At 35.5% G+C, this 72,089-nt stretch overlaps 4 protein-coding genes across 8 annotated transcripts; 3 read left to right on the plus strand and 1 right to left on the minus strand.

Moving 5' to 3' along the window:
• Positions 1–8,589: 8,589 nt before the first annotated feature.
• LOC138347547 (uncharacterized) lies at positions 8,590–9,129 on the minus strand. Its single transcript, XM_069295843.1, has one exon. It carries the CDS (start codon positions 9,127–9,129, stop codon positions 8,590–8,592), a length of 540 nt encoding a protein of 179 aa, XP_069151944.1.
• Positions 9,130–12,963: 3,834 nt separating this feature from the next.
• Positions 12,964–43,446, plus strand: LOC104646308 (uncharacterized). Of its 5 annotated transcripts, XM_069294951.1 has the most exons (5): positions 12,964–13,135; positions 13,433–13,629; positions 14,793–15,008; positions 16,182–16,252; positions 36,392–43,446. In XM_069294951.1, exon 5 carries the CDS (start codon positions 39,017–39,019, stop codon positions 40,268–40,270), a length of 1,254 nt encoding a protein of 417 aa, XP_069151052.1. In that variant the 5' UTR covers positions 12,964–13,135; positions 13,433–13,629; positions 14,793–15,008; positions 16,182–16,252; positions 36,392–39,016; the 3' UTR covers positions 40,271–43,446. The 5 variants fall into 5 exon arrangements, with proteins under 5 accessions (XP_069151052.1, XP_069151053.1, XP_069151055.1 ...); XM_069294952.1 differs by lacking the exon at positions 13,433–13,629; XM_069294954.1 differs by lacking the exons at positions 13,433–13,629; positions 14,793–15,008.
• LOC138347548 (uncharacterized) lies at positions 42,024–42,428 on the plus strand. The gene has a single exon (XM_069295844.1). It carries the CDS (start codon positions 42,024–42,026, stop codon positions 42,426–42,428), a length of 405 nt encoding a protein of 134 aa, XP_069151945.1.
• Positions 43,445–48,346, plus strand: LOC138347221 (uncharacterized). Its single transcript, XM_069294956.1, has 2 exons — positions 43,445–46,093; positions 47,739–48,346. The coding sequence occupies exon 1, from the start codon at positions 45,493–45,495 to the stop codon at positions 46,048–46,050; it is 558 nt and encodes a 185-aa protein (XP_069151057.1). The 5' UTR covers positions 43,445–45,492; the 3' UTR covers positions 46,051–46,093; positions 47,739–48,346.
• The last annotated feature ends 23,743 nt before the right edge of the window (positions 48,347–72,089 follow it).

Here is a 72,089-nt window from a genome sequence, read left to right on the forward strand (position 1 = left end):
TACAAGAAATAGAAGCAAGAAAAGAAGAGAGTCACTTATACAAATGAAGAAAGAAGAGAAAATAGCAAGGCGAAAGAATATGAGAAACTGGGTGAGATAGAATGATAGAAAGTGGAAGGTTTAGCCGATATGGAAAGAAGGGAAAAAAGTCACTAAAGTATACCTAAATATACCCTACCTGGCCCTGAGCCTATGTTACAAGCTAAGAAAGTCCTATCGTGATCCTAATGGTTGTATAGCGAACTTAAGGTAGTGAAAATAAGGGCAAGCTTATGGCGATAGGTATGAATGAGTGTGACTTTGTTCTGAGAGCGAGTGTTGAAAAGTAATCCTTATACTCAAACTGAAATCATTGTGTGAAAAATGAGGATTTTGTTTTAAAGTGAGGACACTAGTTGCAATACCGGAATTGTTAGCACCTCGGTTAGAAATTGAAGAGGATAGGTGTTAGTGCATGGTGAGTCTGTGTCATGTTCTGATCCCAAATAATTCAAGCCTAATAGTGATAGCATGCATAGATATTATGAGATTAATCGGGATTGATAGCCAAATGATTGAAAAGGATAAAATATTGATACTATTGTACAAAGATTTTGTATTGAGTCATAGTGCGTCGCTTGAGGACAAACAACGAATTTAAGTTGAGGGTGTTGACATACCGTGGTCTCACGGTATTATTAATACTTTTTCCTTAAGTTTAATGTGTCCAAAAGCCTTTTTGTGCTAATTTTTATATAAGTTTCTCATTATTTGGCAGGAAATCTATCTGAATGCGGAGATTTTGAGCGAAAAATGCAAAAGAGACCACCTACGAAGCTTATGACGATCTGTCGTGCTTGTGACAGTCCGTAGGTGGCAGCGTAGTGCAGTTGCAGAAGGAAGATGGGGAAGTCTGGCCAACTGTGGGGTTACGAAGCTAGTGACGGTCTGTCGTGTCTATGACGGTCCGTCCTATAGGTTCGTTATGAAGTTCAGAGAAGTAATCCCAGTACCCATATTCCAAGAGTTGAAGTGTTTTGGAATGAAGACCCTCGACGGACCGTTGTGCCTATGACGGTCTGTCATACTTGCCGTCGAGGGTAATGAAGAGAGAAGCAAAAGAAATTGCATAAGTATGGGACGACGGAGTCCATGACGGTCCGTCGTGGCAACGACGATCCATCGTAAGGTCCATCGACCCAGCCGCGTTTTGGCAGATTTCCAGCAAATAGAGTCCTTGCTTAATTAGGCTTTTATTTTTAATAAACAGTTCGAAAAACCTTATTTTTGAGGTTAGACTCGGTATTATTAGTTAGATTATTGAACTCTGGATTATTGATCATTGATTACATTGATTTTGTGAGATTATTGATTACTTTGAGATTCTTGCAAGTGATTTCTGGTGATTTATCACAAACTTTTGGATTTTACTCTTTCTCATTGAAGTAAGTACATGAATTCTTATATAATATATTTGAATATTGTAATTATGACTATGGGTAACTAAACTCCATAACTAGGGTTGTGGGAACCATAGGCAAATAATGAGATAAAACCTAACTAAAATAACATTTCTAGAATAGTGTCTTGCATATATTAATAATTCTTTTGCATAGAAGTCTTTTTAACGGATGGCCAACGTTAGAACTCGCCTTAATGCTACTTGCCGGACCAAGGAGGTAGATAATAGGAAAAGAATTATCAACATAGATTTAGTATATACTATCTAATAGGCTAGTATTGATAGTACGAGGTAATAACTTAGTCAAATATTGAATACGATGCTTAATATGAGGTAAAGATAAGGGAAAGGAAAGCAACACACGTAGCCGGACCAAGGTGCGGAGTGAGATTTTCTAGATGCCGGACCAAGGATTTAGAAATACATAACTTGTCACTTTACATGCAAGATACTAGGAAAGAATTGTTATAGTTAGAATTATCAAGTTATGAACCTGTGGGGAACACGTAAACCCTAGTTACATTGATTAATTGATTAAACTTCAACATTCAAAGTTGTTAAGTGTCTCTTTCAATTTCATTGTTTTGTTACTATCCAAGGAAGTCATTGACCAAATAATAGTAATAACAGGTTGAAGTTAAGTCTAGACTATTTTCCTCGTGGGAACGATCCCAACCTCACTAGTTGGGTTATTTACTTGACACGACCACTTTGTTTCTTATTTGAGAAGTAAGTTTGAGCGTATCACATGCATTTTCCTAAAATACACAGGACAAAGAAAGAAATTTAAATTAAAAAAATAAAGAGATCTAAGGTCTCCAAAGACTGTAGAAATCAACATACACGACAGCGTTGACAAGACCAAAATCATCGACCTGGATTGTCCTTTGACCATGAATTTTCCATTGACAGTAAGACTCCATGTTTGCAATACATTTTCACATTCAACATATTATGATTTTCATCATCACAGATTCAATTTAGTATTACAGTTCACATTATATCAAATCACAAAAAGTCGATCTAATGAAAATTAATTTAATATTGCGTCTTTAAAATTAATAGAGAAGACTGACAAAAAATAAAATAATATCCCTCTTTACATCAATGTGAAGCGAGAGGTCTTATCGGAGAGGAGAGAGAGAAAAAAAGCGCTAAAACTGAAGCGATAAGGATGAAAAAATTTAAAAACCCTAATATATATATATATATATATATATATATATATATATATATATATATATATATATATATATATATATATATATATATATATATATATATATATCCTTCTAGAATTAGTTGGGCCAATTTTAGTTTCTATTTAACAGAATGGGTGTTGCCTATCATTTGGCCAGTTCCCAAAAGACCCATTTGTTAAGATTATATGTTGCTACCGATTCATTATCTTTTGCTATTTCTACAAAGAGAACCCACATATGTTGGTCAGATGAAACATCAAAGAGGAACTAATCGACGATTTAATCCATTTACGGATGGAAAAATGAAAATTTGGACAAAATTTAAGTGATTTAGAACATAACTAATCAATAATAATAAGGTATAACATTTAGAAAAATGATGAGAAGGGTGTTGTATAACTATCATATGGATTTATTAAGTCATTTTTAGACGAAGTAGTTGGATGATTGTCTTTCTAAATATAATTGATAGAATCTAATGAAGTGTTTTGTATGACCATAATTTGATACTTAGACATGTATTAGGACTATATATTTTTGTTACATATCGAATTAGGTGACAATTTAATTGAATTAAGACCCAAAGGACCCATTTGTTATGCTTATATGTTGCGATATATTCATCTTCTGTTGCAGTTTCTACAACAAAACCTACATATGTTGGGATGGATGGAACATCAAGGAGGAATTAATTGACGATTTGATCAACTTATGGATGGAAAAATCAAAATTTAGACCAAATTTAAGTGATTTAGAATATAATTAATCAATAATAATAAGGTATAACTTTTGGAATAACAATTAAGAAGGTGTTATATAACAATCATATGGATTTACTAAGTCATTGTTAGACGAACTAGTGAGATGATTGTCTTTCTAAATATAATTGATAAAATCTAATAAAGAGTGTTGTATACGACCATAATTTGATACTTAGACATGTTGTAGGACAATATATCTGTGTTACATATCGAATTAGGTGATAATTTAATTGAATTAAGCCCCAAAAGACCCATTTGTTATGATTATATGTTGCGCCAGATTCATCAGCTGTTGCAATTTCTATAACAGAACCTGCATATGTTGGGACAGATGGAACATCAAGGAGGACTAATCAATGATTTGATCGATTTACGTATCAAAAAATAAATATTTGGACAAAATTTAAGTGATTTAGAACATAGTTAATCAATAATAATAAGGTATAACATTTGGTACAACGATTTATAAGTGTGTTGTATAACTATCATATGGATTTACTAAGTCATTGTTAGATGAACTAGTGGGATGATTGTCTTTCTAAATATAATTAACAGAATCTAAGTAAAAGTGTTTTATACGATCATAATTTGACACTTAGAAATGTTGAAGGACTATTTGTTTGTGTTACATATAGAATTAGGTGACAATTTAATTGAATTAAGCCCCAAAAGACCCGTTTGTTATGCTTATATGTTGCGAGAGATTAATAATTTGTTGCAATTTCTACAACAGAACCAACATATGTTGGGACATATGGAACATCAAAGAGGCGCTAAACGATGATTTGATCTATTACAGATGGAAAAATGAAAGTTTGGACACAATTTAAGTGATTTAGAACATAATTAATCAATAGTATTAAGGTATAACATTTGGAACAACGATTTAGAAGGGTGTTGTATAACTATCATATGGATTTACTAAGTCATTGTTAGACGAACTAGTGGCATAATTGTCTTTCTAAATATAATTGATTGAATGTAATGAAGAGTGTTGTATACGACCATAATATGATACTTAGACATGTTGTAGAATTAATCCCCAAAAGAGTCATTTGTTATGCTTATATGTTGCGCTAGATTTATTATCTATTGCAATTTCTATTACAGAACCTGCATATGTTAAGACAGATGGAACATCAAGGAGTCACTAATCAATGATTTGATCGATTTAAAGATGAAAAATGAAAATTTTGACCAAATATAAGTGATTTAGAATATAATTAATCAATAATAATAAGGTAAAACATTTGGAACAACGATTTAGAAGGGTGTTGTATTAGAACATAATTAATCAATAACAATAAGGTGAAACATTTGGAACAACGACTTAGAAGGGTGTTGTACAACTATCATATGGATTTACTAAGTCATTGTTAGACGAACTAGTTGGATTATTGTCTTTCTGAATATACATGATAAAAATCTAATGAAGAGTGTTGTATACGATCATAATTTGATACTTAGACATGTTGTAGGACTATATATTTGTGTTACATATCGAATTAGGTGATAATTTAATTGAATTAACCTTAGAAAGACCCATTTGTTATGCTTATATGTTCCAACAAATTCATTATCTGTTGCATTTTCTACAATAGAACCTACATATGTCGGGACAGATGGAACATCAAGGAGGCACAAAATAATTACATATTAATATGTTATATCATAATCATATATTATTATAAGTGGGAAGCTCTCAACTTCAACGTTGAATTACTATTTTGTCCTATACTAAATTAAAATATTATATATCTAATTTATTAACTATTAAATAGTTACATTTTATTTTTCTTTTTTCCTTTTCATAATATTTCTTCTTTTATTGTTCAGATCTAATTCAATTAATTTAAAAGGTCCTTAATAGTCTATTTAAGAAATATTGCAATTTCATCACCCTTTAGTATTCGATTAGAATTTGTATAGTTGCAAAGACAAAAAGATTCATTTTTGTATACATTTTTCCCCATAATAGAAAATTTTCCCATCATAATTTCTTTGAGAATATCAATTAGTACCACATTATCAAAGAATTACTCTATTCACTATGACTGCATTTATCTTAGTGATTTTACTTTTTTCGCTCATTCATGTGTTATATTAACTAATCCAAAAGAGATAATTTTTCTATTAAATATTTTTACATTACAAATTAGATATAAGTTTAAAAAGATAATTTCATTTAATAACATTTTATTTAATTAATTAACCATACTCATCAAAAGTTAGAAATAAAAATATATTTTTCATTAACTTTTAAAGTTATATTAATAGACTTTTAAACAAAATACATTGAATCTGAATGTAAAAAGTTGTTACATATTTCCTCATTTATTAAAAGTTTTAGTTTCTTAGTTATTAATTTAATTAAAATGTTTAATTCCACTCATCTTCCATGAAATCATGACCTTTTCACATTCTTTAAAGGATTCTATAAATTTGAAAAAAAATTCATATTATTCAATCACATAGTCAAATAATCTATTATTGAGTTTTGATTTTAAGAGTTATATTGATTCATCGTGGAAATGTTGGAGACAAAACATATAAAGACCCTTCTTTCAATTTCGATAATGTCTTTATTTTAGTATAAAGAATAGCCGAAAACAATATTTATGTATAAATATTTTTAATAGTTTTTCAATTTATATGATGAAACTTCTTTCAAAGTCGGTGATATCATTATTTGTGTATTTTTTTAACTAATATTTGTTAGTTATCTTGCTCAAATGATCCTTCTTTTTGTGTGTGCATATATTTGCACTTTATTTACTGATTTTATATTTTATTATAATTTTTTTGGGTTGTAATTATTTTTGTCTTTTAATAGATTTTTTGGTGATGATCTCTTGTATAAGTGAACAAAAAATATAAGTTCACTTCACTTTTGTATTTCATCATCTTATAATTCCTATAAATTTATGTAAAATCAATTTATTGGTTATTTTCCTCCTCATTAACATGGTAAATATATATTTATTCGTTATGTCTTTAATAATTTTGTTCGATATATTTGCGTCTATTCTTAAATTTAGAGCAAGAGTTCACCATTACAATGCATACTATATTATTTTAATTAGTTTATATTTTTCAACATTTTTTTATTTTGCAAAAAAATAACCAAATTAAATGAAAAGAATTGATTGACATTGTTATGCATTAAACAACATATACAAAAGAATAATATAATTGATAATTATCAACGTTAGATTAGCCCTATACGAATTTGTATAACAATAAAGAATAAACGTGCAACCCACATTTCAAAAACTAGTTGGAAAATAAGTACAAAGTACAAAAAGTCAACATTTTCACCATTTCTCATATGTTGCCACATATTCAATCTCAAAATAAGTACAAAAATAAAAAAAAACAACATTTTCACCATATGCAATATGTTGTCACAGATTAAATTATTCCCACACACTCGTAATAGGAAGAAATTTAACTAGATAATCTAGTTCTAAATCACAACTACACAATTTGCAACGAATATCGTCTTCATTGTCACTTCCCTTGGGCAAACCTTTCTTGCGGGCATTTTGATCGTGTTGATGCACAGTGCAACAAATGGGTCTTTCTCCCAAAATATTAGGTTCTCGCACTCACATTCGATTTAAAATGTGTGGAAAATTGTCTTGACATCTTCTCACTATTACTGACATGTTTTTTTTTAATGTTGTCAATGTACATCAAGACTTCTCTCATGGATATACCTCCTTCAAAGATTGAAATTACGGCAAGCACATACTCTGCACCAGGGTGATAAGCTTCTGCTACTTTTTTTACCATTTCCCAATTCAGTTAGATCATTATGATTGAAAACATCAAACTATAAAAAGAAACAACACATTAAGATTACAAAATACATTGATGAAAACATGAAAAAAGAAACTAAAAACATTAAAATTACCACGCCTTTTCTGTATAAGGCTTCTAAGTTCTCTGATGCTATGCAAATTTTCATGAAAGAGATGGTATGTTTATTCTTCGTCCATGTAGGTTCAGGGGGAAATCTGGCCAATATAACCTTCTGATATACAGAACGTTCATTACCTACTTCATTGAGGAACCTAGAATATAATTTAACACTCACTAAATTTTCTAGGGAGTAGGAAGCAACCCTTTCAACGATGAGAATTACTAGTTCAGTCGAGAGGGATTTAATGAAGTTTTTCCTAGTTGAAACTATTTTTTGAGAATGAAGACGAAGAGAAGAAGAGAAGAAAAGTTTTGCCTTTTTCCTCCCTTGTGTGTTATTATAAAAGGACAACAAATTTGAAAAGATGCAAGACATGGCGTTTCAACAAAGTAAATTAAATGAAGAGTCATAATTATTAAACCAAACTTATTTAGTGAGTGTTAAATTATATTCTAGGTTTCTGAATTCCCTGATTCTCTGCAAATTTCAAGGAAGGAAATGACTTGTTGAGTAATCGACCATCTACAAAAAGTAAACCTCACCAAATTTACCTTCTAATATACAGAACATTCATTAGCTACTTCATTGAGTAACCTGGAGCTGAGAAATGAAACAAAATGATAAGGAAAGGAAATTAAATTGCGGAAAATTGATTAATACATACATACAAAAATTTAGCACTCATTAAATCTTTTAGGGAGTAGGAAGCAACTCTTTCAACGATGAGAATTAATATTTCCCTTAGAAAGGATTCAATGAAGTTTTTTCTAGTCATAGTTTTTTTGGAACATTTGTTATTCATATTGAAAATTCAGTGAAATTTGAAAAGTTGAACGAGAAGATAAATAGAGAAGTAAACGTTTACTACAAATGCATGTATTTATTGTATTTGAAAAATGATAAAAATAAATATTGTCGCAATCGTTAAAGTGTTTTTTCTTAAAAGTTGACCCACTCAAAGTAATGATATCATCACATTACAGATACTTGTTAGACGTAATTATTATATGTTGGAACATATGCAATTTTATGTTGTAAGATATAACACATAAGTCGCATCTGTTACCAAAGATGCATTTTTCTAACATATAATTGGCATATCATGCCAAAGATACACTATTCTGCATAGATTGTTATAATTAGCAACATGATTATATATAAATAACATCACATAATTATAAATAAGATTATATAATAGGGATCATCCTCAAATAAGAAAGAATATTTATTAAAATTCAACAACACAATACTTGACACTTCTTATGGGGCATTTCGATTTGGGCATGTAGTTTTTTTGTGGCCAAAGTCCCTACGTGCGGAAAACATATTTTTTCTTATTGGAAATGATTCACCAACTCCACGTCGTCTCTTATATGTCCTTCTTCCGGGTTTACTTGGATCAACATATTGAGGAGGTATTTCTCTATGTATGATATCCAAAGGGGCAATCCAAGAATCTTCACGTGGCACCAAGTGAATTTCCTGACAATATGTCCTTATGTATTTTTCCACCGAATAATATGGAGAGGAGTACACGTAAATCTGATTTCCAAAGTCGGCCCCGTGTTGGGATTGAAGCGCTGTCATGGCATGTGGACAAGGTATTTTGTCGAAGTTGAAAATTCTACAAGTACAAGTTCTTCTTTTTAGATCCACAGTAGCAACATATCCATGACCAGTGACACTGAACTTGTAGTTAGCGATAAGAATGGCCAACAACTTATTGCCCGCGTTGACATACTCTAATATGTCTTTTTCAATTGTAGGAACAATTCTATTTGCATAGTGCACCAGTTCCATACGTCTCTGGTGAAATAACAATTCAATTCTCATGTTTATCATCAAATAGAGCGACAATGGGAAATTCTCTTTCAACATCCAACATAACATTCACCGATTCTGTGATGTTTGACTTCATAATGTTATATCTACACAACAAAACATAAAAATCAAACAAAACACATAAAGAAAAAATAAACTCAAATGAGATGGTGCCTATTTTCCATGCAAAATGTCCTACTCCATGTGTGGAATCTAATACGTTCAAGAGCTTCAGACGCCTTTGGTACCAAATCTCTTATTTGATTGAAATGGTAATTGAACTCACATATATCGTACACCTTTGTAGTTTTACTAAAATACGACACTACCTTCGTATTGTGAAAGTTACTTCGAATATTTTTCCCAAAGTGTCTCATGCAATAACCATAATGAGATGCAGGGTAGATTCTCGAAACCATCTTTCGCATACTTGGATGTCTATCAGAGATAATGCACAATTCATCAGTTTCATCTACAAAGCTTCTCATATTTTGAAAAAAAAAACATTCATATGAGGCATCGCATTCCTTGTCCATGACACAAAAAGACACTGGAAAAATATGATTCTCGGCATCCTGTGACATCGCCGATAGCAGAACTCCTTCATACTTGCTCCTTAGAAATGTGCCATTAACGGCTATTACTTTTCTCATTTCTTAAAAACCAATTATCCAAGCAGCGTAATGAAACCTCCCATTTTCATCGAGCGAAAATGGCTTCTTGTTTCCTTGATTCGCAATTTCGAGCATATACCGATACGCATTATGCACTGCGTACCCGTGCTCATGTGTTCCCCTAGCATTAGAATTAGCATGCTCCATTCCCTTATAAATCATCAAATAGCTACTTTACAATCCAATTCTGTGTGAAGTTGATTTGACATGTCTCTTGTGCATGGGACTTTACCATTGGGAAACCTATTTTAAAAGTACTTACCCATGACTTTTGTCGTGGCGTGGAAATTATGGCTTGTAAGATGCTATAAACCACACGATGTTACTTTTCATAGCTTCTAATGACAAACCTGTCACTACTTGTAAATTTCACATCCCTCAACCACCAATTGCAATCCGGATATGAACATTTAAAGGAAAATATATCACGAGAATTGATCACCATTTTCAGTCTTAAATCATTTTCAAAGCAACCGATTTTCAATGAATTTGCCATATCTTGCTTATTCTTAAATGTCATTCCCTCATAAAATCCTATTTCATCTTCTCTAACATTATTCACACATGAAGTTTGAGAAGAATATGGATAGTTGTTGCCAACTATAGGTGTGCGAGTAAACTTGTTTTCGAGTTCCGGCCCTTCAGCTTGAGCTTCACCTCCACCTTCACCTTCACCTCCACCTCCACCTTCACCTATTCCAATTTAATCATCGGTATTATTCATGTCCGAAGAATCAAATTCATCATTAAACATATCTTGTTGGCCTTAGTCTACCTTATGATCCTTTTCGATAGGAGTTTTTTTCACGTAGACTCTTAATATTGGCGATTTCTCTGTTCCTCCCAAATAAACACTCAAACTACATTGATTAGTTATTCTAAAAGGTAAAACCTTATAATTATTTAAAAAATGGGGAATGTAACTCATGACAAGATCTTAGGGTTTACAATTGTATTCAGACTTTTTGCACGACTAAATTGGAGAACTCATCATATAAAATATTTCTTTTGACATACATTCCTACTAAACCGTCTCCTCATTTTTTACTATCCTCCCAATTCCATATCCCTACAAAGAATGACAATGTACCTGAAGAAAATAATTTAAAAAACGATTAGTAATTATGAAGAATAATTATATGTAGCAACATATGACTATTCTATGGTGAGATGTAAGTCATATGTTTCTACATATGACTGCTCTGTTGTGAAAAATAAATCACATGTGGCAATATTTTTTAGTTATATCATATGTAGCAAGATATTACTATTCTGTGGCGACATGTAAGTCATATGTTGCTACATTTTACTATTCTGTTGTGAAAAATAAATCACATGTAGCAACATCTTTTAGTTATATCATATGTACCAACATATGACTTTTCTGTGGTGAGATGTAAGTCATATGTTGCTACATGTGACTATTCTGTTGTGAAAAATAAATCACATGTGGCAACATTTTTAGTTATATCATATGTAGCAACATATGACTATTCTGTTGTGAAAAATAAATCACATGTGACAACATTTTTAGTTATATCATATGTAGAAACATATGACTATTCTATGGCAAGATGTAAGTCATATGTTGCTACATATGATTGTTCTGTTGTGAAAAATAAATCAAATGAGGCACCATTTTTTATTTATATCATATGTAGCAATATATGACTATTCTGTGGAAAGATGTAAGTCATATGTTGCTACATTTGACTGTTCTGTTGTAAAACAAAACTCACATGTGGCAACATTATTTAGTTATATCATATGTAGCAACATATGACTATTCTGTGGCGAGATGTCAGTCAGATGTTGCTACATTTGACTTTTCTGTTGCTATTGAAATAACAATTATGTGGCTACATATAACTAATATGTTATAATAGTCAACTGTTACAACATATATAACAATATGTTGGAAATGCGAATGCAAAATACTGAACAAATTGCAGGTACCGAGATAAGATGAGAATGAATTGATTTTAAATAACTATTAATTTTACTTACCAGAAACAATGGTGTATAACCCAATCGCTTATGAAGTTATTCCAATTGAAACAAAACGAAATTTTGTCCACCAGTTACATATTAGGTAAAAATCTGATTCAAGAAGAAGCAAGCACAAGCACTACCAGCGAAGACCCGCAATGTACGAAAATAACAAGAAGAAGAAGAGGAAGTTTAAGAGAGTGGGAAGAAAGGCAAGCAAGCAAGCAAAGGCGGGAGCAGAAGATGAAGAAAAGGACGAATACGATGGCTGGAGGCGGGGGAAAAACCTTTTATTTCTTCTTTTAGCTCGTTATTTCCCACCAAAATTAGATAAATTAGGTTTAGTTTAGTCAATTTAACATTTTACCCCTCATTTAATTCCCAACAAAAGTTGGTTAAATTAGGTATTACGAAATAACCATTTTATCCTTCATTTAGTTCAGTGGACCAAACTGTCAATTGATAAAGTTGAGGGAAACTCCAAAATCGTTAATCATTAGTCACATAATTGTCACCTACACCCAATACTTAAGACTTATGTCACCACCCATTTATTTTGAAACCTTAATATCACTTTTTTTTAAAAATCCCAAGTTGGTTTGGATCAAAGGAGGAAAAAAATAAAGTATGATTTTTCAGATTGTTTATCCGTTCTCTGTACTTTCCTTTTCTTTTTTTTTAGTTATCATATTTTTTTTTCACCAGGAAGGGTCATTTTTGACACAACTGTACATATTCTATTATTTTTAGTTAATAAATGGGCCTTTGAGCCTCGTTAATTTTTTTCAAAAAATTATATCTCTATCTCAAAACACAAAAAGAAGGATTAATCTCTTGCTGGAAAAAATATACTTCCTCCGTTTAAAAAAGGATAACTTAGTTTGACTTGGAACGGAGTTTAAGAAAAGAAAGAAATTTTTTAATCTTATGGTTCTAAATTAAAGTTATGTCAAATGTATCAAAATATCCTTTAATCTTGTGTTGTTCGATATTTCACGTAGAAAGTTAAAGTTAAAATATTGCCAAAAAAGAAAAGGGGTTATTTTCTTTAGAACAGACTAAAAAGGAAAAAGTATCATTTTTTTTAAATGGAGGGAGTATATGTATAGACACTTGCGGAATTAATGATATGAGATTTATAGATTCTAACTATACTTGGTGTAATAATCGGAGACATTGTAAAAGATCTGGATAAGGTTAGATATAGTTTTTGTCAATGACAATTGAGCCTAGAAGTACTCTATCAACACTGTAAGACACCTATCTTGAACAGATTCTGATCAGAGACCTAAGTAGCAAGAAGAATAGGGGGCTCGATTAATGTAAGTACTAAAATGTTTAACATCTCATTATATTGTTTTAAACCTGCAGAGAACCCTTTTATTTATGTTTTACCTTAATTTATGTAACGACCTAAACCGTCGATATTTAGAAGAAACGAAAATATAGGAAAAATCGGGGCCATTGTCCCGCCATAGCAGGTCAGATGCTGCTAGGGCTGCAACGCCAGGGCGGGATAAGTTGGTGCTAGGGTGGGATAGGCGCGAAAGAACATATATTACGAGAAATCCTATTTTCTCCATCTTCCTAAAATACCTAAAAGTTGTTAAACACCGTAGAAATCTCAGAAAAGCTGCTCGAAGTTTTGAAAGGTAGGAGAAGGAGATTTCAAGTGTGAGGATGGTGAAATCTTACAGATTCTTGGCAAATTTCACCCTCACAAAGCTAGGGAAAACGGAATCGATGTCAAAAACTCTGTGCAACTGATTCGTGCCCATTCTACAACATACTCTCATGTTAATTATGAAGATTCTAGGTCAGTTATGATTTTTTTTTGGCTTTTGTTGCTGAGTATAAGTGTTAAATGGTCGGAAATATATGATTGAACGGGAATATATTTATAGTGATTATATACTCTTTTTATATTTTTCAGTAGTGCAAAATAATTATTTTTTAGACTTTGAACTTCCAATATATTAGTAGTGTTTTCATTGTTATTGAATATCCACAACCACGTTCTCAAGCTTTTTTTTGCGTTATACTTTTATTTATTTTAGAAATTCCTTACAAAATTTATATTTGCATGATTTTTTTAATGTGGGGTGACTATTATCATAAGAGAAACAAATCTTAAGAGATGTCTAGTGATGGTCATTCAAAAATGGAGCTAAATGGTCATTTCTTTGGATACCAATCACTGCAGCTTTAAAAAAAGATAAACGATGTTGATTTCATATATTTAAAAAACATAGACAAGGTGAGTGAGAGAAGGAGATATGAGCCATGAACAATGAAATTACTGCATTATCATTGTTCCATGAATGATATGCACTTGAGGATCACGCGGCGCTGAACATCTCTGTTCAATATGTATTCATAATTACTCTAGACAGGACATCACTTAATATACTTAAATAATAATTTTACTAGATATCTATGGAAACATTAAAAAAACTCATTTGTTCTTCGGTTACATGCTTGCAAATGGGAAAATATAGACTAGGGATTAAGATATTGAGGGCAATTCTGAATTAGTTATGTTTACTAAGAGCCACATAATAAGTATCTTTTTGTGTTCATTATTGCAGTATTGACACATTATAGGAGTCAATCCAGAGAGCTATATACCTTTGAAGAAAATTTTGGAAACTACATATAAGGTGTAGAATCTCTTATTAGTGTAAGATATTTTGAGAAAAAACCTTACGATCATGGCAGAGAATATCCCACTCATTACAAGCTTTATGCAAATCTGAACTTTATTATAGTGGACTTTTGTTTTTGGGGTTCATAGTAACTCCGGTGAACATGAAACATCAGCTTTCACTCTTAGGCTTCATTTTACTTTAAATTAAAATTTGTTCACTAACTTCTAAATTTTTTAGAAGTGTTGTTTCAACGGGTTGATAATGTTTTTCAAATATGTCGATTCTCTATGTTTAAATTATTCAATATATATTGTTGTCATTCATTTTTCAGATGTTAAAGGAATATTTAGAGTCAACTCGCAGTAATATTTACCCTTATATATAAGTGAGCAAGAGAAGGACTAGTACTACAATCAATAACTATAGAAAAATCAGAGAGATGCCATACACCAACTTTGCCAACCGGGAAGAGCTTTATCTAGCTTGTTCATTTAGGACTATCACTGTGGATATGGTATTTGTACTTCAATACTCCACTGTCTCTCAGGTTACTTCTGCTCCTTCATGGTAGTATTGAAAACATAGATAATACACCAACCCCATTTACAATTCTATTTCTGAATCTAATACTGTTCATCATCTAAAACATTCAAAAAATCAACACTAACTTATTGATCAATAGTAAATTTGTAGCTTCTGATTTTCTTTCTTAATCTATTTTTGTGTAAAAAGTAATTATTTTTTCTTTTTGGAAGACTGTATTATGGTCATATTTCTATGTCATTTTTGAGTTGTCCAAGTACCTTCTAAATTACTCAATCTATCATCTCCACTAATCTCTCTTTGTTATAAAATTCTCTATGTGCACATATTAACCAATAATAACATATAACAGAAACTGGTATAATCGAAATTCTTTTAAAAACTGATTTGAATTGTAGTCTTCAAGTGATGTTACATTACATGCGTACATTTTGATATTTTCTTTGGAAGAAATCAGGGTTGTCGCTGTTTTTGTTTTACCAGCAACAAATATGCTATTTATTTTCTGAGCTCTTTAATATTTAACATATTCTGTATTTAACCTCTTCATAAAGTTTCAATAAGTGATACTACGATAGGTTTCTTGATTTTCTTTTTGGGTGATCCTTATATAATGCTGAAAATGTCGAGGCGGGTATATCAATCTGGAGACAATAATGCGTTCATATTTCTTCCTGGTGAATCTTATATCTGTTAAATTTTTTATTACTCTGCCTCTAAGAACCAAATGGGGCATTGCATCAAAAATCAGCATTAGCGGCAATTAATAAGCACTTGCCACTAATTATGCATTTTTAGCAGCAAATAACAGTTTTTGTATATGTCTCTAAATATAATTAATTTCCTCTAAATAAGTATTTTTAGCGGAAAATATCACACTGTGTATATGTCCTAAAGTCTTTAGGGACATTGGATAGAATGAAACTTAACTAATCCGGTAAAGACTTTAGCACTTGTTATTAATGTGTCTATTTATTTTAGCTAAATGTTGTTTTTGTTGGGGGACATTCCATTAAAAGAATCCATTTTCCAAATAATTATGATGTTATTCTTTTTTTCCTTTGTTTTGTTAAGGCAGCGTATATTAGTATGATGGTTGACTCTTTGAAAAACTTATCTGATTATATCTTTTGGGATTCGAGTTTCATTATCTTCATTCTTAATTTCGTATCTCTAGTAAACATGGGAGAGATGGATCAAGGTAGAAGGATCAAGAGAACTAATTATGACGAGGCTGGACTCAAAGGGGTAAGTAGACTGTAGAATTAGTTTGTTATGCTACATTTTCTAATTATCATACAGTGTAGTTAAATGGTACAAGAAAAATTATTTACCAGGTTTGACTTGATCTAGCTAAGAATTTTAATATATATAAAGAGACTATGTAGTAAAATTTGCATGCAGGCACAAGAAACTATTACTTTGTTTGTACAACCATTGCATAGAATTTTTGGAAGTCTGTATTTTCCCTTCCCTAAATTTTCACATGATGGAATACATATATGCACAGCGGAAACATATAATGATCTTAATACATACATGAATAATAGATAACCAATATCATTTATGCTAAAACAAATATCATGCTAGAACACATAAACATAATGAAAATAAATTCAAGACTTACCTCTTGAAGCGTGAGCGGATACCTTCAATCGAATCCCCAAGATAGACAGACTTTCAAGCGAATCTACAAGATAGTTATGGTCTTCTACAGTGATCCCAAGTCACATCCGAACTCTCTCAAAACTTGGGTGGGCAAGTATTGAATAGAAAATTAATTATGTTTTTTCTAGGTTAAGAGAATTCCTATTTATAGCGTAATCCAAAAAGGACTAGAAAACCTTGTTTTTCTAGAAGACTAGAAAACCTCATATTATTCTTTCTTTCTGCATAGATTTAGGATTTTGTGTTCTAGTTAAATATGGACTCTCTAGGGACCACATGATTAATTACCGAGGCTTCCTATTACGGAAATAATACCAAATAATTAATTTGAATAACTTTTAACATAATAAATTACAAATCATTCCACTAGAAATTCATAATTGCACTCCTCTATTTTGTAATTCCCCATTAAACACTTATTTATTTCCTCATATTAAGATTTCACATACTAATCAATAAATTAAATTACTAACGAATTTAACTTAATGATTAATTTCCTTGAGAGCACTACTTATCTTATTTCATGTGTCAGATTCATAATCCACTTGCAAGATTTGACACAATGAAAACTTATAAGTTTCTCAAAAAGCCATATCAATCAATATGTATAACGAGACATGGATTCCATCAACTAACTTATTATTTCACCAATATATATTATTATCATCCAACTTACCAGGCATATTGACCTATCTCAGAATCTCACCTTTTAATAAATCAAAACGACAATTAATATATACAAATCATAATAGTTATATCTGGATTAAAAATATAAGTGCATTTAATAGTGTAGAGAATATGTTTTTGTTAGTCAGTCTAAAATAACTATCACTACTCTGTCTCGTTCGATACATACAAAAAGTTCTAGCACGAGAAGTTGGAACTATGCCGTTCCCATAATCAAGATAAATTACATATAATCTTGTGCTACAATCGTACCCGATGGCATGTCCAATTTCCATCCAAGATTGTGACCCAAAAACTTTATACTTATAAGAACTTATGATTTAATCCTCTGTGTATAAGCTAAAACTCTAAACACTAAATCATCTACTATCTAGTAAATAGACGCCATAAATGAATATATGATCTATTGAATTTAAGAAAATATTAATTCTCTAATAAATATTATTTCTTAACATATGGTTAGTATTATACATCCCAATAGTCTCCCACTTAGACTTTTAACCATAACAATTCTTATAATGTACTATATCTAAATGTGTTGTTAATAGTATATACTTAACAATCTCCAACTTAGATATTTAATCTTAAAAATTGTTAGATGTCTAAAAACATGATTAATAGTATATACCCTAACAATCTCCCACTTAGACTCTTAACTATACATTTTATAACTTTCACAGACATTCCTTTATTTCTTATCGAAAGAAAATTTACCAAGCTATTTTCTCATGTAATTTTATGTAGTAGTGCTTCGTCGTAATAAATCGATTTTGTACTAGATCATGAGAGACCTTATCATGAAACCCTCCAAGAGTGTACTTATTTTCAAGATCTATATCATAAAAGTTTTCTCAAGAACATAAAACAACTCAATTTTTGTTATGATTCTCCCACTACGACTAAGTACTACTATTATAATCACACATTCATGTTCTTCAGTTTAAATATTTTCTTCAAAATCTTTCTATAATGAAATATTATCAACTTTTCATGAATATTAGACTTATGTGTCTATACATACAAGCCATGGGCTTCATTCATAGTTCGTTAAGTGATTCTTACTTTCCTAAGATTATGTAGTACAAGACTTATGTATCTTGTGTATATGTCAAGATCTTGATTTTTGATACAAGTAGATGGCATTACTAATGGATATTTTACTCACGTATGACTTATATATAAATACGGAAGTTTGGGCAAGGGAACCCAAATCTTGAATAACTTGGATATCATTTATATTTTTCATTGATTTTATTTCTAATATTTATAACATTAGAACTCTAAATAATCTCAACATTAACATTAAACTATAGATTTTCTGTTTAATTTTACTCTTAATTTAGCCGAAGGGTTGTGAGTTTTAACCCCACAGCCTCTTTTTATTTTTCATTAAGAATACATTGCTCATTTTCGCCCAAACCAAGAGGTTGTGGGTTCAAACCCCCACAGCCTCTTTGATTTTTCTTTTAATTTCGCTGTAGAGGCTGTAAGATGGTGGGTTTGAACCCCCACAACCTCTCTATCTTTATTTTATTTAAATTGGATGAGTGGCAGTGAGGTTATGAGATCGAACCCCCATAGCCTCACGTTATTTCATAATTAATTTCGCGTCTTCCTTCAGCCTTTAGGTCGTGGGTTTAATCCCACACCTCGCGTTTTCTTTTTCCTTATTTTCTTTTCTTTCGCACGTACCTAGAGGTCGTGGGTTGGAATCCCACGCCTCTCATTAATTTGTTTAATAAATTTTCTCCTCCTTCTACCCACAGATCGCGAGTTTGATTCCCCCAATCCCATTGTTTTAGGCGAAAGTAACTAGGATCGAATCCCACATCCCCCATTTTTTTTACCTCGCGAAACCAGTAGCTAAGGGGTTTCATTCCCCTTAGCTCCTTCACGTTCTTCTTTCATTTTCAGTCATCTCAACATGTGAGGTCTTGGGTTCAATTCCCATTGACCTCATTCATTTAATTTTTCCTTTTAAAACCCATATTTAAACGTTATTATAGAGTATCCAAATCTGGAAAATTCTTGTCATTATTGAACTCATTTTAAGTCACATTGTTCATAACTTTAGTTGGCTAAAATATGGTTATTTCAATCCACTATATTTAATGGTAATGAACATCACATTATACACACATTGCACATATAAAATAAAAGAAATACATGATTTATATAACCCCAAAACAGTGGCCAAAGCCACTGCCCACGTGCACACACGCACACCCACTTTTCGATCACACTTTGAATATCATTTTCGTAATTTCCCTCAAATAAACATGTTCACATTTAATATATATACATCATTCATGCCTAAATCTAGAATCACAACATACCCATCATACGAATTTGTTTGGGAGCTAAGGACAAGGACATACAAAGGGGAATAACCTTAGTTTTCAAGACCTTGAGAATCGTTCAAAGGAAAATACTCTTGGAGAGAGAATTCCAGGAGAGAAACCCATAACTTTTGATGTTGTTCAAGTGTGAATCTTCTTCCTAGAAACTCGTCCAAACCACACCTAATTCTCCTCAACGTACACACCACTCGACGAACAACTTCCATTTGCCTTGACGTTTTTGATTATCTTGCTTTTTAAAAAAATTTCGTATGTTTTTCAAGTGTGAATAACAATTGTTACTAAATTGTTCTTGAGCTTTCTTGTTAGTCAGAGCGTGAGAGAATGAGAGTTGAGAGACGTGAAAGAAAGTTGAGAAACATGAGGGAGAGAGTTATTAGGATTAGGAGACTAAATTCAAGACTTAGTCAAAATAGGATTTAATTAAATTAATACCAAAATATGATTTATTTTAATTAATACGTGAAAGGAACATTTTACCCTTAATGAATAGATTTTAATTAATGATTAAATCATCAATTTCTTTCTTCTAGTGGGGCTCAAACCCGAGTGGCACCCTATTTGCGAAATGAGTCACTTTGGGTCACCCCAATCCGAATTGCTCTTTTAATTAAATTAGTTAATTAATTTATTAATTCCTCAAGGTAATTACAATATTACCCTTGGCTTGGAAAAGACCATTTTACTCCTGGACCCTCAAAACATAAAATTTCCTCTTTTAAGTCCGATAAAGACTTCTTCAATTAAATCTTCATTTTCGCGGGACTTACTTGGATGGTTCCAACATTTCCAGGCTCAAATAACTTCCCAAGTTAGTTGACTTGGTCGTAGTAAGAGTTCTGAGGTCTTGTTATACGCCTATCAATCTGTGTGAACCTTGATTTAATCGCAAGCATTCTGGACACCCTAAGTCTTGATCTTGTTCACTTTTAGGGTTGTTACATATTTAGATTTATACAAAAAAAATATAAAAATATATTCATATTACGAGTAATTTTCTTAAAACTCAAATTCACCTCTTGCCCATGTGCTCATTTATTACACAAATTAGAATAGATTAATTATAACTTATCACTACCTCTTAAATCCTTTTTAAGAAGAAAACTAAGGTCTCTTAGTAATTTTTCCTTCTAAACAAAACGTACATGTTGGTAGTGACTTCACTTTCAATGAACATTTATGTCCATCCATTAACCAACCTCATAATTCTATTCAGAATAAATGAGTTAGACCCTAATGTACAGATAAGTCTCATTCAATCTAAAAGATATTTTCCCTTGTGAGACAGATTAGTATAATTTAATTCTCTCATACTTATAAAATAATCACACATCAATATACTACAAGAAATAAAATATTTATAAAACTCAATGATAGAAAAGTTACAAATAAATATATAATATACTTATCTTTTATCTGGTTAGAAATTGAAAATAATTTCTTCGAACATAAGTTACATATACAATGCATTCATTAAGTTAATATCTTACCTCTACCAAAAGAAAATCTTAAGTAGTACTAAGTGGGTGTGTAATGTCTATTGAGAATATGACACAGAATACTTTAAATAGATAATAATATTTCGAATAATCCCGGATAACGAAATTCAGGGCTCATTAATACATATATATCCTGGCATCTCGAATAGACAATCGTTGGGATTGGAGAACTACTCTTGCAATACACATGTACAATGACCGAGTATTCACTCTATAAACTTATACAGACCTAATTCAGTTGGAGATTCTACTGTTAGTTTAAGTCAAGTGAAAATCCTCTAACTACATTGATCCAATCTTATATTACTCAGTTTAGGAAAGTTAATATAGCTTATCAAAACTAGCCAATTAAATACATAGTTACTTCTTTCAATTTCATTCGTTAGGGCGGAAGGTCTAATCCATCACATAAAACTAATGCTTCACTACTATTTAATCAATTATGACCAAAATATCATATAACGATCCAAAAAAATTAATTTCTTACTAGGTCGGTCTTATAAATCTACCAAATTTCAGATCAGTCAGAGTTCTTTTTTTCGAATTCCAAAAATATGATCAATTTGGTTGAAAACGTTGTTTGGTCATAATAGAATTTAAGAATTTTCCACTCAGTAATTGTTACCATATATCATCATTTTGTTAAATAGATAAATGATTTAAGAATAAAGAACAAAATTCTAAAATTCCAAAAGGAAAACATGTTTATGTATACATTGAATACTAAAATTCAAAACACACCTCATAGATATCAAAGCATCTTGAACAATGAATTCTGATGAAAAAATGACTACTCATGCAACATACATATATGGTGTCAGATATTCACTTAAACAAAATTTAAACAAAAACCAACTCAGATGGAGAGTATATGTTAATTTAAGTTAAGTGAATATCATTATCCCTAAATTCATTGATCCAATCAAATATTAATCAGTTTAAGAGAGTCAATACAGATAATCAAAACTAGAGATTAAATTTTAATGACTTGTATTAATTTCATCCGTTATGGAGGAAGGTCTAAGCCAACACATGAACTTAATACTTCACAAAAATTTAGTCATAAATACTATAGAGAACAAACTCTATCACCACTATATTATAGTCGAGTAATTTTTTGGGTGAAATTAAATTTTCAAGATATAAAAATTATCGAAAAATATCATTTGAATGATCTTAAATTACCAAATCACTACATAAAAATGAGTATTTTAAATTTGATCATTTCTGATGAACCTTCCAAATTTCTGATCAACTAGAGTTCGAAAATAATATTTATCACCAAATCTCTTGATCAAATTCTGATTCAAACGATTAAGAAAAAATGATCAGATCCACATCCACATCCTTATCATATATCAATTTATGTTAACTCATCACGTGTAATCATGTATCACATATAACATAAATAAAACCAATATAAAGGATGTCATTCAAACTAAATCACATTTTAATTCCAAAGAATAAGTTTAAAATCATTTTAACGACCTCAAAAAATATAACCACATAGCAATGAGTACTTCTTACTAGGCATTTATCGATGAACTTACCAAATTTTAGGTCAATTGAAATCTTTAAAGAATTTATATTTCCAAAACTATGACGAAATTCAAATTCAAGTGATTTAAGAATCTTTAGGAATTAAAACAACATAAGCTACATGCTTATAACCTATCAATTTTCGTTAATTAACTATTTACAATCATATCCAAATTTAACATAAACACAATTGATATAAAGAATGATTTTATCATATTCAAATAAAATTTTAATCCAACAAACTACCTAAAATCCACCAAAAGACTTTTTGATGACACCATCAAATCTCAAGTCAATCAGAGATCATAAAAATTCATGAGCACCTAAACTATGACCAAATTTGAAAAATGTAAGTTTTAGGCAAGATTAAAGATTACAATAACTTGATTCAAAATTTCATTCTCTTTCATGATTATCTCACGAGCATAAGGTATATTGTGTCCTTTCTTTCGGCTAAGACACACAACTAACCTCTTTACAACATATTATTCTCTCAATTAATACACTTGAGTATTCAAGATATTATATTTCTCCCTTAAAATCGGTGAAAATCTTTAAAATCTCTTCTCATGAATAAGTGTTACTAGTATCTAAAGGTAAATCTCCTTCCTAGTAAAACCTTTACTAGTATACATTTATGAAGAACAATCCATACATGATACATTGAGAATATTCTAACGACTCAAATAAATATACCACTTTCATAGATCTTATTTATTTATCATAATTCTCAATTCACATATTGTAATATATATTATCTCACATGTAGAAAGACTTAAAGAATTATTAAGGATTTCAAATAAATAAATCACTTTAATAGTAATTATTTATTAACCATAAAATTCATAATTTATACATTATGAAAAATGTGAGAGAAAATAAATGCTCATATAATTAATTTAATGAGTTCAAAGATTATTGATTCAAACCTAAACAACACATCAAAAAATATTTAGACCATTTGTTCAAGAATTGAAACACTAAGAAACTGTCTTGCCAAAAAAAATTTGGCTTTACTGCCAGACATTCTAATCTAAATCATAATGGGCTAATGATTGTGTATGTTTCTTTTAGCCAATCACGACCAAGTACATGCTTATATTATTTTTAGTCAAAGTACCAAGAAGACCCATCAAACTGGTGCAAGAACCTAATCAACCACCAACATTCAATTATTTTTTTTTTAAATTACGATATTTGTCCAGGCTATATCTTTGATTCTTCTCATTTGTAGAACTAGCAGAAACAATGGTTTTGTCCTTCTCTTCTGTTCTCTTGACCGACACAAAATACATTCATAAATTTTATGTTCATAAGCGTACAACATATATATAATCTAGGTTACTTATTATAGATGTAATTTTTGCTCTTGATGCCAATTGATGGAATACATATATGCACAGCGGAAGCATATGATGATTTTAATACTTACAGAAATAATGGATAACCAATATCGTTTATGCGAAAAAAAATATCACGCTAGAACACATAAACATAATGAAATTTAATTCATGAATTACCTTTTGAAGCGTGAGCGGATACCTTCAATCGAATCCCCAAGATAGCGAATCTACAAGATAACTATGGTCTTCTATAGTGATCCCAAGTCACATACGAACTCTCTCAACTAATATTTTTTTTCTAGGTTAAGAGAATCCCTATTTATTGAGATTTATTCCAAATAGAAAAAAGAACTACAAAAACTTTTTTTTTCTAGAAGACTAGAAAAACTCATATTATTCTTCCTTTTTGCATAGGAATAAGATTCTTAGTTCTAGTTAAATATGGGCACTTAAGGTACCACATAATTAATTACCGTGACTTCCTATTATGGAAATAATTCCAAATAATTATTTTGAATTATTCTTACCATAATAAAATACAAATCATTCCACTAGAAATTCATAATTGCACTCCTCTATTTTTGTAATTCCCCATTAACCACTTATTTAATTCCCCATGTTAAGATTCATATACTAATCAATAAATTAAATTACAGAAGAATTTATTCATATACTAATCAATAAATTAAATTACAAAAGAATTTAACTTAATGATTAATTTCCTTGAGAGCACTAATTGAATTATTTCATCTGTCAGATTCATAATCCACTTGCAAGATTTGACACAATGAAAACTTATAAGTTTCTCAAAAAGACATATCAATCAATCACTATAATGAGACATCGATTTCATCAACTAACTTATTATTTCATCAATATATATTATTATCATCCAACTTACCAGCCATAATGAACCATCTCAAAATCTAACCTTTTAATTAATTAAAACGACAATTAATGTATACAGATCAAAATAGTTATATCAAGATTAAGAATATAAGTACATTTACTAGTTTAGAAAATATGTTTTTGTCTTTCAGTCTAAAACAACTCTCTCTACTCGGTCCCGTTCAATACATACAAAAAGTACTAGCACAAGAATTTAGAAATATACCGTTCCCATAATCAAGATAAATTACATATAATCTTGTGCTACAATAGTACCCGATGGCATATCCAATATCCATCCTAGATTGTGAACCTAAAACATTATACTTATAAGAACTGATGATTTAATTTGGTGTATAAGGTAAAACTCTACACACTAAATCATCTACTATCTACGTAAATAGACACCATAAACGAAAATATGATCTATTGAAATTAAGAAAATATTTATTCTCTAATAAATATTATTTCTTAATATATGGTTAATAGTATACATCCCAACATCACAAATATGATTTCTACTCTCACATTTATCATACCACCTTCACTAAGTTTATGCAATTTTAGCTTTATATTTTTAATTTTCCATTTTATTGCTTTTTTTAAATTTATTTGTTGATATCCTTCGGCAACAATCGACTATGCAATGCACACACATGAAAAAATCGACTTCACAAAATATTCAGCACATGAAAATATACAATGTTGGGCTAATGCTATAAAGGGTATTTTATGAAGTGCGAAAGTGCCTGAGGAAGCTGTCAGAAAGGTTACATATTGCTTCCACGGAAAATCTGTTGGTACAAACACTCGCGAATTGAAAATGAAATTTCTTTTGTTCATTATTGATGTGTATCCATTTGTTGTTGTAACATATTTCTTTAGTGCTCTAAGAGCACAACTATATGATGATGAAGTGAGCAAATGGGTTTTAGGAAAATTGAAGACATTGAGGAAAAACTTTGGAACTCTAGAGAGGGACCCCCAACTTTTGTCAAATAAAAATTACCTTTGAGAAGCTCTTTGGGTATGGTAACATGCTTGTTCAAGAGCAATAAAATGTTACGAAAATCTAGTTGGCTGAAATCTATGTTAAAAGAGGTAACTCTCGAAAATGCTGCTGTGGCTTCCATCAACTATGGAAATTACTAAACAACATTACAAACCTCAAAGTCTAAACAAGAGGTTTGGACCATTTTTCTCAAAAGCTTCAACAATAAAATAGAAATTCACAGAATTTTTTTTAAAAAGGTTTTTCATTGTTGTGTGGATTCAAGGAGTGACATGATAATCGTCATGTTGCTTGAAGTTTCTAATGATTCGACTTCAAGGGGTGATGTATGTCATTTCTACAACTTTCTTGAGGGTATCTATAGAAGGTGACAAAATTGTTAAATATTGTTTAAATCAATTGCTTTAACAGTTAAGGGAATACAAACTCCAAATAATATTTTGTTTTCAGTTTCTGTCATTATATTCTTCTGTAGTGAGCTTCTTGAATTGAATTTCTATGGTAGAGGATATGTTTTATCCGTTATTTTCAGTTCTATATAATGAATGTAAAAAATCATTTATGAAAAGTTATAGTGGAATTGTTTACTCTTTAGTCAGAACAATAACTCAATTTGTATGTTGGGCCACTTGTCTAGCACATGATTTTCACATCTAGTAAAACTAGAGATGACCATTCCATAAAATCCCTTTTAAACAGAAACTACTGGTGTAAAGTCAAGATGTTTTAATGTTAAGTTTTTCTCTACCTTTTACATGATATACATCATCCTTCTCTAGGCATTTGATTTCACAAAATCCCCGTAATCTGTATTATTAATTTTTCTCTCTCCCAATGACTAATTCTCAGGATAAGAATATCCCCCTTCCTCCTTCTCCCCCTCCCCAATCTCCCCTCCCTATTACCTTGCCCCTTTCTCTCATCGTGTTCACGAGAAGGCTACACCAATTGCTGACACTGAGATCTTGGTGGTTTATAGGAGTAGCATCTCCATCAACTTAGTCAATGCCCCTCCTAGAGAGATGGAAAACATGTTGAATGATGGGGAAGGAACTATTGAGGTTCGGACAAAAAGGCCCAATGTTGGCAGTTTCAATTGTTGCTGCTCCAAAAGCTTCAACATTGGGCCTTTTAGCCCAAACCACACATGTTCCTTCCTTAGCATTCAACATGCTTCCCCTCTTTTAGGAGGAGCATTCACTGAGTGGACGGGGGCGCTACTCGCACAAAACCCTAAGATCTCAGTGTTAGCTGTTGGTCTAACCTCATTGCGAACAAGAAGGGGAAGGAAGGAGCAAGGGGGAAATACTTAGCATGAGAGTTGGCCATTAGGAGAGAGAAATAAAAATATTCGAGAAAGCAAATGAAATTGAGAAATAGAAATTTGGCAAAATAAAAGATTTAGAGAAAGATTATATATGTAGGTCGAAAGGTAGAGAAAAACCTAACATTTGAATTTTTTTTCACTTTCCACCAATAATGTCGGTTAACAAAAGGCTTTAACGGAAAGACCTTTTCTAGTTTTATGTACATATGTTGACCACATCTTTATTTTATTTTTTCATGAGATTTGTTTAATTTCAATTCTTACTTCCTAGTAAGTGTGTGACAATGTCATTTAAAATTAGGTTTGACAAATTAAACGACACACACTTTTAATTAGTTACTTAATCATGTTTTCAACTAGCACATTTAATTTGTCACATGTGGCCATGGGGAATTGAGCCTCAATGGAAAACAAACCTTTTAACAGTATTGCCACTAATCTACCACTTTATATACAACAAAGTATTTTATTGTTCAATTAATTAACTATTTTACAGCAGACCACATTAAACAAAATATACAAAAACATAGAAGTGATTCGACCACGAGTATTGTGTACATATGTGACACACTTTTTCCACTAAGCTACGAGTGGATGTTATTTTTAGGGTGTTCAAAGACCTTAACATATAATTATATAGTAATATTAGACATGACACATTATTAGGGTATATTTTGAGTATAAAAAACAAGCTCGGGAAGGTTATTCTAGAAATATATCACTATGAATCATGAAAATGATGTTATGGGAATGTTATATACCATAGGAGATACTAGACATAGTGGAAAAGGCAAGACGAATCATGAAACAAAACAATTTCAAAGTTCGGGGAAGGAAAATAAGCTAGCACATGTCATTCCTAATAGTGCTTACTGTAAGTCAAAGATAGAAAAATACAAGCAGTTCGAACAACTACCAGCTAATTGTAGAAGAATTCTAGACATGGACAAAGAACGAATAGAAAATTTGAGATTAAAGACAACAAAGATAAAAGACATATACAGCCAGTATGGACCACAATTCGATTAATCAAGATGTGGGGAGTCTCGCAAGATTTAATATATACACCTCATGTATTTTCCAATAATAGTGCTTAAAATCGGCCAGAAATAACGAGTTACCTTCTTACAAAAGAGGAAATATGCAAAAGTCGAGGACTTTACATCCAAAGCACATCCTCTATATCATAGAGAGGAAGATCGAGAGCAACATATTTTGCTCCACAACAAGCAACGGTGTTAGATCTGAAATCAGAACATACTAAACCAAAAGAAAAGGAGAGATTAGATACATAAAGGAGGAGGACGATAAAGAGGGGCAGTACCTATTGAAGCTGTTGAAGATGTGTAGTGTCACACCACCATGGTTGAATGCTGATGATCTAAAGGAGACAAAGGAGAATCATGAAGGTTGTGTAGACAAGAAAATGAATGAGGAGAATCGGGAAACACATGATAGGGGAAGTGTTAAAAGTAGGGTTAGAAATAAAAAAGGTATCGATATATTTGGGATTACTTTCCTTTTCAAAGTTAGTCCTGACAGACATGTATTTTTGATATTTATTTTTATAAAGGTAATATATAACCTATATATATATATATATCATATATATATATATATATATATCATGTAATTTTTTTTGCGAAGGGTGACCAATCGATAGCTCCATCCCTGTTGGTGAGATCAAATTTAAGCAATTGATTATCGATGCAAAAAAAAAATTAAAGTACTATGAAAACTAGCTAAATACAATAATTATCAACTATTGGAGATTGCAATGTTAGTAATTTTTATTTTGTGAACTCAAGTATTAATATATTATATGTAGATATGCTATTAATAAACTAGTCTATTGTGTGATATAACAAAGCACTAAAGTTTGGAGCCTTCAATGTAATTTTCTATTCATTTGATTTTATTTTTGTAACACCTTGGTATTCGAAAGAGCTAAAATTGAAAGAACTAAATTTGAAATAGAAAAATCTAAAATATTGAAATTTATGCTTAAGTTGTGAGTTTTGTGTCAACTTCCATAACTTTCAGTACATGATGAGCAAGGTGGACCATATAATATGAAATGAAAGATCTTCAAATCCTCTTTCTAACTCTATTGAGTTTGTTACATTTCTAGAGCGGCCCAACATTTTATATTTTCAAGTTGTGGATGTTGTGCATAATCATTTGAGTACGAAGGATAGAAGCGAACAATAAAAAATGGTTCAAAAGTAGCACATCAAATAAAATTAGGCTAAAATTGCATATGTTGATATGATTGACACAGGAAAAGCGGATTAGGTGCAAAGGTTGATCAATGATTGATGCAAAAATAGAGTAAATATAGACCGCCAATGAAATATCACAACACTAGATACCTTGCTTTTTAAAGGTTAATTTGACTACATCTAATGGGGCAAAAAGTGACAAATAAGATTTCAGTTGTAACAATTAGCCAAAGTACTTACTCCAACCCTCAATTAAGGGGAGAAATGTTTGTCTGAACCTATTACAACATAACTATTGATACAGGGTTATTCTTAAGACAGTAAGGCCTTCCATACATGAAAAATAAGATAACATCAGTAATGACTAACAAAATTACTTATCTTATCCTCAGATCTTAGACATAGCTACCAGGGTTATTCTTAAGACAATAAGGCCTTCCATACATGAAAAATAAGATAACATTAGTAATGACTAAAAAAATTACTTATCTAATCCTCAGATCTTAGACATAGCTAACATGAGAATTGAACTCAATCTATTTTTTATTGCTTCCACGTATATCATCTCCTTCTAACTCATATTGTTAGTGTACCTTGAAATGAGAAGTACGTGAGACAGAAGTAGTATACTTTTGTTTTCCAATGTATATGTAAGGATAGCATAAATGAACAATGTACTGCAATTATCTTATTCTTTATGGTTATGATGTTACACACTATAATAGACATTTGTCAATAGTAAGAATAGGAACGGGGCTTTGAGTTTGATTTGTCTTTAAACCTGTAAATAAGCAATGGTTTTTGCTTTTAGCTTTAAGAAACATACGGATGTGCTTTTATCTCTTAATTCTCACATATTTGACTTTTTCTTCGCATATTAACATGAATTAGACTACAACACTAACAAGAATATAATGTCGCACCTGCCCTTTTTCTTTACCTTTTATTTAAGCATCATATATCTCTCTTTTAGTGGCATTGTAGGAAGCAACTGAGTGTAATTCCTCACGTTAACATATCTACATAAATGCTTACTCGCCTATTTTCTCAATGACTTAACAGAAGTACTTATCAAATCCAATATGCACTAAATACAATATACAATACCATATATTCACTAACCATTATCAATACGCTTAATAGAGAACTATGATTCCTTCTGAACAAAAAGGGGCCAAAATTTTAAGAACCTGAATAAGTATGTGAGATTGTACGTGAAGGACTTGAAAATCAAGAGAATCTGAAATCAACCTTTCCCATCGTTTAGCCTACTTCTTGTTCTATCTATAAACGTTGATTGTTTTCTACCACATTACCTAAGTTGAGGTATAGTTATAAAAGTGAGCAAGGAACCAAACATATTAATTGTCACGTATATCAAACATCTTTAATCACAAAGGATTGAATCCATAAGAACTCAAAATAAAAGTAGGTGACCTCATCCTGTCATACCAGAATACTATTTTTTTGGAAAACTAATATTTCCTACTGCAACTCCTTGGGTTAGTTCTGTTAGAGGTTTTTTATATGATTATACCGACATATAAAACAATTGAACAACTATTAAAAATTTAGAAACAACTTCTCTACTTTCATGGGGTAGAGATAGGTCTTCTTACACTTTATTCTCTCCATACACTATTTGTGGAATTTGACTGGGTATGTTGTTGTTATTGACAACTATGAGAATTATCAAATAGGTCACTAAGTTACAACTTAACACTCAAAATTTAATGCAAAAGGTTACACAACATGTAAAACAAAATTGAGGGGGTATATATAAAAAATCTAACATCAACATCTTTAAACTCACATCTCTAATTGAAATTTGGGACCTCCCACCCAAGCAATGGGAACTCAAATAGAGTTGTTAAATTTAGAGAGATAATAAATGCTCAAAACTATCCTAAGATACACTCACAGTTCAAAGCATGTAGATCAACCAAATGATATTATCATAATTACAAATTCAATATCAACAAAGAAACTAAATTTGTCTATTACATGAATAGAAATACTATTTTGATTACTCTTTGTGGACGACAAAAAATTGGGAAAACATTAAAGATACGAACTTTCATCTTAATTTTACCCATTTGGTTAGAAATAAATTTCAATGGAAAAATCAAACTTTTAGCCATGTATTACATGTTGCTCCCCAATATACGTGCAAATATACGTGGTCGTGCAAGTAATATAGATTCTTTTATCAAACGAGTTATCGTTTCCAAGGGACTTATGATCAATTTGTGTGCAATAATTAATTCTACAACTGAAACTAAAAATATATGGGTCAACAGTTGATAATTTATTATTAACTATGACTGCTTTAACAATGATTAAAAATAACTATGATTGAACGACTTAAATATGGTGTTTCAATGAAGGAAAAGAAAATTCCAAGGCTGCAACATATCTTGAATCTTATGCATCATAATATTGACTACAAACTAATGTTTGTTATCTAGTTACTGGTTTATCGGGTTAATTATACGAGTTGGGCTACACACATCTCGTTTCCTACCGCAATTTAGATACCGAACTACATAGTTGAGCGGGCATAAGTAAGCTAATGGATGAGCATTTATATTTCATTCAATTTTGTAACCGAGCAAATTTTTCGTCTAGATGTCAATCCTGAATACAAATAACCTCAATCTAATGGGACGATCGAGCTCTCTCTATCCCCTGGTCTATCTAATCCCTCCTCTCTCGATTTTAAAATTAGACACTAAATTTATCTTATGGTGATCAAGAATAAAATAGTAAAACAAGAATATAAAAGTAACTTGTTTTGGCAACCAAAAGTTAATTAAAAAACCAATAATATTCAACATTCGATTCATAGTTGCAGCCCCAGAACTAGGAGATTATCCACTCATATTATTCAAAAACCACAAAATATGATTTCTCATATGATTTCTGAAAAAAATAAAGAGTAAGAATAACAAAACCTATTACGAACCTTAATTCATGCTCTTGCACACCAATTCAAAAGTTGAACCCAAACTATGAGGCCTTAAGGGTCTATTCATAGTTATTTTGGAAAAAAGAGTCAAATTCCAATTGAAATCCTCACATGGCTAGGTCGTCGCACAAGAATCACGCTTGGCATGCTAGCGCGCCGTGCTGCCAGTGTGCTTGAAACAGGCCTTAGTAAAGCTTGGCCTGGCCATCGCGCCCTTGCTGCACCAAAGTTACTGGGTAGCCGCACCAATGTCACGCCTGGATACATCTTGTTGCCTTCAACTCTTTTTCCTTCTAATACTTGATCATTTACTTTAAAAAATGAAAAATAACTAATTATGTATATTAGTATGTAATCATCACAATCTTGAGTCAAAACATGCTAGTTAGATTAGATAACGTCCTAAACTAATGTTAAAGATAGGTAATTTATATTAATTAGGCATATAAATATGCATAAGATCACCACCCCAAACTTAAACATATGTTAGTCCTAGAACAAACTCTATCTTATCAAATTAAGCTATTAACCCTTTAGACTCTTCACCTCGCTTTACAATTAGACCAAATATATTTAATCATTCTTTTGTGGCACCCTTAATACAATAGTTTAAACTCTTCTTTATAGTAAACCAGTCAAATAAATCACAACCTTGATGTATGACTCTTCTCAAATAATTTTGGGCTAATGCAACATCATAGAGAAAAACCACAAGATGAAACACCAAACATGTTTCATCAATGCCCTCACAAATATAAGTATAGCTTTTCTTTTAACACCAAAAAAAATTTATTATAGTATTAAGGCTATTTTCCATAACATGAACTCTCACCCTCACAAATTAAGTTACACATATCTTAACATGCCGCAAGCTTGCCCTAAGTGTACTTTAATTTTCACAAAATGTTCACATAGAACCAAGAGGACTTTCAGTCGGTTGTAGCATCGACTTTAGGTAAGGGAGGATACCTTTGGGTAAACATTGGTGACTCAATCTTTCAAATGCACATGGTTTTTTCTCCTTGCTAACATTCACAACTTTTTCTTTCCCTATTACATTCTTTTTATTTGACTTCAATTTCATGCCTTCACTTTCGCCTTAGCCCCTTTGTTTTTGCACACACTCCTTCTCTTATGTACATATGTTATGTATTTATTTTTAATTATCCACCTTCAGCAACTTGTATGACTTATAGGGGTCTCAATTGTGTACCTTTTTTTTCTTCTCCATAAAACCACTTCCACCCTATACATTTAAACCAAAGTTATCATTTTCTTCAACGCAACATATTGCATTAAGAACTTTTGGATCAAAACTAATGGTATCAATGAAAGGTATTTGACTCAATAATTGGGTTAGAATAAATTAAGGCTACAAGGCTCAATGGATCTAAGATAGAGGTATTTCATTTGGAGGCATACGAGAAACTTCCAATCTTAGATTTTCAAAGAAATGCCTCATTCATATTCCACAATTCACAAAAGTTACTTATTGAGCACACTTGGGACAAGTTCTAGATGTTCTTCAATGCGAAAACTAAACAATTATCCTCACACATGGCATCACTTTATACATAAGGACCTAAACTTGTAGCAGGTGTGTCCACAGAATTAAGCCCAACTTCTTTATTTTCCAATATGAGTCAGACACAAAGACATTATGCTTGTTTTTATGGTTACCATCTTACTATTGGAAACAAAGTGTTGCCACCCATGGCATCTAGCCAACTATTAAGATAAGGTTTTAAAAGTGCCAAAGAGATAAGTTTTATTGTTCTTCTACAAATGACTAATTTTCCCTTAACACGGCCGTATTCCATCCATCATCGGGAACCGTCATTCATATATGAATCTATGACTCAATAAAGCAATAACACTAGACATAATCCGTTCAAAGGGACCCTTCTCGGGTAAAAATCAAAAATAAGATGCGAGGAACCCTCTTAAAAATTAAAAAAACACGATAAAGAAATAAACAATGAAAAATGAAGTTCAACTTTAACCCCACACTTAAACAATACACATTCTTAGTGTTCAAAACTAAAACAAAGTGCAAAGGTAAAAGAGAACTCCCTATCGACCTCTAGGTTGCGTCCAAAGCATCATCTCCGGTGCTAGTGGCCTCGAAATCATCCTCCGTCGAGCCATCCTCTTCATCAGTAGTCTCATCATCATCATCAATCACTTTTGCAAATCTCGAGAACATCCTACACATGTGCATAACATTATTTATGAAATGGTACAATTCTGCTAGGGTGTCCATCTCCTCCTAAATCACATGGCGACTACCAATCCACAATTTCAATTTAGCCATGCCAAACATGCACCCCATCCTACTATCATCACGAGCTTGCCTATCAATAGTAGTCATAATGGGCCCGTGAGAAGGATCGTGCGCTTTAGTGCGGGTGACGTTGACCATGTGTCTCACTAGATGGGGGGCATGGGGATGGCACACATCATGAACCTCCTCCTCAATCAATAAAACCCATAGATACCTAGTAATAATGCTCCCATAATAGAAATGCCATCTCTTATTGGTCTTACACTTAAAAATATTCTGCCTCAAAATAGTCCCCATATTGACTGGTAAGCCCTTCATTAATTGATATATCAGCACCACCATTTCTCTAATGACACAGTCATGTCTTTCGTGAAAGTAAATTTCTACAAACACTGTTAATCCAAACCCAAGCCACCAAGTTAAGGTGTCTATAGTGAAACGTTAAGTGGCGTCCCATGTCTCTAACTCGATCCCACCTAGCAACTGAAGTCACCCCACACAAGGTATGCCGAATATCATGATAAGGGGAGCATTCAATAATTTCCAGAAACTCAGCATGATCAAAATAAGGAGAACCTGAAAAGTCATTCAAAGCTTCAAGAAAAAATTGCACCCCACTATTTCTAACGAAAGCACTATTAATCTCAACACGAAGAGTATTCATATTCATATGAAATTTGCGAACAAAACTCAATTTACACCCACCTTTTTTCAGCAAAATATATTGAAGTCGCAACACTGTGATTTTGGTGTAAATGTTCCAACGCAATCGATCCTCATCAACCTTCTTAGAGTGTAAGTACTTTGATTTATGTTGGGTATTTTACCAATCCATGCCATAGTATATAAGCGCCTGGTTGCCAAACTTTCAGGGAGAAAAATTTGTGGCTTCTCAACTCGAACATCTGGTAGCCACCCTCTTTCTACTCCTCTTGGTTCTCGAACCAATAGTAACCTATTTTTCTTTTGAAGCCAATACAATACAAAAATAATGGAAGAACTAAGAAATGAAGAGAAAAGAACTAATTTACGGAAGGACTGAGGGGGTGGGGTAGGTAGTAAGAGGGGTGGGGTGTTAGAATTTTTAGGGTTTGGTGGTGTGGAGTGGATTGTTGTTGTGGAATGTGGAAGAAAAGATATAGGGATAAGCTTTTGGTAAATAACAATGGAGGAATTTGATGAAAAAGATGAAGTGAAGAGGATGAAGAGTTTGAGGAAGATAGGGGAATTTGGGCAAGATGGAGTATATTTTGCAAATGGTTATAGAGGGAAGAATTTGGGAAATTATGGGCAGGTGGTGTTTAAAAGGATAAGATATTTTGTGGGTCCCATGAGTTAAAAAAAATTATAAAATTTTCACATGCCCAGGTCAGGCGCACCGCACTGCTTGTGCGCTCAAAACAAGCCTCAATCAAATAGGCCTCGCGCGGAGCGTTCACATTGAGCCCACATGTATGAAGCGACGCGTCTCTCCTGTGCATGCGTGATATATCGTGGTTTCATGGTATAATTAATACTTTTTCCTTAAGTTTAGTGTGTCCGAAAGTCTTTTTGTGCTAGTTTTTATATGAGTTTCTCTTTGTTTCGCAGGAAATCTGTCCAAAGTGGAATGCGGAGATTTTGAGTGAAGAAATCCAGAAAAGGCCACCTACGGAGTTGATGATGCTCCGTCATGCTTGTGACGATCCGTAGGTGGCAGCGTAGAGAAGCTTTTGAAGGAAGATGGGGAAGTCTGACCAAGTGTGGGGTTACGTAGCTTGTGACGGTCTGTCGTGGCTATGATGGTCCGTCCTGCAGGTTCGTCATGAAGTTCAGAGAAGTGATCCCAGTACCTAGAGTCCAAAAGTTGAAGTATTTTGGAACGAAGACCCTCGATGGACCGTTGTGACTATGACGGTCCGCCACACTTGCCGTCGAGGGGAATGAGGAAAGTACAAGAAGAAATTGCACCAAGTATGGGACGACGGAGTCCACGATGATCCGTTGTGACCACGACGGTCCGTCGCGTGGTCCGTCGACCCAGCCGCGTTTTGGAAGATTTCAAGTAATTAGAATCCTTGTTTAATTAGATTTTTTTTTATAAATAGTTCAAAAAACCTCATTTTTGAGGTTAGACTTTGCTAGATTAGATATCATATTATTTTACTTTGTTTTAATGTTTTTGATTTCCTTTCAGAACTATCCTCCTTGTATGCCAAATACACGGAGAGAAAGAGAACCCTTGTTTCCCTACGATCACGAGCTAGAGCGTACACTGCGCAATATGAATCGAAACTTGGGAATAAATGATGAGGATCCAAACCAGAACATCCCTGATCCAGTGGCTGTTCATGGTTAGATGTTACCCACGCTCCGGGTGAACATCAACAGAGGGGAGAAAATCCCGTTCCACGGACCCAAGCATACTACAGAGGGTATGATAACATAGCAGACTCGGATGGGCCACTTGTCTTTCCCCCTCTACCCACAGGTCACAGTTTTGTGGTAACTGGTAGCCTGATTCAAATGCTCACTTCCAGAGGTTTGTTTTCAGGGCTACCTTCTGAGGATCCACATGCCCATATAGCTAAGGTAAGGGCAGTGTGTAAAAGTTATGTGGGGAGGCCTGATTTGGATCTAGATGTAATAGGTCTCAGAGTGTTTCCTCTCTCACTGACGGGAGAGGATGCTATGTGGTTTACTGAGCTCCCATACAACTCCATCTTCACTTGGAACCAACTAAGGGATGTCTTCTTAGCACGCCACTATCCGGTCTCCAAGAAATTAAACCACAAAGACAGGGTGAACAACTTTGTGGCACTACCAGGAGAGTCAGTTAGTAGTTCTTGGGATAGATTCACCTCATTCAAGTGTTCCAAATCACCGTATTGATGATGAGTCACGAAAGGAATACTTCTATCGGGGATAGGATGATAACAATAAAGCGGTGTTGGACACTATAGCAGGTGGATCTTATGGAGAATGCCCTTATACTGAGATTGCTGAGAAATTAGAGAAAATCTCCCGTAACAACAAAGCTTGGAGTACTAGGAAGTCCGATACAGGGAGAAACACCTTCGCAGTGCAGTCCACTCACAACCCAGCCACATATGATATTCGTGAAGAAATGGCTCAGATGAGAACTAAGCTTGGGTTGGTACTAAAACATGTCACTGGGGTGCAGAAAAGATTAATGCACTCAACTACTTGGCTAAACCACCACCTCCAAATGATGAGAGTTATTATGAGGAGGATTCCTATGCAGTAAATGAACAGATGGGGGGTTTCCGACCAAGTGCCCAAGGCTCTAATCAGGAGAATTGGCACCAAGGTCGGAACTATGGTAACTACAATCGTGAGGGTCATTATGTCCGAGATGGAAACTACAATCGTGACAACAACTTCAACAGGGGTAACTATGGTAATAGAAACGACAGGAATGGACCCTATGTTCCTCCTCAAAATCGTGAAGTTACTCCTAGGGATGGTGGAGGTAGTATGTCGCGAGTTGAGGATATGTGTCATAAAATGATGAGGAGGTTCGATGCTAGTGATGAGCACAATAAAGAGTTGAGGAATGATTTAGCGGGTATTGGGCAAAAATTTGATACACATGCATAATCTATTAAGCAAATTGAGTTACAATTGGCCCGATTATCTGCAACTGTGAACACACGGCAACCGGGCACTCTTCCTAGCAACACTGTTTAAAATCCAAAAAATGATGGACATTATATAGCAATTACTACTCGCGGTGGCAAGAAACCCATTGACCCACCTATGCCATCTAATGAGAATAAGGTGACAAAAGATACTGATAAAGTGGTAAATGTTTATGCTGATTTAGAGGATAACATTGCAAAAGATGCTGAAGTGCCTAAAAAGGTAACTCATATGCGTAGGCCACCACCCCCATTTCCTCAAAGATTAGTGAAAAAGACTGAGGATGGCAAATATCGGTGTTTTATAACAATGTTGAAGCAATTTTCTATAAATGTCCTTTTGGTAGAAACTTTAGAACAAATGCCCGGTTACGCCAAGTTTATGAAAGATTTGGTCACAAAGAAAAGATCGGTTACTTTTGAAGATGATGATAGAATGCAGCATTGTAGTGCTATTGCTACAGGATCTCTGGTCTAAAAGAAAGAAGATCTGGGTGCGTTCACTATTCCTTGTACAATCGGGCTACTACATTTTGCAAAAGCATTATGTGATCTGGGGGCAAGCATAAATCTCATGCCCCTCTCGATTTACAAGAAGTTGGGTTTGGGTTACCCAAAGCCCACTGTGATGCGGCTACTGATGGCTGATCGAACAGTAAAAAGGCCCATAGGGATACTTCATGATGTTCTAGTAAAAGTGGAGTCATTCATCTTTCCATCTGATTTTGTTATTCTTGATTGTGAGGTTGATTTTGAAGTGCCTATTATCCTTGGGAGGCCATTCCTAGCTACGGGAAGAGCCTTAATAGACATGAAAAAGGGGCAGATGAAATTTCGGTTGAACAATGAGGAAGTGACCTTTAATATTTGTAGGTCCATGAGGCAGAGAGGTGATCTCCAATCGGCATCTGCTATATCCTATAACATGGGTGAGACATTTGAGACACAAATAGAAGAACGTCTAGGTGTCGAAGCATTAGCGGCAGTGATAATGAACTTTGATAGCGATTGGATTGAAGAGTATGAGTCATTAGTCGCGGCTCTTGACCGAGGTGATGTTCGGTTTAAACCGAAGAAATTTGAGCTTCATATGAAGAATCGCGAGTCCCCACCCGCTAAACCATCTATAGAAAAAGCTCCAAAATTAGAACTAAAAGCTCTCCCACCTCATCTCAGGTATGAATTCTTCGGAAAGGGTGAAACTTTACCGGTAATCATTGCATCAGACGTGGATGAACAACAGGTTCAGAGTTTGGTGAAGGTACTAAAAAGGTTCAAAAGAGCTATTGGGTGGACCATTGCGGACATTATTGAGATCCCTCCTGGTATTTGCTCTCATAAAATCCAACTCATGCCTGATCATAAGCCGAGTATTGAGCACCAGAGACGCTTGAATCCTCCTATGCAAGAGGTTGTGAATAAGGAAATCATCAAGTGGTTGGATGCCGGAGTAATCTATCCAATTGCCGATAGTAGTTGGGTATGCCCGGTTCAGTGTGTACCTAAGAAAGGGGGAATGACTGTGGTCCCAAACGAAAAGAATGAACTTGTTCCAATGAGACCGGTTACTGGATGGAGGGTGTGTATAGATTACCGTAAACTGAACTTATGGACTGAAAAAGACCATTTTCCTGTGCCCTTCATGGATCAGATGTTGGATAGACTTTCCAGAAAAGGGTGGTATTGTTTTCTTGATGGGTATTTGGGGTATAATCAGATTTCTATTGCACTAGAAGATCAAGAGAAAACCACTTTCACTTGTCCATATGGGACTTTTGCGTTTAGAAGAATGTCGTTTGGGTTGTGCAATGGACCCGCAACCTTTTAGAGATGTATGATGTCAATATTTTCTGACATGGTGGAGGATACTATATAAGTTTTTATGGATGATTTTTCTGTGGTTGGTGATTCATTCGAGCGGTGTTTGACCAATTTATCTGAAAGAGGGTATTGTGTTGGGTCATTGCATTTCAGAAAAGGGCATAGAGGTTGATCGAGCTAAAGTTGAGGTAATAGAGAGACTTCCCCCGCCGATCTCTGTGAAAGGTGTGAGAAGCTTTCTTGGGCATGCAGGTTTTTACCGGAGATTCATCAAAGACTTTTCAAAGATTGCACACCCATTGTGCAAATTGCTGGAGAAACAATGTAAATTTTGTTTTGATGAATCCTTTGTTAAAGCATTCGGTGAGCTAAAAGAAAAGTTAGTGTCTGCGCCTATCATTATTTCTCCGGATTGGAACAGTCCATTTGAGGTAATGTGCGATGCTAGTGGGGTGGCTCTTGGTGTAGTATTGGGACAGAGAAGAAAAAAATCCTTCACCCAATTTACTATGCTAGTAAAGCCCTAAAGGAAGCTTAGAAGAACTACACAGTGACTGAGCAAAAACTCCTTGCAGTAGTCTTTGCTTTTGAGAAATTTCGCTCCTATTTGCTAGGTACTAGAGTTATAGTGCATACTGACCATTCAGCATTGAGATATTTGATGGCGAAGAAGGATGCGAAACCTAGGCTGATTCATTGGGTATTACTGCTGCAAGAATTTGACTTTGAAGTGCTTGATAGAAAAGGGACTGAAAATCAAGTTGCTGATCATTTGTCTCGTCTAGAGGATGAAGCTATGAGAGAGTTAGGGGATAAGACTGACATTGATGATACTTTCCCCGATGAACATGTATTGGATGCTTCACAAGACTTGATTCCATGGTTCGCAGATTTTGCGAACTATCTGGCTAGTGATATTGTTCCATCAGACTTGTCCTTCCATCAAAGGAAAAAGTTCATCTACGATGTGAAGAAGTTCTTTTGGGATGAACCATACTTGTATAGGAGTTGTGCCGACGGGCTTACGGCGTTGTGTGCCAGAATATGAAATGTTGAGTGTGTTGGAGGCATGCCATTCTTCACCTGTTGGAGGACATCACAGTGGTATCCGAACCGCTCACAAGATATTACAATGTGGTTACTATTGGCCAACTCTTCATCAAGATGCTCATGGGGTTGCTAATGCATGAGACAAATGTCAACGAGATGGTGGTATTTCAAGAAAGCAAGAGATCCCTCTAAACCCCATTCTTGTGATTGAGTTATTTGATGTTAAGGGTATTGACTTTATGGGCCCTTTTGTGAGTTCTCATGGAATGAAGTACATTCTAGTAGCAGTTGATTATGTATCTAAATGGGTCGAAGCCATAGCCCTCGCAAACAATGAAGGGAAGAGTGTCACTGCATTCTTGAAAAAGAATATATTCTCCCGTTTTGGAACCCCAAGGGCCATAATTAGTGATGGGGGCTCCCACTTCTGCAACATATTGTTCAAGGAGTTATTGGAGAAATACGGGGTTCGCCATAATGTGTCCACTCCTTACCACCCTCAAACTAGTGGGCAAGTTGAAATATCGAATCGGGAGATCAGACAGATATTTTCTGAAACAGTGAATGCTAGTAGAACATATTGGTCAAGGAGGCTTGATGATGCTCTTTGGGACTACCGGACAGCATATAAGACTCCCATAGGTATGTCTCCCTACCAACTTGTATATGGGAAAGCTTGTCATCTTCTGGTTGAGTTAGAGCATAAAGCCATGTGTGCTATAAAGAAGTTAAAAATTTATTGGAGCGAATCTGCAGAGCAACGGTTAAATGGGTTGAATGAACTTGATGAATTTCGCTTGAAAGCCTATGAAAGCTCAGCCCTATACAAAGAAAACATGAAGAAGTATCATGACAACAAAACTGAAAAAGGAGAGATTATGGTCGGGGATTTGGTGCTTTTATTCAATTCCAGATTGCTCTTGCTTCCTGGGAAACTCAAGTCCAAATGGACTGGTCCTTACACGGTTACCCAACTATTCCCTCATGGAGCAGTTCAGTTGGAAAATAAGGAGGGTGTGCGGTTCAAGGTGAATGGACCGCGCATAAAAATCTATCTTGAGCATGCTGAATCGGCGAATGAAGTGATCAAGGCAAACCATCTTGATGAAGTCTGAGTAATCAAGTGGCCCCAGTCGTGCCGCGACATTAAATAAGGCGCTTATTGGGAGGCAACCCAATTCTTGTCGTTTTTTTAGTAAGGATAGCATTTTTCTACCAATGGGTTTTTAAATTCGCAGGCACATCACCAGGAAATTCTGCAGAAAAATACTCTGCAGCAGCCACTGACGGATACATCGACGGACCGTTGCGCATGCGACGGACCATCGTATGCATCTGTCGTCCAGGTACGCTTTTCTGCTATTTTGAAATTAGGGAACACACGACGGAACCAACGACGTGTCGTCACAACTGTGATGGACCGTCATCGGGGAACCGTCGCGTGATTAATGAAATATACCCGACCCGACCCGGCTGGACCCTTTTCCAAAATCTGACCGTTTAAACACCCCCAACCCCTCATTTTCACCCCATTCATTCATTATTCCTCTCATCTCCCCTCTCTCTTCAACTTCCACATTTCCCCCTCACTGATCATTACCCCCACAATTCTTGAAATCCTTAAAAGTATCATCTACTAGTCGAAGCTGCTGCTGTAGTTGTCTACCGTGCCAACTGAGTCATATTCCATTTGCTGTTTCTCCATTTCTAAGGTATATGTCTCTAAAATTATACTCATTTATCTTGTATTTTTGTTTATTAGTTAGTATTAGCTTAGTTCTTAGTCGTATATTATTTCCTTTATATGATTATGTTTAAACCGAGGCTCAAAATGTTCGAATTTGCCATGTTGACAACCCTAGACATAGGTGATTTTGCATTAATAGTTTCCTAGGTAGTTGGGATAGACACATATAGGTCCACAACACTACAAGACCATGTGGGTTCATCGGGGTTGCTTAGGGTATCTACAGTTCTATCTCTGTCATTCACAACGAGACCCCGATGACGGACCGTCGTAGCCACGACGGACCGTCGTAGGGTCCATTGCACAAGCCCTAGCACCCCTGCCCTACTGGACATATGTGATGGATCATCGTCCTCGCGACGGTCCATCCTGCATAACCGCCATTCTAGACAGAGACCCTGTTTCCAGGGGTCAAATATTTTTTTTCCAAGTGTCCTTCAACGGACACATGTGACGGACCGCCGTACCCACGACGGTCCGTCCTACATGACCTTCATACTAGTCAGAGAACCCTCTCCTAAGGGTCTCCATTTTTTTTCCAAGTGTCCTTCAACGGACACTTGTGACGGACCGTCGTACCCACGATGGTCCGTCCTGCATGACCGTCATAATAGTCAGAGACCCCTCTCCTAAGGGTCTCCATTTTTTCCCAAGTGTCCTACGACGGACATCTATAATGGACCGTCGTAACTGTGACGGTCCATCCTGCACACACCGTCATGCTAGTCAGAGACCCCTTTTCAGGGTTCTCTATTTATACAGAGTCCAAGTACACCAAGACGGACCTCATTACGGTCCGTCATAGTCATGACGAACCGTCACTAGGCCCGTCGTGTGTCACTGTTTATACATCATTTAAATATTATTTTCACTATTTTATATCGTATGGTTTCGGTTGTCTTGTTTGCCACTACTCGTACTAATAGTGATCCTTTGCAGGTACTATCTACTATGGCACCCAAGCAAGACCGAACCTACGCACGCGGGCGATCAAAGTCTGTTTCCCCGTCTGCGGGACCTTCCACCCCTTCCCGTGCTGCACGTGCTCCTAGAGCCACACCCAAAAGGTGGCATCCGGCGTAGTCACTGCCTCCCAGTCTGATGAGGAGCGCACAGTGACCGGTACACCCTCTGGGTCAGCCACAAATGAGGAAGGAGCGTCTGGCTCCTTATGAGTATCATGGTCCGAGAAAGCTTCAGGCTCTGCTGAGGTTCCCGCACCCGCCACTGCTGCAGCATCGGCCTCGTCTGATGAGGCTGACAGTTCAGACTCTACATCCGGCGCACAACCTCATGTCCCCACCCCAGCCTCTGACCAGCCGAACCGGTGGTGTGTCGACGACCATTTTCAAGTTTACTCCGACGCCAAGTTCCTGACTGATAAAGGAGTAATGACTCGAAAACTCACCTTGGAGTGGAAGGTACTTACAGGGAGTCTCCCAACGATGCCGGAGATCCATAACCTCTTCACTAGGCATCGCTTAGAGTGGACAGCACGTCTGTTGGGACGATACAGCGAGGAAATGGTCTGAGAGTTCTACGCATCCTACGTAGCGAATCTCCGATCACAGATCGATAGGCGTGCTGCTCCCGCTAAACACGCCCCACTGGAGCAGGTTTGAGTCCGGGGCGTGCAGGTTGACATTTCCCTGCCAGCTATCCGCCGGTTCTTATACGGCGAGAGAGCAGATGCTACGCGGACCCTCATCACTGCCAAGTTTGAGTACCACTGGCAGATAGTAAAGGATGGACAGTTCTTGCGCGAGCCAGCACTAAGAGAGACCAGCAAGAGGTGGATGGCCCTACACCTGTCAGTAGATGGAGAGGGTGCTAATTGGGTCATTGAGCCGAAGGGGGCCATCAAGAAGGCCAAACTCACGTTCTTCGCGAAGTTCTTGTGGCTGCTCGTCCGTCACTGCCTTTCCCCCACAGCTGCTGATAACATCGTCACCTAAGATCGAGCAGTGTTGATGGCGGCGATGATAGCCAGATTTGAGGTGGACTTCACATGGCTTCTCCAGGAAGTCATGCATGAGAGGGCATTCAAGGTCACTACTACCTACCCCTTCCCGTGTATGATCTTTGCCCTTTGCAGGTCCGTAGGTTTGCCCATATGGCACATAGATCAGTTGAAGACCCCGCAGGGCACCGTTGACGTCGGCCTCATCAGAGATGAGGCCAATGAGTTGGCCCAATGTAGAGGGCCCCGCCAAGAGCTGCCACCACTTTCTGATGATCTTGCGGATACGGTAGCCCAGGCCCACGCAGCTACACAGGCGTCCACTGACACTACCCCGGTCGAGTCTAACCCGGGTAGTAGCCCAGCCCCGAGCTCCTCTCGCACAGCCCCTCTACCAGTACTGGTCCCGCTTGCTAGGGTCAAAAAACTAGAGGCACAGATGGCCACTCTTCTGCATCATATCTAGCCGTGGATGCAGAAGTGGATTACTGAGTCTGAAGCGCGTCTAGAGAGGAAGATGCAGCAGTTTATAGAGCGGAAGATTGCTGAGGTCAACCAGAGTCTGGATGCCTTTGAGTTTAGAGTGTTAGCCCGTCCAGCCCCTCCGGTGGATGTGTCGACTCTTCAGGCTGCAGTCGACAGTCTTTGTGCCGACATCGACACGATCCTACAGGCGAGGGTGCCGGAGTCTGAGGCCCCTTCTGTCGAGCCTTCTGAGGACACCGTGCTAGCAACCCTGTTTACTACTTCAGACATTCCACCACCTCCCCCTCGAGAGACTTCCAAGAGGCGTAGGGGTCGAGCAGAGGATGAGGCGCGAGCAAGGAAGAAGGATCGCCGAGAGATGGAGGCTGCGAGGAGAGCCTCACTTGTTGAGGAGGAGGTGCACCAGATCAGAGCATCACAGTTAGCGGCTGGGGCATCTAGCTCCCGCACTGTAGAGATAGCAGGAGGCACTACTGATGGTGCGGGTGTTTCTGAGGACACCACTGAGGGTGTCCAGATTGTAGAGGACGTGGGTTCCGGGTAACTGGACCCACCATCTTGCTGATCGACGGTGCTTTGCGCCACAGGTTTGCTTCACCTACCACTCTAATATTTAGATTTTTTATGCATTGGGGACAATTGCATGTTTTTTTTGTTGGGGGTGGTGTAAATGGAAAGTGAGTGTAGGGTGAAGTTTGAGTAGCCCAACTCACTATCCTCTTTTGGGGTTTTCTTGCCTGTGTTCTTTTTCCCCAAAAGACTAATTACTTTTTTTGTTGAACCGGCATGTTTATATCTTTTGTACATAGTTTAACTCTGAAGCATGATGGCTAAAATGATATCGTGAGAAAACTGGAAAATGTTGTATGACTAGGCATAGTAACTGATAATTGTGTGGCTCTAAGCATTAAATAGAATTACACCATTGCATTACCCTAAGTCTTCAATTCGAACTAGGTATCTAATAATCTGGTATAGTGATGAGATGTCAAGTGAGTGTGAGGAAATTTGAATAGTCCACTATTGGTACTAAGCTAGAACTTGCCTAGTTAGTCCTGCTAGAAGTAAGCTGTAACAGACAATTAGGAAAGGATCATAGGCCCTTATTCAAGATAGCCCATTTCTAGCCTAAATAAAAGAAACCAAATGAAAGTTATCCTTCTTTGATCCAAATAATCTGAGCTTAAAATTAGACCTTTCTTTTTCACCCCAACTGATCTTCTCTGGGAACAATATGTTGGCCCTGGTCCCTCCTTGGACATGTGCACCTTAGCTTATGCCAAAAGCATAAGTTGAGGGTGGCTAATGCATAAACAACCTTCGTTATGGCCCTGACCTGACTTTGGGTATTGTGTACCTTGACTCATGGCAAAGCCATGAGTTGAGGGTGGATGTTTTGAGGAATGCTCTGGAAAGTGGGGTTGAAAGAACAAAGAGAGATAAAGAACAAAAGCAAAGTGACTCAAGAACTCGTTGAAAAAAAAGAAAAAAATATAAGGAAAAGAGTCACCTACACAAATGAAGAAAGAAGGGATAATAGCAAGGTGAAAGAATGGGAGAAACTGGGCGAGATAAAGTAATAGAAAGTGGAAGGTTTAGCCGATATGTCAAGGAGGGCAAAAAGTCACTAAAGTATACCTAAATATACCCTACCTGACTCTGAGCCTATGTTACAAGCTAAGAAAGTCCTATCGTGATCCTACGGGTTGTATAGCGAACTTAAGGCAGTGAAAATAAGGGCAAGCTTATGGCAATAGGTATGAATGAGTGTGACTTTGTTCTGAGAGAGAGTGTTGAAAAGTAATCCTTATACTCAAACTGAAATCATTGTATGAAAAATGAGGATTTTGTTTTGAAGTGAGGACACTAGTTGCAATACCGGAATTGTTAGCACCTCGGTGAGAAATTGAAGAGGATAGTTGTTAGTGCATGGAGAGTCTGTGTCCTGTTCGAATCCCACAAAATTCAAGCCTAATAGTGATAGCATGCATAGATTTGATGAGATTAATCGGGATTGATAGCCAAATGATGGCAAAGGATAAAACATGAATACTATTGTACAAAGATTGTGTAGTGAGTCATAGTGCGTCGCTTGAGGACAAACAAAGAATTTAAGTTGAGGGTGTTGATATACCGTGGTTTCACGGTATAATTAATACTTTTTCCTTAAGTTTAGTGTGTCCGAAAGTCTTTTTGTGCTAGTTTTTATATGAGTTTCTCTTTGTTTTGCAGGAAATCTGTCAAAAGTGGAAAGCGGAGATTTTGAGTGAAGAAATGCAGAAAAGGCCACCTACGAAGTTGATGACGGTCCGTCGTGCTTGTGAAGGTCCGTAGGTGGTAGCGTAGAGAAGCTGCTGAAGGATGATGGGGAAGTCTGATCAAGTGTGGGGTTACGTAGCTTGTGACGGTCCATCGTGGCTATGACGGTCCGTCCTGCAGGTTCGTCATGAAGTTTAGAGAAGTGATTCCAGTACCCAGATTCCAAGAGTTGAAGTATTTTGGAATGAAGACCCTCGACGGACCGTTGTGACTATGACGGTCCGTCACACTTCCCGTCGAGGGGAATGAAGAAAGCAGCAGAAGAAATTGCACCAAGTATGGGACGACGGAGTCCACGACGGTCCGTCGCGTGGTCCGTCAACCCAGTCACGTTTTGGCAGATTTCCAATAATAAGAATCCTTGTTTAATTAGGTTTTTATTTTTTATAAATAGTTCAAAAAACCTCGTTTTTGAGGTTAGACTCTGCTAGATTAGACATCATATTATTAGACTTTGTGTATTAGTGTTTGATTTTTTTTGGAGATTCTTACAAGTGATTTTTTGTGATTAATCAAGCAACCTTTCGGACTTTATTCTTTCTCATTGAAGTAAGTACATGAATTCTTATTTAATATATTTGAATATTGTGTTTATTGCTATGAGGAACTAAACTCCATAACAAGGGTTGTGGGAACCATAGGCAAATAATGAGATAAACCCTAGCTTAAATAACAATTCTAGAATAGTGTCTTGCATGTATTAATAATTCTTTAACTTAGAAGTCTTTTCAACGGATGATCAACGTTAGAACTCACCTTAATGCTACTTGCCAGACAAAGGAGGTAGATAATTGGAAAAGAATTATTAACATAGATTTAGTGTATACTATCTAATAGGCTAGTATTGATTGGTATGAGGTACTAACTTAGTCAAATATCGAATACGATGTTTAATATGAGGTAAAGATAAGGGTTAGGAAAGCAACACACGCAGCCAGACCAAGGTGCGGAGTGAGATTTTCTAGATGTCGAACCAAAGATTTAGAAATACATAACTTATCACTTTGCATGCAAGATACTAGGAAAGAATTGTTATAGTTAGAATTATCAAGTTATGAACCTGTGGGGAACACGTAAACCCTAGTTACTTTGATTAATTGATTAAAATTCAACTTTCAAAACTGTTAAGTGTCTCTTTCAATTTCGTTAGTTATTTTTACTCATTAGGAAATACAAACCCCCTTTTTTATGTTTTTGCTTTCTAAGGAAGTCATCAACCGAACAATATTAATAACAAGTTGAAGTTAAGTCTAGACTATTTTCGACGTGGGAACGATCCCAACCTCACTAGTTGGGTTATTTATTTGACGCGACCGCTTTACTTCTCATTTGAGAAGTAAGTTTGAGCGTATCAATGCGATCGTGTAGTAGATGAATAGATGGCATGATTAGCGAATAGTAGCAAGAACTTTGAATCATTGGAGGGGAGAGCGACAACTTCAACCCATTTATTCATATAATCCATAGCCACAAGAATGTATTGGTTTCCATTATATGGTTGGAAGGGACACATGAAGTAAATAACCCACACATCAAAGAATTCATCCTTCAAAATGTTATTCAGAGGCATCTCGTGTTGTCTTGAGATAGTACCCATCCTTTGGTAATTGTTTCAAACCTTCAAAAAAGCAACAAAATCTCTAAATAGGTAGGGCCAAAATATATCATATTGTAGTACCTTATGAGCAGTGCGATCTCCTCCGTGGTGACCTCCATATGGGCTAGCATGAAAACTCTCTATTAATTTTTTAACCTCAAACTACATAATGAACCTTCTCACTATCCGGTAGATACCTTGCTTGAATAAGAATGGTTCATCCCAGATGTAAAACTTGGCATCATTATTTTGCTTTTTCTTTTTTTGAGTAGTTTCACCCAGAGGATACTCTCCACTCACTATAGAGTTCACGATTTCCACATGGCATGACACTTGAGATATGTCCATCTCCATCAAGTGTTAATCTAGAAACTCTTCCCGGATTTACTGACCATCATTCACATGTGAGAAGTCCTCCGACTAGATAAGTGATAAGCTATTCGATTTTCAGTATCTTTTGTATCATTGATCTCAAGGTCAAACTCTTGGAAAAGAAAATTTTAACGAATCAACCTTGGTTAGCATCCTTATTACTGAATAGGCACCTAATAGCTGCATAGTCAGTGAAAACAATTACATTGGTGCCTACCAAATACGATCTGATCATGTCGAAAGCGATCACTACAGCTAGCATCTATTTTTTAGTTACAGTGTAATTTTCTTGTGTAAATTAAATGGTCTTGCTTTCATAATAAATGGAGGAAACACTTTATTCTCTATCCCAACACTGTATCCTTTGCTAGATCATTCGCATCATACATGAGTTCAAATGATAATTCTTAATCACGATTAATTGAAATGGGAGCTTCAATTAAGTTCATTTTCAACAACTCAAAAGCTCTTAGACACATTGCATCAAAGTCAAACTTCATCTCCTTCTCCCAAAGAATGCACATAGGTCTTGCAATCTTGGAAAAATCCATGATGAATCGCCTGTAAAAACCTGCATGGCTAAGAAAACTATGCACCCAATGAATTCTACCTTGGCCTTATCAACCTCTAACACAGATTTAGACACTTTTTGTCCCAACACTATCCCCTCTCTAACCAAAAATGACACTTCTCCTAGTTTAGAACTAAGTTAGTGTCTTCACATCTAGAAAGTACCTTATGCAGATTTCGGAGACATACCTCAAAATACTTCCCAAAAACTGAGAAAATCATCTATGAAAATCTCTACAAAGTCTACCACCATGTAATGAAAAATGGTCATCATACATCTTTGAAAAGTCACCGGTGCATTCCCAATTCTGAACGAAATGTGTTTGAAAGCATATGTGCATAAAGATAAGTGAACGTAGTCTTTTCTTGATCCTCAGGTGCGATCATGATCTGGTTGTACCCGGAATATCTATCTAAGAAACAATAGTATTCTTGCCCTATTAGTCGGTTAAGCATCTAATCAATGAAGGGAACAGTGTAATGATCTTTTTTGGTAGCATTATTTAATTTCCGGTAATACATAAAACATTTCCATCTGGTCATTGTCCTAATAGGAATTAACACATTGCTTTAGTTTCTTACCACAATCATACCTCCCTTCTTGGGAACACATTATACAAGACTTACCAACTTCCTATCAGAGATGGGGTCTACAATTAAAGCATCTATCCACATTATTACCTCTTTTCTCACAACTTATTTAATTAATGGATTAAGTCGATATTGATATTGAGTTCTAGGTTTGTGATCTTCTTCCATATAGATTCTGTGCATACACAACGTCGGACTAATCCAATGAATATCATCTATTTGCCATCAAATCACCTTCTTTCTCCTCTTTAGCATCCTCTATGTCACATCAACCTGTATTTTAGATAGCTCTACAGAAAGTATGACAAGCAAAGTTTCATAAATACCCCAAAAATTGTACCTAAGATGACGCGAAAATTTTTTATACAAACTTTAGGGCCTTCTCAATTGAGGGTTTGGGCGGTGGCCCTAATTCACGCTCTAGTGCTTCAACTCTCCGCTTGTGAGGCTCCTCAATTTCCATATCTATTTCTTGGGCCTCTGTGTCGTCATCTTTATTCTGACCTACTAATAATCTTTCTAATGGATAATTAGACAGAACTAATTGTGACTATACTATCCGATCAAGCACTTAATAGCAGAAAACTCTTCATAAATAGAGGGTAATCTAAGAGCGTAATACACATCAAATACCTCTACCTAATCATGTACCCTCTTGGTCAATTGGCTAGATGCTACATCATTTAGTGCCATACCCATAAGAAATGACGTCCTACAATGAATGGGACATCATGAGTGTGCAAAATACTAGACCACAAAATCTAAAGGAAAAATCAATGACCCTACTACTACCCCCTCAGCCCTAGAAATAGTTGAAATTGCGAGTTGGAGGATAACAATGGTTTAGTTTGGAATACCCAACCAAAGCTTAAAATACTAAGATAAAGCCATACAATTTATACTTTCTCCCAAATCACACAATCCTTGGGCATGAACACTTTACCCAATAGTAATATGCACAGTAAAATTACCCAGATCTTTTGACATTTGGGGTATTCTGTTTTGGATGCTACAGCTGCACTCTTCAGTACGTTCTATAATTTCATAGTCTGTGTGCCTCCTCTTACTAGCCACAATATCCTTCTAATACTTAGCATACTTCGTAATACCCTGCAAAATTTCAACCAAAAGTAGATTAATGTGAACTTGTTTAAGGAGAGAGAGAAACTTACCAAAACATTCATCTTCATTCTACTTTTTTAGCGATTGTGGAAGTCAAGTTGGTAGCTTCTTTTGAAGAGAGAGTTCCTCAACATTGGAGCTTTTAACTACCTTTTCCACTTTCTTTTTCTTGGTGTTTACCTGATTGTCTCTCTCTTTTTGAGCTAGTTCCTCTTACTGCAGTCCACTTCTAGTATTAACCGCATGTAGTTGCTTTGGGTTTTGCTCAAATATACCGGGCATACCACCCTGGGGATGCAAGTTTAAGGAATTACTCACTTGCGCAAATTGTTTCTCTATACTCATTTAGGACATTTAGATGTTTCTGATGTTCTCATCCTGCTTATATATATTCTAGCACTTAACTTTTTCTCAATTTGAGACATGCGGTTTTGGGATAGCTCTTCATTGGTAATCCCTTTTTTTGGTACACTAGGTTTACACTTTTGTCGGAAATTCGGTATTATTCCCCAACCCCTTGGGTACGATATGATTTCCACCTTGTGCTTGATTTTGGTTTTGGTTCCCACCCCAAGAGAAGTTAGGATTGTTTCTCCAACTAGGGTTGTAACTATTACCATAATTTTTTTGGCCTTGTCCGCTTTGCACATTACCCACATAGTTCACAAAATCTGGGTTTGCCTCACATTGCTCACTGTTATGGGTTCCACTACAACATACCCCACACAATTTGCCTCTTGTTGTACCATTTACCTGTGCTTGATTTTGAGCACACTGTTTAAAATGTAAGGTCATGGTATGTTGCATTACATCTATGTTATCATTTATGGAAGTAGCTTGGTCTACACCGAAGATCTCTCCATCCTTTTTGGTTGTGGTTCTCGAATTGTCCCCCTCATACCCTCGGTTCCCTTTCGACAGTTTGTCGAGTATATCAAAGAATGCTTCACTTCTTATGGATAGGGCTTGTCAACCTGCTTCACTATTAAGAAGAGCATGTACATTATATTCTAAACTCTCTAAGAAAGTGTGATCTAGTACCTAATTAGTCTTCATGTGGTGTGGGCAAGCATTCAACATTTTTTTGATGTTTTCCACGCTTGGTACATGTCTTCCTCATGGTTTTGAGTAAAGTTTGTTACTTCACCTCTTAGCTTGGCAAATTTCTTAGATGGGTAGAATCGAGTCAAGAAATTCATTGTTAGACAATCCCATGTAGTAATGGAGTTCAGAGGTTAAGATTCTAACTATCGCCTTACGGTTCCAACCAATGAGTATGGGAAAAATGCTAGCCCTACATAGTTCGATGAGACTCCAATTAGGATTTAGGTATCAGTGATATCTATGAAGATCCTAAGATAGAGTTAGAATCTTAATGTGGGAGACCAGTAAATTGCCTATTAGTATGGATAATTTATACCATATTCCGCTTTAATTCAATTCCCCCCTGTAGAGGTTTTGTAATACTAGATGACAAAGTGACGGCAAGTTGAAATGCCACATCTCGCACTGGTCTTGCTTGATTGATAGGGACATGAGGGGGTATTCCTTGGTTATCAACATTCTCCGAATTATTCGGAACCCTTAGGTTATTCACATCTTCCGGATTATTTTGATGATCATTACCATGATTTCCTAGAGGTCCTAACCCTAATTAATCTCACCCTTGATTATTTTTTCTACGCTGATGTAGAACTCTTTTAGGTTCGTTGTAAGGATCAACAAGATCTCCTTTCTGAGCCAGAACTAAATATCAAATGCATACAATAAACATGATAAGATCAAATACTTAATACTTGAATATTCTAATTGTAGACTAAAGAAGGCTGAATATAAATTAATTTCTAACTCCTTGGCAGCGGTGCCAAAAACTTTTTTCTCCCCAATATACATGCAAGTATACGTGGTCGTGCAAGTAATATAAGTTCTTTTTGGAAATGAGTTATCGTTTCAAAGGGGTTTATTATCAATTGTATTCAAGGCTTAACTCTACAATGAAATTGAAAATAACTGGTTCAAGAGTTGATAATTTATTATTAACTATGACTACTTCAACACTGAATAAAAATGACTAAGATGGAACGAATTAAAGATGGTGTTTCAAGCAAGGAAAAGGCAATTCCATGACCGCAACATATGTTGAATCTTATGCATCGTAAGATTGACTTTGAACTAATGTTGGTTTTCAAACTACTTGTTTATAGGGTTAATTATATGAGTCGGGCTACACACATCTCATCGCTTAACCCAATTAAATACCTAACTACATCGTTGAGCGGGGATAAGTAAGCTGATTGGCGACCATTTATATTTCATTCTAATTCTTAAGCGAGCAAGTTTTTCATTTGCGCATCCCCCTTTAACACAAATCATCTCAATCTAATGGGTCGATCAAGCTCGTTATATCCCCTAGTCCAAATAATCCCTCCTCTCTCGATTTTAACATTAGACTCTAAATTTATCTTATCGTGATCAAGAATAAAATATTAAAACAAGAATATTGAAGTAACTGGTCTTTGCAACCAAGAATTAATACAAAAATCAATAATATTCAACATTCTATTCGTAGCTGCAACCCCAGAATTAGGAAGATTAGCCACTCATATTATTCAAAAACCATAAAGACAACAGTTCATGTGATTTTTGAAAAAATAAAAGAGTAAGAATATCAAAACCTATTACAAACTTGAATTGTTGCTTATACACACCAATTCAAAAGTCGAAACCTTACAATGAGGCCTTAAGGGTCAATTTATAGTAATATTGATAAAAAAGTTGAATTGGAATTGAAGTAGGAGTTCTTTTAACTCTAGCTTTCTACAAAAACTCCAAACAGGGGTGGGGCATCGCACTAAAATCACGTATTGCATGCTATTGTGCCACGCTGGTAGTTCCCCTAAAACAAGCCACAATCATCTTGGCCTGGCGCATCCCGCCCTTCATGTGTCAGAGTTGCTGGGGCTCTGCGCCAATGTCGTGCCTGGCTGCATCTTGTCGTCTTCAAATTCTTTTCCTTCTAATAGTCGATCATTTTCCTTAATAAATTGAAAAATCATTAATCATGTATATTAGTGTGTAATCATTGCACTCTCTATCCATAATATGCTAGTTAGATTAAATAACATCCTAAACTAATGTTAAAGATGGTTAATTTATAGTAATAAGGCATATAAATATAATTACCCCTACTTAAACATTTGTTACTCCCGAACAAACTCTATCTTATCAAATTACATTCTAAACCCTTTGGACTCTTAACCTCGCTTTACAATCGACAAACATATTTAATCATGATTTTGTGGCACCCTTCATGAAATAATTCTAAATCTTATTTGTTGTCCATCAATTAAACAAATCACAACCTCGATGCATGACTCTTCTAAAAGAATTTCGGGCTAATGCAACATCATATAGAAAAACCACAAGATTATACCAAACATGTTTCATGAATGACCTCATCAATATAAGTAAAGCTTTTCTTTTAACACCAACAACAATTCATTATAGTATTATGACTCTTTTTCATAACATGAACTCTCACCCTCACAACTAAAGTTACACATATCCTTACATGCCATAAGCTTGCCCTTAGTGCACTTTAATTTTCAGAAAATGTTCACATAGTATCAAGATGAATTTCATTCGGTTGTAATGGTGCTTTAGCTAAGGGAGGGTACATTTGGGTAAACATAATTGACTCATTCTCCCAAATGAGCATGTTTTGTTCTCGTTGCTAAAAATCACGACTTTTTCTTTCCCTATTACATGCTTTCCAACTGACTTCAATTTCTTCCTTTCACTTTCACTTGAGCCCCTTTCTTATTGCAAAACCCTTTTTCGTTTGTGCATATGTTATTGTTTTTTTCATTTCCACCTTCAACATTTTGTATGACACAATGGTATTAATTATGTACCTTTTTTCTTGTCCACATAACCACATCCACCCTATTCATTTAAACTAAAGTTGTCATTTTCTTTAACTTTACATAGTGCATTTTGGACTTTTTGATAAAAACTTAAGGTATCACTGAAGGGGATTTGGCTCAATTAATTGGGTTAGAAAAAATTAAGGCTACAACGCTCAATGGGGGCTACAGTAGAGGTATTTTATTTGGAGGCATACGAGGATAATCCAAACGTGACTCTACTAAGAAACGCCTCAATAATATTCCACAGTTCACACAAGTTACTCATTAAGAAAACTTTAGGAAAGTTCTATATGTTATTCAATAAGAAAACTAAACAATTATCCTCATGCATTGCATCACTTTACACAAAAGGACCTAAAATTGTAGCATACTCACATACAAAGCATTACGGTGTGTCAACACAACTAAGACCATCTTTATTTTCCAATTAGAGTAAAAAACAAAGAGATAATGCTTGTTTTTATGGTTACTATCTAACTATTGCAAACAAAGTGTTGCCACCCATGACGTCTAGCCAACTATTAAGTCAAAGTTTCAAAGTGCCACAGCGATAAGTTTCATACTTCTACAACTAATGAATAATTTTCCCTTAACACGGTTTCCATCCATCTATCATTTCATTTCTAGACGAATTTAAGACAATAAATCAATAATACTAGACCTAATCCGTTCAAAGGGATTATACTCAGGAAAAATCCAAAAACAAAATGTGAGGAACCCTCCAAAAAATTAAAATTAAAAAGACTCGACAAAGCAATAAACAATGTACAATGAAGTTCAACTTCCACCCCACACTTACACAATACACTATCCTCAGTGTTCAAAACTAAAACAAAGTGCAAAGGTAAAAGAGAACTCCTTGTCGACCTCTAGGCCATGTCAGAAGCATCATCTCTGGTGCTAGTGGCCTTAAAATCCTCCTCTTCCAAGCCATCCTCTTCATCAGCCATTGCATCATCATCATCAATCAGTTCCTAGAATGTAGCGCCAATCCTACACATCTGCATAGCATTGTCCATTAAAAGGTATCACTCAACTAGGTCATCAATCTCCTCCTTATTCACAGGGCGACCACCAATATGCAATTGCAATTAAGACATGCAAAACATGGGCCCCATCCTACAATCATACGAGCTTTCCTATCGATAGAAGTCAAAACAGGAGAGTGAGAAGGATTGTATGGTCTTGTGCGGGTTAAATCGACCATGTGGCATACTAGATGGGGGGCACGGGGAGGGAACACATCATGAACCTCCTCCTCAATCAATAACGCCTGTAGATACCTAGTAATGGTTAATCTAGTATAGAAATGCCATTGCTTATTGGTCTTACACTTAAGCATATTTTGACTCAAAATAGTCCCCACATTGTTCGGTAAGCCCTTCATTAATTAATGTATCTGCACTACCATTTCCCTAATATCATCAATCATGTCATTTCTTGGAAGTAAAAGTGTTAACATAATCTTACGCAGAACCCGAGCCTCCAAGTAAAGGTGTCCACTGTGAAGTGTCAAGTGGCGTCCCGTTCTCTAATACAATCCCACCTAGAAATACAAGTCAGCACACACAAGGTATGTTGAATATCACGATAAGGGGGTGTTCAAACATAGCCAAAATATCAACATGATCACAAATAGGAGCACCCAAAAAGTCATTTAAAGCATCAAATTAAAATCGCACCCCACTATTTCTAATGAAACCACTATTAATATCAAGACGATGAGTATTCAAATTCAAATAATATTCATGAGCCAAACATAAATTACACTAGCCTTGGTGTGAATGTTGGGAAAGTCATAGCGCAATCGATCCTGATAAACGTACTTAGCACTTGAGTACTTGTGTTCATGTTAGGTGTGGTACCAATCCATGACATAGTGCATAACCGCCTGCTTGCCGAACTTCTGGGGTGACAAATTTGTGGGCTTTCATACTTGCACTTCCACTAGACACCCCCTTTCTGCTCTTGTTGGTTCCTAAACAAATAGAAACCTATTTGCCTGTTGAAGCAATCAAATTACTAAAATAGTGGAAGAACTAATAAAAGAATATAATAAAATATGATTTGGGGAAGTATTTGGGTAAGGGGGTTTAGTAGGTATTAGGATGGGTAGGGTCTTGGAATTTTGGAGGTTTGGTGGTGTGAAAAGGATTATTGTTGTGAAATGTGGAAGAAAAGGTATAGGTATAATCTTTTGGGAAATAACAATGGAGGAATTTGGGGAAAAAGATGAAGTGATGCGGTAGAAGTATTTTTGGAAGATAGGGGAATTCGGGGAAGATGTCATGAATTTTGTAGGGGTGGAACGGTTATAGAGGGAAGATATTCGGGAAAATATGGGTAGGTGGGGATTAAAAGGGTGGAATATTTTTTAGGACCCACGAATTATAAAAAAGATTCTCAAATTTTCATATATCCAGGTTGGGTGCACCACATCGCAATCGCTCATGGTAGAGTGGTGCACTGCGCTACCAATGCACCTTAAACAAGCCTTATTCAAAGAGGCCTAGCGCGGTGCATAAATAGTGCACCCACAAGTCTGACACAACGCGCCTCTTCTGTGCCTGCAATCAGCGTTTTTGCCTTTGTTATGGCATTTTTGGGGCATGGCAGTGAGCCCGAAACACGCCTATGAACTTTTCCCTTAGTTTGGCAGCATATTTCATATATTTCGGGTACCTTTTTCCTCTTTGTCTTGCACATCAACCAAAGAACATGACCTTATAATGGCGGGTTGCCTCCCTTCAAACATTTTCGAATTGGTTGTGGCACGACTAATTTTTTTGCATTATTTATTTTAATATCTAGTATTCTATCTTACTAAAAACTAGGAAAACAAATAAAAACTCTACACCTAAGAATTTAAAACTAAGCTATGTTTTCAAAATTAAGCAAGACTACTACATTTAACTTACAATTCATAGGTTGCCTCAATTGTAGTGCTTAATATAACGCCGCGGCACGATGCAACTTGAATCATTTATCGTTTAGCTCATGAACCTCTCGATCACGATCCGAATCAATACCAAAGTAGTGTTTCGCTCTTTGCCCATTAACCAAAAACTTAGTATGAGTCTCTAATTTTAGTTCCACAGCCCCATGTTGTGTCATTCATACCTCTTCAAAAGGGCCACTCCATTTAGACCTTAGTTTTCCGAGGAATAACCTCAATCTAGAGTTAAATAGTAGTACCTTCTCTTTCGGATTGAAAGTACGAACTACTATGTGCTTATCATGCATCCTCTTTGCCTTTTTTTTATATATCTTAGCCTATTCATATGCGTGACGTCTAAACTCTTCAATTTTGTGCAAGTAATTCACTCTTGTTCACGTGGCTAGCTCACGGTCCAATTTCAACTTCTTAATATCCAAATAAGCATGGTGTTCTAGTTCCGTTGGAATATTACATGATTTTAAATACTATGTGATAGGGAGACATCCCTATGAGTGTCTTGTACATAGTCCTATATGCCCCTAACATGTGATCTAATATCTTAGACCGACCTTTTCTTTGTGCATTCACCGTGTTCTCCAAAAGTTCCTTCACTTCTCTATTAGACACCTACACTTGTCCAGTAGTTTGTGGGTTGTAAGTTGTAGCAACCTTATGACGAATACCGTACTTAGAAAGAAGGATCTTCACGAGATTGTTAATCAAATGTTTACCCCCGTAACTTAATATTTCCCTTGGAGTTCCAAAGTGAGTGAAGATGTGTGTCTTGAGGAACTTCATGACCACCCTTGAGTCATTGGAGGGAATAAGGACAGCTTCAACCCATTTATGAACAAAATCTACATCCACAAGGATGTATTGGTCTCCACTAGATAGTGGGAAGGGAACAATCAAGTCAATACCCCAACACTACACCCAATCCTACATCACTCACATCACCCATGAGTGCAAATGGTAATTACAAATAAGGATAAATTTAGAATGAGAGCTTCAATTAAGTTCTTTTTCAACAACTCAAAAGCACTTAGACACATTGCATCAAAGTCAAACTTCACCTCCTTCTCCAAAAGTATGCACATAGGTCTTGCAATCATTGAAAAATCCTTGATGATTCGCCAGTAAAAACCTGCATTGCCAAGAAAACTACACATCCCTTCTAAATAAATGGGAGGGGACAATTTCTCAATGACTTCTACCTTGTCCTTATCAACTTCTAACCCAGATTAAGACACCTTGTGTCCCAACACTATCCCCTCTATAACCCAAAAATGTCCCTTCTCCCAATTTAGATATAAGTTAGTGTTTACACATCTAAGTACCTTATCCATATTTCCGAGAAATACCTCAAAATACTTCCTAAAGACTCAAATCATCCATGAACTCCTGTACAAACTCTACCACCTTGCCATGAAAAATGGTAATCATAGACTCAAATCATCCATGAAAACCTATGCAAACTCTACCAACTTGTCATGAAAAATGGTCATCATACACATTTTAAAAGTCATCAGTGCATTGGAAAGTCCGAAAACCATGACTTTGAAATCATACGTGCCGGAAGAACAAGTGAATATGGTGTTTTCCTGATCCTCAGATACAATCAAGATCTGTTTGTACCCCGCCATCTATAAAACAATAAAAATTTTTCCTGCTAGTTGGTCAAGAATCTTATTAATGAAGGGAATGTGGTAGTAATCTTTCCTAGTAGCATCATTTAATTTCCGGTAATACATACAAATTCTTCATACGGTCACTGTCCTAGTAGGAATCAACTCATTCTTTTCATTCCTTACCACAATCATACCCCCCTTCTTCAAAAGACATTGCACTGTACTTACCAACATACTATCAGAGATGGGGTACACAATTCAAACATCTAGCCACTTTATTACATCTTTTCTAACCACTTATTTCATCAACGGATGTTGATGTTGAGCATTATGTTTGTGATACTCTTCCATGCAGGTTTTGTGCATACACATTGCTGAACTAATCCCATGAATATAAGCTATTTGCCATGTAATTGCCTTATTTCTCTTATTAAGGATCTTCAATGTCGCAACAACCTATATTTTAAATAGCTCTACATAAAGTATACCAGACAAAGTTTCATCATTATCCAAAAATATGTACCTGAGATGACCTAACAATTTTTCAATACCAGGTTTGGGGCCTTCATAATTAAGCGTTTGGGTGGTGGCCCTAATTTAGGCTCTAATGGTTCCACTCTCCGCTTGCGAGGTTCCCCAATTTCCAGATTTAGACAGGTTTCTATTTGTTGTCCCTCTGTGTCTTCATCTGGACCTCTCTATCTTCATCTTTCTTATGATCTACTAACACTCTTTCTAAAGGGTCATCAAGAAGAACTAATTGTTACCCTACTATCCTATCAACCACTTTAATAGCACACAGGTCTTCATAAATAGAGGGTAATCTAAGAGCACGGTACACATCAAATACCTCTATCATATCATGTGCCCTCATAGTCAATTGGCTAGCTGCTACATCAATTAGAGCCCTACATATGGCAAATAAAGGACCTCCCATAATGATACAGACTTCAGGATCGTGTTTAAAGTCCCAAACCACGAAATCTACCATAAAAATCAATGACCCTACTTGCACTAACACATCCTATACTACCCCTTCAATCCTAGAAATGGATCTATTTGATAGTTGGAGGATAATAGTTGTTCGCTTTGGACTACGAAACTCGAGCTTAAGATACAAAGATAAAGCCATCAAAATTTATACTTGCCCCCAAATCACACAATCCCCAGGCATGAACACTTTTCCCAATCGTAATATGCATGTTAAAATTACCAAAATCTTTTAACTTTTGGGGTAAACTGTTTAGGATTCTAGAGTTGTACTTTTACGTGAGTGCTACAATTTCATACTCCCTGAGCCTCCTCTAGCTAGCCAGAATATCCTTCACATACTTAGCATACTTTGGGATACCCTACAAAATTTAAACCAAAGGTAGATTAATATGAACCGTTTAAGGAAAGAGAGAAACTTTTCAAAGTTTTCATCTTTATTCTGATTTTTTTGCCTTTGTGGAAACCGAGGTGATAACTTCTTTTGAGGAGTGGGTGCCTCAACATTGGAGGTTTTTACTACCTTTTCTACTTTCTTTTGCTTGGTGTTTACCTTATTGTCTCTCTTATTTGGAGCTAGTTCCTCTTACTACAGCCCACTTCTAGTATGTACTACATGCAGTTGCTTTAGGTTTGAGTCAGTATCATCGGGCATGCCACCTTGGGGATGCAAGTTCAAAGAATTAGCCACATATTAAAATTCTTTCTATAAACTCATTTGGGTCATTTGGATGTTTATTATTTTCTCATCTTGCTTATCTATTCTAGCGCTTAACTTTGCCTCCATTTCAGACACGAGCTTTTTGAATAGCTCTTCATTGGTCATACCCCCTTTGGGTATACTAAATATACACTTTGGTAGAAATTTTGGTCTTGTAGCCCAACCCTTGGGTATAGTACCGATTCGCACCTTGTGCCTGATTTTGGTTTTGGTTTCCACCCCAAGAGATGTTAGGATGGTTTCTCCAACTAGGGTTTTAGCTATTATCATAATTATGTTGTCCTTGTCCCTTTGCACATTACCCACATTGTCCACAGAATCTGGGTTGGCCTCTCATTGTTCAGTGTCATGGGTTCAACAACCACATACCCCACACCGATTTTCTTCTTATTGTACCACATTTACCGGTGCTTCATTTAGATTAAACTGCTGAAACTATAAGGTCATGATATGTTACATTGCAGTTATTTTAGCATTTTTTGCAGTAGCTTGGTCTACACTTAAGGTCCCTGCAGACTTTTGGGGTGTGGTTATAGAAATGTCCCCCTCATATCCTAGGTACCTTGCAACAGTTTGTCTAGTAAATCGAAGAATGCTTCACTTGTTATGGATAGGGCTTTTCCATATGCTGCACTAATAAGAATAGCATGCTCCTTATATTCTAAATCCTTAAAGAAAGTGTGATCTAGTACCTCATTAGTATTCATGTGGTTTGGGCAAGCATTGAACATTTTTTTGAAGCGTGCCACGCTTGGTACATGTCTTCTCCATGCTTTTATGCAAAGTTTGTTATTTGACCTCTCAGCTTGACGGTTTTCTTGGATAGGTAGAATAAAATCAAGAACTTCTTTGTTAGATAATCCAATAAAGTAATGGAATTTGGTTGTTCAGAGTCTAACAATCGCCTTGCGAATACCAGCAATGAGTATGGGAACAATGTTAGCCTCACATAGTCTTGTGAGACTTTAAATAGGATTTAGGTATCAGTTACCTCTATGAATGTCCTAATATGGAGTTGAGGATCTTTATGGGGGAGACCAATAAATTGCCCGTTAGTATGGAGAATTTGTAACGTATTTCGCTTTAATTCAATTCTCCCCCTGATAGAGGTTTCCAAAAAGGTTCTTTCAAAATATCGGGCAAAACGTCAAGCCATTGAGCTACAAATATAGTAATAAATGACAAGGATGTACCGGGATCAAATATATCATAAACAACAATAGATAATACTTAAAACATACAGGTCACCACATAAAGAGAACACCTTGCTCACCTCTAGTGTAGAGAGTATAAAAGTGATTCTTCTTTGGAGCATCCACATTAGAACTACTTGCTTGATCATGCCCACTAACCTTTTTCTGAAACCTCAAATTTGGAAAATATCTCATCTTGTGGCCACTTTTGCGACATCCAAAACAATTGTACGTCCTAATAAGGCAATCACCATATTGTTTCTTTCCACACTTTCCACAAGTTGGCTTCTTGTTTGGTGAACTAGTACCCCTTCCCTTTTGAGGCTTAAGGTTAGACACCTTTCTCTTATTGAACCTAGGTTTGTCTTCGATATCGATCCTACGCTTTGAGGAACCACCATCATATGACCTTGCCCTATTAGCATCTCTACTCTTCTTCTTAGCCCTTGATTCCTCCACTTTTTGAGCATAAACCATGATACAATAAATTGTCATATTATCATGTAGCATAGTCGAGTGACATTCTTCTTTCAAGTCATTGGAAACTCCCATCACAAACAGGCTCATCTCATCCCTTGGGTCTAAACAAAAGAGGGAGAATATTTGGACAATTTAGTAAATTTCAAAGAGTATTCAAGCACACTTACCTCCTTGATAAAGGTTGATAAATCCTTCTACCTTATATTCCCTATTCTCCCTTGGAAAGAATCTATCAGAAAAAGCCATCGTGAAAATCTCTCATGTCACCGGTCCACCCCTCAAAAGCCTATTGTCTCTCCATTGAATATACAATGTTTGCGACACATCTTTGAGTTGGTAAGTGTCTAACTCGGCCTTCTCATCGAAGTCAACCATATAGAATAGAGGAAATTAGACTTCGTCAATGAACTCGATCTTCCTCCACTTTGGACCCATAGAAAATCAAGGGGTTCATACATGTGAAATTCCTCAAGTGGGATGACAGGTAATAACATGTTTGTTTCCTCGGGGTACCACCTCCTTATTAGCTAGGGACGTCATAACTTGAGTTTGAGTAGTGACGGCTTGTTCTTGTGTAGTAATGTCTTGGGCCATTTTGAGGAAGGCATCCCTTATATCTCCATGAGTCAATGCCGGAAGATTTGTCGAAGCTTGATCATCATTTTCAAATTCTTCAAGGTCAGGGACGTGATTACCTCGTCGAGGAACTCCTACATTTGCAATATCTTCATCAAGTCTTCGTGCGGCTGTTCTTCGAGTTTTCATCACCTATAATCACTATACGAAGTTTAGGTGAAAGTACATAATAATACTCTAGAATCACGAACTAGGAATAACAAGAAGATGAGAGTTTCCTCAGTATCATATATTTTCCCATTCATAAGTGTGGCGCACTTCACAATTTTTAATATGAACGTATATTGATGTGCTTTAATGAGACATCAATTCTAGGGATATTAAACCTCATGCTCTGATACAAAGTTTGTCACATACGGAGAACACCCCCTAGACGTAAGCGGCATCATCTTCCTCGGTGAAGATGAAGACTAGCTTCTTAGCATTCATCATTACATTCGTAGGTTAAAATGCGAAAAACTTAACACTTTTTATCTACATCTATATTATGAGGTTTGTATAGACCCCTCTCCTACACATAACATACTCATAGCGAGTTAAATTAGACCCTTAGTATAAGAAAATAACATAGTTTTGTAGTTTTATGACACACACATATATATAAGATACAATCATAGTCTTAATAGTGATGTCTCATATTCAACCATCTAAGCCGAATAGAACAGTATGGGAATAACCCTTACACAAATGTAAAAGTGCCACTTAGGGCTTACAACATTGCCTTGAAACAACATGAGTGAAATGAATGTCTTTAGACTATAACAATGTAGCGTAGGTAGAATGACAAAAGGTGTTATCCTCGGAAGTTGAGAACATAGCCACACTTGGAGGAATGATCCAAGCCTTGCTTGCAAATGGTCACGATCCCTTCAACGATCAGAACTTAAATTATTATAGAGAAGGGAGAATTAGTGATTAACACATCACTCGTACTAAGTATGGAAACATATGCACAAACCACATAGAAATCGTGCTAAAAAGGGACATTATACTAGAACATGATGAACTTAGTGTAAAGACCTTCTTTATGCACACTTAAAAGACCATAAAAACCAAGAAGTACATAATCTTAACTACAACATCATTTTCAACACAAGACCAACAATACCAAGTCAACATATGTGTAGCCATACAACTTTAACAAGGCATATATTAGAACTTCATAACAAATCTAACATATACTAGACCCTTACCCGTAACACCTTATCAAGAATACAAGTATAATGACCAATCATAGACCTATAACCTCACTTAATCCAGTAAACCAAACAAAGGACCATGCATAATGCCTAACTTCTCATAACATAGTACCAAGATTATGAATAATAATACTTTAGCAATATAGACCAATAACATACTCCATAAGTGAAACTAATTACCATATAGTATCATCAACATATATGATCAGCATATGCATATCATTTACAATATAGGTATATATATATATATATATATGCATATATATATATACCTAAGATCATTCTCCTAAGAACTCCCCTCAAGGCTAACTAGTGCAATGTGTAGGTAGAGTCCCATACCCTTACCTACATTAACTTTTACCCCTTAGGTCATCCTAGTTAAATATCACTTCATTACTTCATTTTACTTTTGGGAACATCTTGCCTTAAATGACATAGAACACATGAGATAATGTGAAATTCTATGTAAAAGAACCTTACACCGAAACACGGTTGATTACTTTCCAAAGTTGTACCACAACATGAACATAGCATCGATGTTGATACACTAGCTAGTATTCCTACGTGGCAGCATAGTTGAAGAAATTGGAGATATAGTGGAGACCCTCTTTATGCTCAATGCATTATAGTCTCCAATATCATGAGTACAATCGTGAACCTACATTCCCTATGTTTGAAAGGACACTACTCACTACTAGTTCGCCTGGTGCTAATCTAGAGTCCCTTTTTAAAATGTATTTAAGTCATCCTTTATTGTCAATGCTTAGTTTAGGTCATAGGATACTAACCCTTTTTATATCATTATCATTAAATCATTCGGAATTGCATGATAATCAATTTTAATAGAACCCTCATAGTGGGATCAACACCTTATATCATATCATAGTAATACACATAAGTGAATCAACAACATACCTATATCATCACAACCTTAACATGATCTCACAATTCATAAGATAAGATATTTCAATACTTGCATCATACCATCCTAAATAATCTAATCAGAAGGCATATACTTCAATTAAATCAACATCACTATGTATAAGTCATCACAATATAGGTAAGGATTTAAAGATCACAAAGTTATACCACTTCCTCTTTCAAAGCCATCATCATGGTCTTATCATCAACCAACACCAATTCATCCATCAATTAGTATAACAACGTCATAGTATAGTAATTCACACATTAACAAAATCAATTCCATTACTACTAGAAAATTAAACTTACGATCACAACCTAGGGTTTAGGGAGAAGTTCATCTTTCAAAAGAACGTTATCACAAAAAGAAGTAGCATAATTGAATCATAATGCTTCTTAATATAATCATAATAACCAAAATAAACCATATATAATTCAATTTAGAATATCATTTTCGTAATAGAGAGAAACCCACATAATAGAGAGAAACCCGCATGAAACTCATTTTTTGAAATTCAATTTTGGAAGAACCCTTTGAAGAAAGGAATCCCAAAGGTGAAGAATCCCCTTACTTGGTATTTGATGAATATTAATGGAGAAACTTGAATCCTTACTTCCTTATTCCCCATCAAGACCATAATTCTCTATAGATTTTTTTGGGAGAGAGAATGTTGGGAGAAGGAAGAGCACTTTGAGTTTAAAAATTCTAAGGTTTTTAGTTGGGTTTACGCCTAAGGTAGGTTATGTAGGTAATTAACTAACCTAAACACCCCCTAACCAATAATTAAACCCCTAATTAACTAAATTGATCAAACTAACTAATTAAAACATGACAGCAAAATAGTGGCCCCGACCTATGAGGCTGCGACCTATGGTCTGTAACTCAGTCGAAAGCCAGGACCCCCACTGTCCTGTGCCGTCTTTGTATAGGTCAAAGAGTGACCAAGATGGATCCTTTGAAAAAATGGATAAGTTAACTTTGATGGTGTCCACCGACACCTCGTCGATTTGTCTACTCCTTGTAGCTTGGCAACCGTCGATGGCTACTATCTCCAAGACAGTTTTTAGCCCAAAGAAAGGGTCCTCCTTGAGGACCCTTAGGGTTTTCCTCGGGGAGTTTTCCCCATACGGTTCTGCATTAAACCTACTCTAATATCTATTAGATACCTTACCACCAAATTCCATCAATTACGATTCCTAAAACATAGTCAAATAAGCTAGGACACACTGGCACCTTTTGGACTAGTCTCTGGACATATGGATTAGTCTCTGGACATAATAAACGTTCCTTGATATTTTAACTCCAAAAATTCCTAAATGACTTTTGTACTCTATTATTGACCTTAAAACAGTCTTACAACCCTTAGACACTCATGTTAAGCTCTTGAATAGGCTTTACACTTTTGTAGTGTTACATTATCCCCCCTAGGAACATTCGTCCCCGAATGACACTAATATCTTTTGGAAGAAGAAATAGACTCAAAACTAGCAGCCCAACCAACAACAACATATAAAATATGAGTTACAACTCAATTCAACATCACAACATGTCCTTTTCACAATTAAACTTAAAACATCATTCAATTTTACAAAAACTCAACATTCACTACATGAATATACACTTATGCCTAAACTTTCTTCAACACATGTGAACATGCTCAATACAACTCATGGAGCAACAATATACTAAAATATACCAAATAAGTTCAAATCAAGCAAAAGAGCATTCTTTTAAAGATTTCATTTGAAGGCATAAAAGTTCACTATAACCACTGTAACATACATATTTTTTCAAGACTTCATCAAAAATCAAGACAACTTCAAATTTAATCATTATTTTCATTATTAGTAAGAAAAATAACATTTATTAGGAAAGAGATGATGATAACGAGACTTCATGTCGACCTCGACCTCCCATGTTTGTCCCTCAACTAGGTGGTTTCTGCATAACACTTTTACGGAGACCACCTCTTTGTTCCTCAACCTCTTGATTTGATGATCAAGGATTTCAATTGGAACTTCTTCATAGACGAGGTTCACATCAACACCAAGACTCCTAATAGGAAGAATGGTCTCGGGGTAACCAACACACTTATTAAGCATGGAAACATGAACACCAGATGAACCAAAGATATTTCACTAGGGAGTTTCAACTCATATGCAACCTTGACAACCTGCTGCAAAATGTATAGGGACCCACATACCGGGGACTAAGATTCCCATTATACCTAAATCTTAAAATCCCTTTCATAGATGAAATTTTCAAATACATTTTTTTCACCTTAATCAAATTCCAAATCTCTTCTCCTTCGACTGGCATACGACATTTGCTGATTATAGGCCATCTTCAATCTATTACTTACAAGATGAACTATCTCTAAGGTCTTATGGATCAAATCGGGACCAAAGGCAAATGTGTATCCCAATTTCCCTTGAAGTCGATAAAACAAGCCCTAGGCATATATTCTAGGGTTTGGAGAGTTCTTTCGGCTTGATAATCCATTTTGGGATCAAAAGCGGACCTAAGTTTCACTTTCGTATCCAACCCTTTTTAGAATGATCTCAAAAATCGAGAAGCGAATTGAGAACCTCTATCCGATATGATGGACTAAGGGACCCCACGAATACTCAATGTTTTGTCAATATAGATTCTTGCATAATCCTCCATCGATTAAGTAGACTTGACGGAAATAAAATGAGTGGACTTCATTAATCTATCTATGACCACCCATAAAATTTTATTTTTACGTCGAGTATGAGGCAATCCTACTAAAATTCGAGGTTAATATCTTCCCATTTATATGTAGGAACATGGATTTCTTGTAGTAAAGAACTCAACTATTGATGTTCGGTCTTCACTTGTTGGCAATTTGGACAGCTAACGACAAATTCCTCTACATCACTTTTTAGTCCTTCCCACCAAAATACGTCTCTAAGGTCATGATACATCTTTGTTGAACCCGAATGAATAGAGTAACGGCCCCCATGAGCTTCCTCAAGAATCCAATTTCTCAAGGGTTGCTTAGAGTTCACCTTAACAACTACATATCACTCGGAGTTATGATGTATCACAAAACCATCATTGGAAGAATCTTCAATTTGAACCCCAAAACGAAACAACCTATGAAAATATTTTATTAGGTCTCCCTTGGATTCTTCAACATATGAAAAACATCCCATGGACACACGACTTAGAGAATACACCACCACATTAGCCTTTCCGGGGTGATAGAGAACACTCATGTCATAGTCTTCAACAATTCCAACCACCTTGTTTGTCGGAGATGTAACTGCTTTTGGGTGAATACATATTGAAAACTTTTATTGTCCGTATACACATTAACATGAACCCCTAGAGATAACACCTCCATATTTTAAGGGAGATACCACTGCCGCTAACTTAAGGTCATGAGTAAGGTAATTCTTCCTATGAACTTTGAGCTGCCTAGAAGCATAGGTTATCACATTGCCATGTTTTATACGGACACATGCCAACACAATTCGAGATGCATCACCATAAATAACAAAGCCCTTAGTACCCTCTGGTAAGGTCAGTACTAGAGCGGAGGTAGGCATATCTTTCAATACTTTGAACTTTCTCTCATGTGCTTCCTACCACTCAAACTTCACGTTCTTTTGAATGAAGGTTGTCAAAGAAGAAGCAAGAGATGAAAACCCGTTAATAAACCTTCTATAATAAGTGGCTAGGCCTAAGAAACTCCTAATATTTGGAGGATCCAAAGCTCTAGGCCAATATTTCACCACTTCGGTCTATCTTTGATCAACCTGAACAACCTCAATAGATATAATATGACCCAAAAAACGCTACTGACCTCAATAAAAATTCATACTTGCTAGATTTGGCAAAGAGTTGATTTTCTTTAAGGACATGTAAGACAACCCTCAAATACCCCATATGATCACATTCACTCTTTGAATACACCAATATATCATCAATAAAGACAATCATGAATTCATCAACATAGTTTAGAACACCCTATTTATGAGATCCATAAACGTCGCTTGGGCATTAGTCAATCTAAAAGACATGACTAGGAAATCATAATGTATATATGTAGTCCTAAAGCCTGTATTGGGAATATGTTCACCTCTAACCCTAAGTTGGTGATATCCCGATCTCAAGTAAATGTTTGAAAAGTAACTCACACCTTGTAGTTGATCAAATAAGTCATCAATTCAAGGGAGAGGATACTTTTTCGTGATTGTGACTTTGTTGAGTTGACGGTAATTGTACACATTCTAAGGGACCCGTCATTCTTTTTCACGAACAATACCGGAGCACCCCATGGAGAAATACTAGGCTCAATGAAACCCTTATCTAGTATATCGTCGAATCGAGCCTTCACCTATTTCAATTCGGCTCGATACATCCCATAAGGAGAAAACAAATGGGATTTGTATTAGTTAGCAAGTCGATACCAAAATTAAATTTATTGTTCGAGAGGACTACCGGGAAGAACATTAGAAAAGACCTCCGGAAATTCCCTTACTATTGGGACAGACTCAATGGGAAGAATCTCAGAGTCTAAATGCTTGACTCTTATAATATGATATAACCACCCTTTAGAGATCATATTACAACCTTTCAAACAAGAAATGATACAACCTATAGGAATAGAATCCCCCCTTCCTTTGTAAAACGGATTCATTTGGAATGTTTAATTTCACAACTCTTGTCGTAGAATCTATGGAAGAAAAGCAAGCATGCAACCAATCCATACTCGAAATGACATCAAAATCAAACATATAAAGTTCTACTAGCTCAACACAACTAACTCTATTGGGAAACATTACATGACAATTTCTATACACTCTTTTAGCAACCACAGAATCACCCCCTGGAATAGACACCATAAAAGGTTAATTGAAGATATCGGGCAAAATGTCAAAATTTTTAGCTACAAACAGAGTAACAAATGACAAGGTAGCACTGCGATCAAGTATAACATAAACATAAATCGATAAAACTTGTAATATAACGGTCACCACATCACGAGAACTCTCTTGCACACCTCTAGAGCAAAGAGCATAAAAGTGATTCTTCTTTGGAACATCCACATTAGAACTACTTTCTTGAGCTTTCCCACTACCCTTTTCTTGGTCCCTCAAATTTGGTCAATATCTCACCTTGTGGACACTTTTGCCATAACTAAAAGAATTGTCCATCCTAATAAGACAAACATCATAATGCTTTTTTCGACACTTTCCACAAGTTGTCATCTTGTTCGGTGAACTAGTACCCTTTCCCTTTTGAGGCTTAGGATTAGACACCCTATCATCACGAGACTTAAGGAACTTTGAAGGAACTTCTTTAGAAAACATCTTTTTGAACCTATGTTTCTCTTAGATATCAAGC

Source organism: Solanum lycopersicum, chromosome 3, assembly GCF_036512215.1.
Source record: "Solanum lycopersicum chromosome 3, SLM_r2.1".
NCBI lineage: Eukaryota > Viridiplantae > Streptophyta > Magnoliopsida > Solanales > Solanaceae > Solanum > Solanum lycopersicum.

Excerpts from the sequence above, each read along its gene's own strand:
- LOC138347547 (XM_069295843.1), bottom strand. The coding sequence starts at position 9,129 with ATGGAACTGGTGCACTATGCAAATAGAATTGTTCCTACAATTGAAAAA.
- LOC138347221 (XM_069294956.1), top strand. The coding sequence starts at position 45,493 with ATGCAGAAGTGGATTACTGAGTCTGAAGCGCGTCTAGAGAGGAAGATG.
- LOC138347548 (XM_069295844.1), top strand. The coding sequence starts at position 42,024 with ATGTGTGCTATAAAGAAGTTAAAAATTTATTGGAGCGAATCTGCAGAG.
- LOC104646308 (XM_069294951.1), top strand. The coding sequence starts at position 39,017 with ATGCCCCTCTCGATTTACAAGAAGTTGGGTTTGGGTTACCCAAAGCCC.